Source organism: Astatotilapia calliptera, chromosome 18, assembly GCF_900246225.1.
Source record: "Astatotilapia calliptera chromosome 18, fAstCal1.2, whole genome shotgun sequence".
NCBI classification, from domain to species: Eukaryota; Metazoa; Chordata; class Actinopteri; order Cichliformes; family Cichlidae; genus Astatotilapia; species Astatotilapia calliptera.
In genome coordinates, this window is record NC_039319.1 from 21,400,051 (window position 1) to 21,470,257 (window position 70,207).

The window sequence follows — 70,207 nt, forward strand, 5'->3', positions numbered from 1 at the left end:
CATAGTCCTTTGCGCGCTATGCGTTCCTCTTGGTAGTTGTAGTCAGCAAATCCGTCTCGTTTCCGTGTGTCTTGCTTTAGGTGGAGGAATCTGCTCTGCAAAGACAAACACGTGAAATTATTGATCAGGTAGGGCAAACAGCTTATTTTGCTGGCTCTCGCCTAGTGAACTAGTCGACCACAGATGTAATATAAGCTATTTTTTCATGTTCAGCCCTTATTTTTTCCGGTAATCCAGAAGCTGCAGACAGGGTGCGAAATCAGCGCTTACATGGCGATGTATTTCCTTTTGTTCAGCTAGCTTACGTGCAGAAATACAGAAGCCAAAATCTTACAAATGTTTCTCGTTTAAAAAAATGAAAGGTGACTGAGGGGATTTCCTGGCGTTAACCACCTACGTGGTCCAATTTTAGACACACTGTTGCTTGGCATTTCCGACGGCACTCCGAACGGCGGCGTTTATTCAGCTAGCCTCGGCGAAGTTACACATTTATTAGCCATAAAAACTTAGCTTTGTAAATATGTAACCCGTAGTCGTGTTAGCATTCTTAGCGTTAGTAGCGGGCTTGTCGCAGTAATGTTGTTTACATCCGGTAATGCTTGTTCGCATGGATGTGGTTGATTGAGGTGAGGGCTGTAAACCTACCGGGGAACTTGAGTTTGCTCCTCTTTGCCAGAAATATTCTGATTATATGATCACATTTCATCAGGTCCTGTTACACTCATCAAATGACTTGTCTTGTTTCTCACAGGGTTGTGTGAATTTATGGAAACATGTCAAAGAAACGGGGCAGGTAGGCTCATTAAGCAAGTCAGATTTAACACCTTTGACCCTGCTGTTACAATGTGACACAGTACACACACACACACACACACACACACACAGATTTCACTTTATACTTCCCTTTGAATGACACTGTAGTAACATATGGTCAGATCATCAGTCAGCACTTAAATATAAGCTTAAACGTTTACTGACCTGGAAAAGATGGCCAGTGGTGACCAGTTGTCTGTAACCAGTCCATCCAGAGTGCTTAGATGCTAATTATAAATATTGTTATTTGAGCTTGTTTATCAGCATAGCAGGAGCTTTTAATTATTAACCTGGCATATTGTAATCTTGATAAGAAAGCATATGGGCCACTTAATTTTTTTTTAAATGTTTTTGCTGTCTGTTTATGGTATAGATACAACAGCCAACCCTCTACATTATTTTCACACAATATCTGTGAAGTTAAAGGCTTTAAAGATTCAGTAGTGTAAAAGACGACAGCCCATGGCAGATTTTACTTTGAAGCTCGACTTTGAAGTGATGGCTTTGAATATTAAATTTAAAATAGTTTCACACTCATTTGTTTATGTAACATTTTGATAGTTCTCATTGTTTGGGTTGACTGAACTCTCTGTCATTAGAGGTAACGCAAACAATATACTGATGTGGAACAGCTTAAGTTCATCATACCCGCACTAACGTATGAATGCTAACGTGGCGCTTGCTCCATTCCTGTTTACAGGAAGCGCAGCAGTGGAGAGCTGAGTGAGAGCTCGGCGTCGACCCTGAGTCCGGACCCTGACAACCTACTGGGCCGCAGGATTCAGCACACCTGGAGGGAGAAGGGCAACGTAACCAAATGGAAGGGCACAGTTTTGGAGCGCCTGTCTGTGAACACCTCCCTCTACATGGTCAAATATGACGGCTTTGATTGCGTCTACGGAATCGAGCTCTTCAAAGACAGCCGGGTATCCAACCTGCAGGTCCTGGCAGAGAAAGTTGGTGAGTGTCATGATGAAGCTCTAATCACTGATACTTTGCTTGAATTTAAATGTTTTATAGTCAATTATTGAAATTTAAATGAACTTTGTCATGTCTGCAATGCATCACGCTGCATGTCACGTTTTTGTATGATTCCCTGTTGAATCTCGTGTTGGTGTTTATCTCATTTAGGTCTGAGGGGATACGCTGTGAAGCAAATTTGCCATAGCTGTGCATTAGCCGCCTCGATTAAACCTAAAATCCCAGTCGAGGATAATGCGCATCACGCTGGTAGACACGAACTTTGTTTCCCCTCTGAGGTTTATTGCACATTCTCACTAAGGGTGTGGATTGACGCATCATTTGACTCCACTTCTGCTTCAGTCAGAGAAATAGGCATCATCGAATGCTTAAAAATAAATAGCAAGAAAGAGTAGAGAGGAATACTGGAAGAAAACCTTTAATGGTTAAAATCCATGTATTTATTTTGCCAGTCGTACACTTACTGAGGCTCTTTGTTTCTGATGTGGCGGATGCACATTTGAGCCATTAAACTTGATTAATTTAAACACGATACATCATTCAGTGCACCTCTAACGTAACAGGTTGCTGAGAACATGTGCTGCTATGACAGGAGAAAGCTACATGATCCACTCCTGCCAAGAGTATGCTTTCAACATTTTATGGTGCCACGTTTTTGTCTGTTTGCACCGATATTTGCCTTGCTAAATGCAGGCTTGTTTGTGTGCAGCCTTCCAAAAAACCAGCAGGGCATAGCTATGAAGCTGTAGAAGGCTTATTGGTTGAAAAAAAAACACTCGGCTGGCTCCGTGTGTGTGTGTTATAATTTAGTGCTTTTCTTTGCTGCCTGAACACGAGCAAGAGTAGCCCACTCGTGGGTTTTAGTGGCACTGCCCTCTGGTGACATTACATAGCCACAGCATGCAGATGACCGTCTGTAAAGCTGTGCATAGGCTCTGCATAGGAGCCGTTATTTACCCTGGTGATCTAGTCAGGTAAAAAAGAAAAAAAAGAGCCACCTTTGTAATGTTGAAAACTCTGGCTTTAGGCTCTACATGACTCGCTAATCTCTATTCATAGCACACCCTCAGGTGTGGTGACGAACTTTGTGTATTTAATAGCAACATAACTACTGCTGGTTACACAAAATACACCTCTCTCTTTTTACTTGAGGACCGTATTAAACAGCATAATAATTTACCAGCATATAAAATGATTTAAATTTCAGTGGCTTATTGGTTTATATCAGGATACCTTATTTTACATGGTGAGATGTTAATATGTTCTAACTGCACATTTAACCCCTGAGATATTTTAACACAAGAAAAAAAACAGTAAAATTTCTGCAGTACATCTCAGTTTTTATACATGAAATAAGAAATGCTGCTGAAAGAAGTCTGCGAGCATGACTCTGGGCTTAAATTGTAAGAAATAATTGTGTAAAAGTTCTGGCTGCTCATTACCCAGACTGTCCTATAAATATAAAACAGAAACTTTCTGTTAATTCACAGAAATCTGACCATAGAGAAAACAGAAATTTCACCAATTGTTAGTGTGAACATTTTTTTCTGTCTTTTCATTGTTTATCCATTAATAAATTACTTTGGTGTATTATGAATGCCCACCAGGGAGTCTTTATCTGCAAGAAAACCTGTAAAACGTATAAAAATACGTCCAGTGAACCAGATTGGCATCTTGGGCACCCGGGGCCTTATTTTTGACACCCCGGCTGAACATGATGACAATCTTTGTCGTCCTTTACTAAGAAATAGTCTTTTATTATCTAATTGAAAATGTAAAGCTGGCAGCATCAGAATAAAGCATTGGGGGAATTATAATGTCATATAAAATAGATTTTAGTGTTTTCATTTATCCTGTCGTCTTGGGTCTGTAAATGTTTTGGATTGATGGACTCATTGAAGTGTCTTCTCATTTCCACAGTGAACAATAAGATCAAGGTGCCTCCTGGGGCGGAGGAGCTGGTGGGTCGAGCAGTGGAGCATCTGTTCGAGAAGGAGGACGGGGAGAAAAATGAGTGGCGAGGCATGGTGTTGTCCCGGGCCCCAATCATGACCCACTGGTATTACATCACCTACGAGAAGGACCCGGTGCTCTACATGTACCAGCTGTGGGACGACTATAAGGACGGGGACCTGCACGTCCTGCCGGAGTCAGGTATGGTAATGTGAGCTTCGCTGTCAGTGTGCATAAAACTGTCAGTGTTTTATATTTCCGATCCTCCTGGAAAAGTGGGAGGAAGAGAACAGGACAAATTTACATAGTCTGCATTGCAAAACACTCCAGCATCTCTGGCTCGTTCTTCTCCTCCTGAACATTTTGTTCAGAATTTCTGCTTAGTTAGGAGAGTATGATCTGCTGCTTTAGAGGAATTTATTCATGAATGAACTGTGGCAAGCACAGGTGGTGGGTTAAAGGTCATGTTCAAACGACAGGTAACAGGCTTGGAAGCCTGTTGCAAATAAACGTATGTGGCTGAGTAAATGCTGTCCAGCACGGCATCATGTGGTTTTTCTGTTTGCCATCCAGAGAACAAACACCTGCTGCCAGCGGACAGGAAGCCAGGTGAGGAGCCAGAGAGCCTCGTCGGGAAGCAGGTAGAGTACGTCACAGATAACGGTCTGAAGAGGACGGGTTTAGTCATCTACCAGGTCCCGGCGAAGCCCACCGTCTACTACATAAAGTATGACGACGATGTTCACATCCACGTCTACGACCTGGTGAAGACCACCTAGTACTGACTGTCTGGTTTCATCTTCAGCTGTTGGCTCAAGTTTTACCCCAACAAGTCGTTACCTGTTAAAGTGTTAAAGGTTTCAGCTTTCCTCCAGTGGGAGGCAACATGCCGAAAAGGCCATTTTTTTTCTCATCTTGTCCCATATGGGCCTGCGTCATTCTATGATAACAACACATCTTTGTTTTGATTCTGAATTTTAAGTCGAACTTAAAATATGGCACTTAAAGTCCTCTTCCGTGTAAATAAAGCAGATCTGAGATCAGCTGTGTAGCCCAGCAGGTGAAATCGTAGGCGTTGCTGTATGGTGCGACTCCCAAACTCAACAAAAGTTCATACAACACATCAAACTAATGTTTTTCTTTTCTCTTTCTGCTTGTGTTATTTATTTGAATCTGGAATATCTGGCTCTGCTGCTGGTAAGGAAACAAAAAACAACAAAGAAAACTGTGTCTGCTGTGTTTCATGTGTGTCACTTGGTAGGCCTCAGTTTGTTGAATATAGAAAACCATGTGTGCTGATTTCCCATCGCAGTGAACTCAGATTTCTGTTGACTTGTATAAGCATTAATGAGACTGGTGTCTCACGTGAATATAAAAACAGAATAAGTGAAAAATCCATGTATGATATTTCTGTTCCGTTTGATCATTCAAACTGTCAGTTTTTCTACATTAAAATATATCAGAAACACTGATGTTGATGTCAAGTTGTTTGAGACGGTGTTTGTGCTACGCACTATTTATGTAGTTCAAATTGGCGACCAACAATGTTTAGTATTTTGGACTGAAAGTCTTCATTAGTTGCCAAAAATGAATGAAATACTGTTCATTGTGACCCTAAATATGTTTTGTTCTGTAAATAAAAAAGACATTTTTATGAACGTACAACAAAGCTGGTTGTATTTTCTTTTCCAGATGTTTCCTATTAACACGTTCATCTTGAGCGCTGTTAATATTTATGTCCAGGGAGCATGATGCATGAGTTTAGCCAAACAGAAAACACTCACTACTCACTCATAAAACAAGTCAGACTTGAGATTTTAGAGATGAAAACTCTGGTTAAATAACCCGAGACACCAGAGCTTATAGATGGAGCGGTTGACTTTGCAGGTAGCCAGATTTTAGCTTTATTCATAAGGAGAAGCCTCTCTTTAACCCACAGTTCACTCTCATCCTGTTTATTGGAAAAACAGACTCAGTAGCTACTACACACTGGTGAATCAGCTGTACTTTATCCATTGAGTCACGTGGTTACCATGGCTGAAATAACAAATATCTGTGGATAAAGTTTAGTTCTCCTGAGCCAAATTCCTAATTAGCTTCTATTTAAAGGTCAGGAAATCAGGGAACAGTTATTGACCTACACAGCTGATCATTTAGGATGAATAGAATGTAAATATTCATTTATCTTACAGCTAAATGTTATTATAATCCCTAGTGTTTATCTTAAAAATGTTAGTTTTTTCCCCATAAATTGGACTTTTAAAGCTTCCTCTGATTTTCTGTGAATATACTGGGAATAACTGTCAGCAGACATTCACACACAGTCCCATCTGCATGTTTTAAATGCAAACATTGTTAAGACTACATGACTAGAAGATTACTTACAACTTATCAGTTAATCATCTTTTGCTGCTTGTGTTTCGTTACTTAAATGTATATCATGCTTGTAAATTTTTCATCACCACCAACAACAAGAGCATTAGAGAAGACCCTGCACAAATATTTGCACTTATTTAATTGCCAGACACAATTGTTCTGTGTCTGCTGATCAGTCGTCGGGCCCTGATCTTCTTGACCACACATGTAGCTCACTCTTCCTCCCCCGGAGTCTCTCCGAGGTGCCAGTTCTGTGGTGATGGGTGCCAGCACAGACATCGGGGAACAGTTGGCATACCATCACGCCAGGCTTGGTGCCCAGATAGTAATAACAACGAGGAGGGAGTACATGCATTGCGCAAGGTCTGTGCTCTTGAGAATGTGTCTAATGCAATTTGTCACCTGTTGTGCACTTCCTTTTACACATCCATCACTATTTTTGACCATTTTCTTTCCTCGTGAAACCATCTGCCTTAGTTGTTGGCAACAGTTTTTACTGTTTAGACATAATGATTACTCTCAAGTATCTTAGATCGTGACTCTGACTTTTCTCTGCTACAGTGTGCACTAAGTGCTTTCAGTCTTAACTCAGGAGAATGAGAAAGCATGAAGTGTCGTGGTATCGCTGCTGTGCCAGTTTCTGTCTGTGCTGTAGGTGTGAGATGTTTTTGAGGGGTTCATGGGCTCAATCAACGAGAAAGACCTTTAAATGTTGTTGTTATTTTTTAATCAGTAGGAATCAGACTTTTTTATTTCTCTGTCTCATGTAACCTACAATAGCGATCACACCAGAAATACAGCTAAAAAGCATTTAAAATAGCCACAGTTGCTGCTGAAAGCTGCCTCTTCCATTAGATTAATAAATATTTTTCTTTTTCATCATGGGCCTAAAATTAAGAGGCTGAAATGAGCTACATGAGGTTGCATAGCACTATCCATACACTCAGTGAATTATATGAAAGGCTGTTGTGAGAGAATCCTCCGATCTATTTTTTTTCTTCCTTTTATCATTATTGCAGTACCTTCCTCAAAAACCTTGAAACTTTGTCTGCATTCTTATTGGCCAATAAACAAATGCACTTGACTCTTTTGTGTTGCTTAGCAACACAAGCCAGACCCTGATTTTATATATGAAAAAGCAGGATTCAGCCAATCTGGAGACTACAGGGTGCAGAGTGATGGAGACCAGCCATGGTGCATTTTTAATTAAACCATTGCAAGCATTTATGAGTGAAAAGGGTGGAAGGCATTGTCTGTGGTCAAGATTATCAAAGCATGGTGACATGGTGACTAATTTCAGTTTCAGAGACAAAGATGAATGTAATCTGCATGACGGTTACATGTCAGCTTTGGATTTTAAGCAGTCCTTACTTTGTACTGATCTGATTCAAATAAAGTGAGTTTTAATTCATTTTAGGTGGGCTTGACCTTTCTGTCATAAGCACTTTGTTAGCAACGAATGGCAAAGATGGGGATTATTCAGGTCAACCGTGCAGGTAAAGAGAACAATAACAACAAAAAAAGATAAGTCTGTCTCTACGTTTTCATGTCTGTCTTGTCTTAATTGTTTTTACAATTTATTTAGTATAGATTTGTCTGCTCTTGCCCCTCTCTGCTTTTATTCAGCAACTGTATGCAGCTTCTCATGTTAGAATTTTACATAATGTGTGCTGGTTATTGTGATTAGTGTGACTTGATTATGTCTCTTATTTTCTCCCCTCTGCATTAGTTCAATTCTCCCATGTGTCTGAATATGACAAAAAGACCAAAGTGCAGTGGAGCACAGAGCAGGTCTGGTGTCTTCCGTGCTGTGTGAACACGCCTCTCAGTTTTCTTAGTGACTGTAGATATCTTACATTTGCTCAGGTCTGTTTGCTGATATTAATCCAAGCTCAGAAAAGGATCAGAGTCCACCTCATATACAGACCAAATACTGGCAGACAAAAAAAAGAAAAGAAAAATCTTATTCTATAATTATTTTGGACCTACTGGGCCCAAAGAACTGCGAGTACGTTCACAAGTCAGCCTACCGACACTTGTTATAATATTTGATGTGTGATAACTATTAGAATTGGTTTTGTGGCGCTTTTACCCTCTGGAGTGCATTAGAAAGCACACAAAAGGCTACACGACTGTAAGGACCTCTTCTGGTGGATTCACTGTCTGGTCACTAAGTAGGAGCTCGTATTTTATTCAGTGGGTCACTCACAACTTTGATACATACTAAAAAAAACTACAGGAAGTAACAGCCTGTTCACAGAAGGATTTAGAGCCTCCTTGTTGATTGATTGGCTTATATTCATTCCTCTGTCTCAGCTGAAGACACTGTAGTTAATTGGACACAGTGATTCCTCAGGGATCTCCTCTGATCTTAGTGTGTGTGAGAGAAAGAGTGAGAGCCAACCTGTTCAGTGGTGCTGATGTGACAAAATACAGAAATACAAGGATCTTTTTTTAAAAAACAGGTTTTATTTTGCGGTGTAAATAAAAGAAGTGCCATTTATTCCCATGTGTACAGATTAATGATCAATAAACAGTATGAACAAAGCACAACGAGAATGAGCAAGCCCGAAAATAGACGTAGAAAAATAATACTGGGCAATTTTTTTATTTTTTTATTTTGTTTCTTGTACAAAGGGCTTTATAGCATTGTTATTACAGCATTTCCCTACGTGGCTTTTATAGTGTGTGATTCACTCGCTTAAATGATGCTTTTGATTGCAATTCTGCTGGAAATTAACATTACTGTGCAGCGAAACTCCTTCACACGGAGCGTGAATCAGAACATTTTACGTGATGTTTAAAGGGCAGGCTTCATATTGTTGCCTGCTGAATAAACAGGAAATTTCATCAACAGTGCCAACAATGAAACGTGAACGGCTCCTGAGCTGAAGAGCAGGTTCACATTGACGTGAAACTGAAGTTCACTGCTTGTGCTGAGAGGCAGACTGGGACTTGTTGTTCTTTGATCAGCGTCACAACAAAATCACTAGTCTTCCACTCAGCACCACCAGCACCTTCGACTCTTTTTTTTTTTTTTTTGGTCACATCCACATCCCCTGCTTCCGCCTGTAAAAGAAGAAAAAGAAACAGAGGGGGCCTTTAGATGCTTAAAAAACTTCCCCTTCACTCTACAATTGTTGAACATGAGGTATTGATTTGGCACCATTAGTGACACGGGCTTCAGAGCTGAAGAAGGTTTCAGGACATGCATGTGTCACAGGTGTTGCAGGACACCGGCGAGTGGCGTGCTGGTAGGTTGCGAACTTTAGATGTCGGAGATAGAAACACAACATGCATTTCCCATCTCTGTGTTTCCCCCCCAACCCATTTCTCTCTGAAGCCTGTTGACATTCCATCCTTCCTTTGTTGTTGTAATGCCAACCTTTCAGCTCCTCTCAAAAGAGGGAGACAGGAGAAGGGTGGGTGGGGGGCACAGAGAGAGAGGGGGGAGAAGAGCACAGCACTTAGAATAAACGCTGTTCAATGGAAATGTGAACGCAGGGCATCAACTCAGTGATTTGTGTGTATGTGTGCGTGTTTTCCCCCTTTCTAATAGGTCATATTTGGGGTGGAAGAATAAGAGCGAGAGAGAGAGACATACAGATTGTCCTGCATCCCCAGTATGTTTTTGAGCTGGTAGCTATGCAACAAGACTGGGAGTCAGTGGAGGAGGGGGATGGGAAGATGGGGACAGTTAGTGAGAGGAAGGAAGCACGGGAGGAGAGAAAGGGGGCTCCTTAAGTGCAAACTAGAGAAAAGAGGAGTGCTGAGCGGAGACAGCCCTCCATTTATACCCAGAGGAGACCCTGGAAGAGATTGTCAATAATGTTCATGGCACTAAATCACTTCATTTGCTGTTGCTCTTTGTTGCCCTGGCGTTCAAACCATTAAAAAAAAATCATGTATTTAGTTTCTAAACAGCGACTTAATTGAATGCACGCCGTCAGGTTGCGTTAATATTCAGCGAATGTGCCGACACGGTTTAAAATTAGCTCTAAAAGCCACAAATAAACCTGCTCTTCCTTCCAGATCGCAGCTAAATGGAAACGATTAGCCCTCGACGTGGGAGCTGTCCAGTGTCTCGGTGCTGAATGACGCCCTACTTTTTTTTCTTCTTCTTTTTTTCCCACGTCCATCTCTTCCTCAGCATCTCGCCTCGATTCCGGCCCGGGAAAAACATGCCACCTGTTGCTGCACCGAAGTTTTCTCTCTGGAGGTTATAAAGCCAAAAGACCTCTGATATCTGACTCATATAATCGCCAGCGATCCCAGTTTTGAAGTGTAGTAAGGTCACTTGTCTTCCCCCCACCTCTCAAATCACGGCAACATGACGGCATGATAAACATTTTCCCTCAGGCGAGGCAGGAAGAGGAGGAAGGGGTTGTCATTTAATTTCCCTTAAACGCAGTCGCTATTTTTTCTTTTTCTTTTTGTCTTTTGTTTGTTTCCCTTGTAAGCTACGACTTATAGGATTTCACATCATCTCATTTGCTTTTCAATCCTTCCAACTGAAGGTGGAGAGAGAGAGAAAAAAAAGACAGGCAGCTTAAATAAACGATAGCAAACAGCACAATAATTAATACCCAGCTAATAAGCATTGGTTTAAGAAATCCACTCACCGTTCATCGACGGGAACAACAGGTGATGCCGACATAACATTCGTGCAGCGTGTTCTGGATGAGTAGCCGAGGCTGCACCTCTTTCACTGTTGGCTTTTCTATTGAAATCGGCCACAATCGGAGCCTGTGCGCCCTCCCATCTGAGCGCCACGTAATGGTTATCGTGATGTTACTGGGTAAGCTCGAGGAAGATGGATCAGTGTGTTTATATACGTCTGCTGCCTGGAGAAGACAAGGGGGAGGTGGGACGATGACGAGTGACGACTGCGAGTGGAGACCAATTGACGTGATTTTATTTTTCTTTTCTGTTTTTTCAGACCTTGTTAAGGGTGCGGCTTAAACCAGCAGCCAAATTACATTATGTGAAGGTTAGAGAACCATATGAATAAAACATATGGCGGGTGGAGATGTATGTCGGTGGAAAATAGTATTATTGCTGCTACTATTTTTATTTAAGGGAACGCTTTTGCTTGATTTGCTGTGAGTCGGTGCAATTTTGTGGCCTGATGTCAGCGCGTAATTCTAAAAACCCAAACGGTGCAATAAACTTCACCTGAGCCGGGCTTTGGTGGAGAGCACAGATGTAATGAAATTAAATCTGAACGGTGAGCTCGAGATTAACATTTACTTAATTTGGAAAGGTGAGTTAGTGGTCGTGGGGAGGGCTGTGGAGATTACATGCCTCGAAGCTCAAGTGGTGTGCTTAGGGGAACAAAGCTCAATCCGGTTTAAATTTTGAGAAATTTATGTGAAAATACAGAAAACTGTGACCAATTAAGTGGCATTTTTTATGAATATAATAAAGAAAATACAGCTTTCAATTCTAAAGTTTTACATTTTGGGGTATGATGAAAAAAATGTAGCCCTCATGAGGTTCTAACATTTTTTTAATACAACTTCAAATGAACAGCTATATATGACATATTGGACCTTTTTTTTAATACAATGTTGCTTCAGTTAATCAAAGTTTGTGCACATTTCAGTCCATTGCAGCACCTCTATTCCTTGATTTGACTCTAGAATACTTTGGTATGCGGAAGGGTTTATGCTCAATTCAGTGACTGTAAGGTGCAGAGGTCCTGTGGCTATAAAACAAACCCGAATCATCAGCAATCCACCACTGTGCTTGGCACTTGGCATGAGATGTTTGTGCTGTGTTTAGTTTTCTCCAAACGTGGTCCATTATGACCACATACTTCCATTTTGGTATTATCTGTCCAATAGACTTTGTTCGGATACAACTTTGCAAACCTAAGTCTGCTGCCAGGTTCATTTTAGAGAGAGGAAAGGCTTTCTCCTGGCAACCCATCCAAACAAATCATACTTTGTATGTCCTTTTCTAATTATACTGCCAATTAGAAACTTAGAAACATATTAGAAACAATATGTCCTGCATTTACTTAATTTTAAGACCTGCTAAGGACCAGATTTGTTTTTTGTTTTTTTAATTTTAATAAAGAAACTGGATTAGGTGCAATTTTCTTTTTCAACAACTGTACAAATGCTAATGTTTTTCATTGTATAATAGTGTTTTTCTTTCGTTGACAAGCTTAAAGACTGATGGAAATGAAAATGTTCAAATCTTAATGTGTGAGTGTTGTGATCGTTAGGCAGTTTTAACTCACTGGTGTTTCGGCTTTGATTGTTGTGGATGTGTGATGTTGTTTCCAGTGTTTGTGTGGCTGACAACGGTGTTAAGGTTCAGCTTGCAGTGGGGCATGAGCAGCGTTCACCTTCAGGCTAGTTGTTAAAATGTTGATACAGTTCCTGTAATTATGTGCTGTGAGGAGTATGGGGAATTATAACAAAGCTGAAATCTTGTCATAGTTCAAGAAAGAAACAAAACTGGAATCGGGGTACATGTTTGAGGACATGCAGTTAGATTTTACAGTAATGAGCTGCTAGTTGTGATTTGAATAGAAACACTAAGTAAAGGAGTATAATAACAACTAAACATTAGGATTAAGCTACAGTCCCATGGCATGTTTTAGTGCTGTTGTGCTTTATGGTAGGCATACTGTAAAATAACGGTGTTGCCACAATGTACTCTGTTTTTCTGTAATGCTGAAATTCTCATACAATAGCTGATGGGATTTTGCATATGGTATGTATTAATAAACATAAAGTAAGTAAACCCTGTGATGTGAAACAATTAGCAAAAACGAGAAATGCCCGCAGAGAACAATATGCATAAAAGTTTTAAGATTACAGAATTGGTGATGTAGATGGTAAATGAACAGGTTCGTATACAGTGCTTTTCTACTCTACCTGAACACTCAAAGCGCTTCATGCAACTTGCCTCAGTTACCCATTCACACAGGCACGTTTCACTTTGTTTTCTATCTTACATTCACAAACATTCACACTCCAATCGATGCATCACAGAGCAACGTGGGGTTAGTAGCTTGCCGAAGGATATTTGGCATGCAGACTAGACAATCCAGTGATCGAACCACCAACCTTACAATCACCTGCGCTAACCTCCTGAGCTACACTTTTAATAAAAGATGTAGTCTATGGGAAATGCTCTTTTCAACCTTTGCATCCTAATAGTTTCTTAAAAGAAAAGAAGATGTCAAGGTTAGCAGGATGAAACAAAAAAGGAGTCTTGTATCCGTCTTTGAGGACAACCAAATCAAACACAGGTTCCCAGAAGACCTCTCATAGTCCATACTGTAAAACACACCCAACCCACCTAAACATAACATGTTTATCATCTTAGAGACACAGCAGAATGCTTGACAGTCATTTCTGCATTAGAGCAACAGTAAATGCAAATGGCATAAGAGTCAAATTATCCAATTACTCACAGTTTTTGACCTACTTAATAGTTCAGTGTCAGTGAATAGGCTTGTAGGGGTCGAACGTGATTTCAGTTTGCAATCTTTTTTTAAGTTTTGATGTAATATTGTTTGGTTTTGCCGCTGTAATGATTCCAAAATTGAGCAGCTCTCTGAGTCAGCATCAAGCAGCAATGGTCCCGTTTGTCTTCATGCCTCCTCGCGCACCTTATCTGGACCAGAGAAAAACTGCAACGCTCCTCACTGAAGCTATTAAATAAATACATTGGAGCATCCATAATTTTGATCTGCGTAAAAGATTCCATTATACCCACTGTGAATTATATTTGATAATTAATAACTGTTAGTAAACCTCAGCGTAGGCTATTAAGAAGCTTTGACTGTAATTAGACACTATTACCTTTTTATGAGAAAAGGGAGAACTATTATCGTGCAACCAGAATGATTTAAAAACTGCAAAAAATCTTGAGCCCTGCTCATAAGTTTGCATGTTATCAAATCACGTTGACAAGTTAAGTTTCTCGCTCTACTTTCACATGAACTATAAAATACCAAAAATGAGCACAAATTCTCATTTCAGGTTCCCAAAGCACAGTGATGTCTGGAAATTATCTTGTCAGTGTTTTGCCAAAACCCCCGCCTAAAATGTGATATTTACAGTGACATGCAGGGAAAAGGAAGAAACTTTACTTACTGAGGAGCAGTTTATCATCAATCCATCTTTTCTTTTACTTCCTTTATCCAAGTTAAGACCACATGAGGCGAGAGCCTATCCCAACTGTCAGCTGTCATACTCCCTCCGCTGGTCACCAGTCTGATGCAGAGCAGAAGCCTATCCCAGCTGTCATAGCATAAGGTCTATTGCAGGACAAACACATTCATGCTCACCATCTCACCCATGGTCACTTTTGAATCACCAGTTATGGTAACGCCACGCGTGTCTATGGACTGTGGGAGGACGGAGAGAGAACCATCACAGACACGTGGGGGAGCATGTAAACTCCACACAGAAAGGTTTCAAATCCAGGACTTTCTTGCTGTTATTGTCCTAATTTAAACTGTTAAGAAATAAAGATGTTTAAAACTGGCACTTGCTTATTTTAAACAATTTCACTCATTCATTATTTGATTAATATTTTCCATTAAAGAAATCTCGAACGCCAGTCCGAGGATGTTTCCTGAGTCCCCTGAAAAACATTTCATCAAAGTTTTTAGGTTGCTCGATTAAGCTCTCCCCACCCCCCCAGTGAGATACTGAAATAATAGCATTTTATCTGACGCTCACCATCTGACAGCTGGTCACACTTTACAGGCTGAAGAAAACCATCCTTACCCATCCACCATCATTTTATGGATACCAAAGTTCTGCTGGGGTGACTGACGAGTGTCAGTGGGACATGAGTCACATGAGTGACTCTCTGTGCTCTTTTCCTTCTAACAAAATGACCAAAGAAGAAACCTGGGTGGCTGCAGCTATCACACGAGCTTTGTTCCTTTGATATCCCTGTAAAGACTGCTTATCAATGAAACTCAAGAGTCAAGCTTAGGGAGGAACCTAGGGGAATATCATGTTCGCTGTCTTGTGAGGCTTTGGTTGTATAACGAACCACGCGCTCGGTGCCTCTTGATAGAAACATCAGGAGGTAGGATTATGCATATTAGCGATCTCCCTCTGTTCTCCCCTCTGCTTTCAGGGCTTAATGTTAACATCTGCACAGTGAGCGAGAGCCACAGATGAGCTGGAAGACTGTGCTGAAAGTCTTCCATTCAGATGATATAATGAACTATGCATGTTATTTCGATGACATTATAATGGAGTCTGAAAGGGAGAGAGGCTTGGGCTCTTTGGTGTTGATAGAGCTGAGTCACTTAGGCCTACACTACTTGATTTTCATCACAGAAAAAAAGCAACCACTTCACGAAAAAGACCTTTAATTTTTGAAGCCACTCAATTAGCAGTGATATTTTTCTTTCTTTCTTTTTTTTTTAATCTTTGTTTGTTAAGCCCTACTTATTAATAGTCAAATTCCAACAAAGCTGTGGATCATTTCAGTTTTTTCAAATTAAAATAAAACCAGAGCAACATAATTATTCAACATCAGCCATCATTATTCATGCATTTGGACCCTTCAGCTGTTGTTTACACTGATAAAATCCATTTGCTGTTTGAATGTGTAAGAGGGAGTTTGGATAAGCAACAGGGCACAAGCAGAGGTGTGGGAGCTTTGGGAGGCAGTGAACATTCATTATTTTTCATGCTCTGGGTCAAAACTATGCTTGTGTGGGCTGGGCTGGTAATATGATGAAAATTTGCACACTTCCTGGAAACCAGGTGAGGCCGCGGGATGTTTTCTGGCTGTTAAAAGCTCCCGTTTGAACAAATATGGTTTTAAACTGAGGGTAAAATGAAACCACATGCCCCGTGGGGTTTGTCTGGTCAGATTTTTACCCTTTCCAGAAGCTTGTTATAAAAACAACCAATGCTGTTAATATCAAATTATTCCTCTTTTGAATGTAAGATCTGATCCTTACCTTTGAGGTAGCTTTGTTCAGGTAGATTCTGCTGTATGGTAGCGTCACTGAATCACTCAGTTTGGACCAGCTCATAGGATGGCTCCCTCTGGTGTTCACTTTTAGTTCTGACATAACTACAAGACAAATATGTTGGGAGGTGTTTGGATAAGTGACAAAATAAGTGAAAACCCAAAATAAGAGAGAAAAACACTGAATCAAAACACAAAATCCACAGACACTTTGTTAGGTACAACATTTCAGGTGATTTAAGTCAGTGTGACGTGGTTGTTGGTGCCAGACAGGTTAATGTGAGTATTTCAGAAACTGCTAATCTGCTGGGATTTCTGGTCAGCAGGAGAAGACCACAGTGGTGGCACTCTTCTCATCTAAGACCAGGAAACTGAGATTATATTGCTATAGCTCTATTAAAGTTTTAACTGTCCCGAGGACCTCAACAGCTACAGGCCGGTGGCTCTGACATCCCACCTGATGAAGAACCTGGAGCGGCTGGTCCTAGCTCAGCTTCGCCCCCTGATGAGCTCATCACTGGACTGAATTCAGTTTGCCTACCAGCCTGGCACTGGAGTGGATGATGCTGTCATTCACCTCCTACATCATTTAATCTCTCACCTGGAGACCACTGGAAGCACTGTGAGAATCATGTTTTTTGATTTCTCCAGTGCGTTTAAGACCATTCTTCCCTCAGTTCTGAAGGACAAGCTGGAGAACACAGGAGTGGACCATCACCTCAAAACATGGATACTGGAATACCTCACCAATCGACCACAGTATGTGACAACTCGGGGTCTGACAGGGTTGTCTGCAGTATGGGGCCCCACAGGGAACAGTTCTGGCTCCATTCCTCTTCACCATCTACACTGCAGACTCCTCTCACAACTCCACTCAGTGCTTCCTGCAGAAGTTCCCTGATGACTCTGCAATAGTTGGCCTCATCACTGATGGGGTCGACAAGGAATACAGAGTGCTGGCCCAAGGCTTTGTGGACTGGTGCCAGCAGAACTACCTCCAGATCAACACTAGTAAAACCAAGGAGCTGGTGGTAGACTTCCACAGGCACAAACATCCTCCACTGCAACCACTAAACATCCAAGGTATGGACATTGAGGCTGTGGACAGCTACAGGTACCTTGGTGTACATCTGAACAATAAACTGGACTGGACTCACAATTCAGATGCTCTCTACAGAAAAGGGCAGAGCAGGCTGTACCTGCTGCAGAGGTCTTTTGGAGTGAAGGCCCGGACCTTCTATGACTCTGTGGTGGCCTCAGCCATCTTTTACGGTGTGGTCTGCTGGAGTAGCAACGGGCCAACTCTGTTCTAGGATGCCCTCTGGACCCAGTGGAGGTGGTGAGTGACAGGAGAACGGCGGCTAAGCTGTCATCCCTGATGGACAACATCTCCCACCCCATGCAGGAGACTCTGATAGCACTGAGAAGCTCCTTCAGTGGCAGACTGCGGCACCCACGACGTGGGACGGAAAGATTTCGCAGGCATTTCCTTGCTGCTACTGTCGGACTCTACAACATGGTCTTTGCAGATGACCCCACACACACACACACACACACACACACACATCCCATACACAATTGTAAATTTCACTCTGTCTCTCCAATGTGCAATAGTACCAAGTGCAATCTTCCCAATATAAGAAAGTATTTTATTCTATTTTTACTGCTCTGGTACTTTGTGCCATGACCAAAAAATTTCCCACATGTGGGACTAAAAAGGTTTAATTTATCTGTTTTAACTGTAAAACGGTTTGAAAATGTTCACATCTCAGTTTAGAAACCAGAATCAAAATATTTTGTTCTCTAAAAATTATATGATAAATAAATTCATATAAAGGATTCTTCTCCAAATGTAACCAAACGTGTAATAACTGAGAATACCTGCAAACTAAAGACACCCTTTAGTTTAAACAGATGAATGTTTGGTTGGAGCACAAAGCAGGAACGTAAAGTATTACTAACAACTTGAGGAGTAGTTACAGTCCAATAAAACAGCACTAAGTTACAAGATATGGCAATTTAATTGTTGTTCATGTTCCAGTACAGAAATATTTTTTTCTTTTTTAAACATTCTTTCAATAACTGAAGTTGCCAGCGTTGTCTTTAAGTGACATTAAAATTTAGAGTTGACCGTCAGCTCCCTTCAGACAACCTCGCTAAGCAAACCTTTTCACTCTGTACTCTAAACTTTCACAAGACAAATAAATAGCGCTTGTTCAAAGGTAGGTGACTGAAACATTCAAAGAAAACGTGGCAGAGGATATGAAATATTTCTCCAGATTAAAAAACAAAGTTCAACAGCATGACTGCCTGACACAGAAGAAGTTTGAAGTAGCAAAAAAATGAGCGCCCCAAGCTTGAATATGTTACAGACATAGCACAAAGCAGAAGTTCTTTACACAGCAGCATTTCACCATCTGGTTTAATCACAAATGTTTTTACTGTGCGCTAGCGGTTGCTGTAAACTACAATGATAAGCCAAAGCTATTTCCTTTTAATTTTCCTTGGCTTGCTTTTCAATTAGGAAAAGATAATCTCCCAAAAACAAATTGTTTTGGGGAGATAATGAAGTAATGCTTGCCATGTTTGATTATTATTTTCAATAACTAAAATAAAAATGTCATTTTTCTTAAAAAACAAAAACAAGAGAGATCAGGCTCTTTCACTGAATCCTTGTTAACTATTAGCAAAATGGCACAAGATTATGAATCTTTTCATCAGTGTACACGAAACATTATTGCCCCTCAGGAAAAGGTAACGCAAGCTTGGAATTTTTTTCTGCAAACCTGAACAAAATCAAACTTGCTCCACAGATCAGACCAAAAAACTGCAGTTATGCACATGAAATTAAGTCAACCAGCCTTTGCAGCAAATACGTCGATAACATATGTTAAAAATGTAAAAAAAAAAAAAAAAAGGAGGAGGAGCAAAAAAACATACAAACAACAAAGAAACTAAACAAAAACAGAAAATAAATAAACGATCACAAGGATAAACTCAATATTTGGCAGGTATGCACAACGTCTGTTTGCAGACACGGGGAGATAAAGGCCCCGAAACTGGAGGCGGCAGTGGCTCCATCATTCAGGAGGAAGTGGAATACTGTGTGCATCTCTTCTACCCTCGATACTCGGTCTATGTGTCTCCTCTCATCTCATCTTCTGCTACAACTTAACTAAGGCCAGTCGAGGAGGACCTCTGCAGAGTACTGAGGAGAGTGTTCAAAGAGGCCCCATTTACACCAGGAGACATGCAAAGACAAATTCCCTTCCTGTTTTTATTCCCCGTACAGTGCAGACTACCGGATCCTGGTGAAGAGGTTTAACACAGAGACTGATTCCTGAAAGAAGGAAGGTGGACGTTAGACAGAGACCACTACAAAAATAACACGCAGGTGATGAAAACTGCATTCAAGGAAGCCCAACACAGAGAAAGTGAGAAATGGGAAGAAAACATGCCTTGGTGGATCTCATCTTGCTAAAGACGTTCCAGAACCTCAGAGTTTCATCTCCAGCCCCCGTCACGATGGCCTCCCCATCAGGTGACATAGCCTGCATGCAAGTTATTATTAAACACTGAATATGCACCACTATAACAGCTACATCATTTGCTCTGGGATTAATAAAGTATTCTGATTCTGATGTAATTACAGGAATCTGAAGTGGGCACAGGAAGGATTTTATCATTTTAGTTTGCTTTAAGTGTAATTATTTATTAAAATATAATTTTTATACTCCTATCTAAAGTTCACTATATTTGCTTTCAGCACATAAAATATTAATTAACATCCTTCTTAAGTTTACATGTGCATTCCTATGTATTAATTGTTGGTGTAAAGCCAAAGTGATGCACAGAAATCACTCACAACAGCACTTACACAAAACATCAGAAAGAGGTAGAAAATGTCAGTTTGACTCATTTTTTTATTTTTGAGAAGCTCTGTGTCAGTGTCACCCTTTTACCCTGGGATATCTAACAGCGACACTTCTTAAAGGGTCAGTCAGTGAGTCTAGTTTTATAGGATCATTTCCTTACACTTTTTTTTCTGTGACTATTTATTTCTGCTTTACAGTTTTATTTTAAGTTAAGATTATCTTTAATTTAGTTATAAAGGAAAAAAATATACTGACCAGGTAAAGTACTCTATAGGAATGCCCCGTAAGCTTGGCCACTTGAGTTAGAGACGGATACTTCCACACGAGGATCTGGTTCTGGGAATAACCGTGCGTGCTGACCTGCAGAGGAGGAACAGTTTTTTCCACTTATTTAGCTGGCAGGTTTGTCTACCATCGGATAAAAATCAACAATTCCACATCACTGCTTCCATCGTATTTTCCAGCCAAAAACACACGCACAAAAGAGAAAAATAAATAAAAACTGAGTTGAATGCTACTGAATAGCAAAAAAACTCCTCACCAACAGCCCTAAAATTAACCTTGGTGTATGTCCGTATTTAAGAGCAGATGCATGTATTCTATTTCACAGGAGCAGAGTGCAGTCAAAGACATGGGGTGTCTCACCAGTTCATTAGTGTGCTTGGACCAGGCCAGGTTGCAGACCTGAGAGCCGGTGTCTGTGCACTGCAGAGGCTGGCCAGTCAGAGTGTTCCAAAAGCGGATGCAGCGATCGGCTGTGCCTCCTCCAGAGGCCAACAGGCCGTGTTGGTGAGGAGACCAGGCGATGGCCTTCACTGCAGCTAAGTGCTCCGTGTACTGCTGCACTGGGAGGACACTTGAGTGGTTCCACACGAGTAACTGCAGACAGCAGGTTGCAATAACAAGAGGACAGAAAATTTTTGGCGTTTTTTATAAAAAAGGGACCCCAATAAAAATGTGGCACAGACAAAGGCATTGGGCGAGATTCTCTGCATACCTTGTTATCATTTCCACCCGAGGCTAGAAGCTGGTGGTCTGTGCTCCACTTGAGCCCGCAGACTTCCTGTCTGTGTCCTTGGAGCCGACGTTCTGACTGGAGAGGCGGTGCCCTGATGTCCCGCTGCAGGATCACCCGATCACGACTCCCAGACGACAGCTGGTCGGCATTCCACGCTAGAGCACCTAGAAGCAGGGAATGACGACCAGGGGAGATGATTCACCGATCATGAATGAGAGATGTTGCTAAACAACTGTTTGAAAATAAGTGAAGCTTGAATGACTGTCTCTGCCTTCATTTCCATAGACTTTCAACTTACCCACTCTGGCTGTGTGTCCTTCTAGCACAGAGAGCTTCTTCCCTGCTGCTGCATCCCAGATTTGTACATAGCCTTTGTGGGTGCCTACAGCTACCAGGTTACCCTAAAAACAGACAGCACACTTTGAAGATGACACTGGCAAGTAGGAGTCTAATCTTACAATGGCACAAAAACAGGAGCAAGTGCAAATACCCTCAAGCCTTTTCTTAGTTACAGCACAGGTTAAAAGCCTGAAATCATAAATAAGCTTGAATTTCTTTGAAATATCCAGACATACTCTTGTTTCATGGCAGACCTTCAAAGTGAACCAATTATGCTTTTCCTTACTTTCTGTCATATATTTCATATATACCGTTGTGATGGTGAATTCTCAACCTTGCATAAACATATCCAAAGAATCGATAATTAAAGTCATATTTTTAAAAAACAATAACTATGAGCCCAAACCTCAGGCTGTAGAGTGCTCTGAACACTCAGTTTCTGGCAGTTTTTCTGCTTTCAGAAACTGTAAAAAAAGGCCAGCTGTGCAGGCTTTATTACAGCATTGTTTAAAGTCCTGGACGAGAGCTTGCAAAGACAAGAATCAATGAAAGAAAAACACACCCTCTCTGACCAGCCCACTGACGTCACAGAGTCTCCTTCTACAGAAAGGTCACAAAGACGAGTCACCTAAAGTTTCGAAAAGTGCCAGACAAAGGAGACAGATTAATACGAATGTACCAGGAGGTAGTTCAATTATGTCTTTTTCATTAAGTATGACACACTATCACAGGTTTTCTCAGCTAACATGTCACACACACCTGGCTGGTACAGGCACTCCACAAGTAGACACAGGTACCCAGTCCCACACTGAGCACATTCAGAGAGGACCAGTCCACTAGGTTAAGGTAGAAATCATCTTGAAGCTCTGGAGCGTCCAGAACTTTGAAAGGTATTTTAGAAATCTTGCGTGTTGGTTTTCGTGGCGATCGAAGAAGTTTCTGACTGTAAAGCCCAATAACATGTAAGCAACACAGTCAATTTTTCTCCCCATATTAAGAAATGGCACTTTCACGTTTAGCTGGAAAATTTAATTACCTGTTACTACTGACGGGTGATAGTGAATAGGGAGAGACTGTGTTTCCATCCTCGTCGGGAAGAGCTCTCTTGGTACTTACAGAATACTACAACAATCAAACAGATTATTTCTAACGCAGACAAAACCCACCGTAAAACAAAAAACACTTAGCCAGTTACAAAAACATTATTATTATTATTTTTTACACTAAAAAGGCTCCTCTTGGCAGGCGTAGATGGCTGCAAGCGACGATCTTCTGACTGGGGGTCTTGGACTTTCTCAATGCCTGCTCCTAGTAGCTCATTTTTCAGCAGAGCTGAGTAAGCCAGACCGTCCGCTGAAGACAAAGGAACAGACAGAGGGGAAATCAAACCAGGCTGTCGAAATGATTAACTTCAAACCCTGTGCTCCCTTTGCAGTTTCTCAGCTCTCGCTCACATCTCTGAAGATCAGGGAGAATTTTCCACTAAGCTTTGTTTAGCCCTTATCTGCAGTCTCCATAAGCCTGCCCAGGCTTAGTAAACAAGAGAAGGTCAAATTATCAAGTTTGACTGGAGCAGAAAGAGATACCTGTGGAAATGAACTGAAAATGGATAAAACTCACACCTAAAGCACATCTACAACACAGAAAAACATATTTCACTTGGGGATGGGAAAGCGAGTAACTCATAATACATGACTATCATGATAATTATTCAGTAACTAAATATCATGATAAAATATAGGCTAAAGTTTTTTTTCATCATCTTTTATCCATTACGATAGCCTTGAAAAACAAAAAACAAAAACACACACCTAACTGTGACATATAACCAACCTTATTTTGAGCAAATTTACAGCACCATTAAGAGCTTTCACTCTAATACTAAAGTCTGAATGAACAAACACAGGGGTGAAACTAAATTCCAACTACACAAACATTCAGACAGAAGCTAAAGTAAAGAAAACTGAACACAAAGAAAATGCAAAAACAGATTTTGTCTCATTCACAATTTAAATGCTTGTGACAAGAGAGGTGCAGGTGGAAACACAGTTTGTCATCATTCAAGAGAAAAGCAATGGATTACCTTTGTTGCTGTCAGTGGTGCCATCTTTGGTTTTCCTATTTTGATTGTGCGACTTTTCAATTTCCTGTGTTAAAATAATCATAATCAATAAATGATCACTCTCAACCAATTCTGTAAACTTAAGTATTAGAAAAAACAAAGCAAACACTTTAATCTTGAGAGCATTGTTCTTTTGGTAGGACAGGCAGAAGAGTGCTTGGTGTATTTGCTGTTGTGGCAGACTCACATTAATGCGATGGAAGTTGACACTCCAGTTGGCTCCAGCCCGGGAGGGAATGAAGCGATCACCATGCTTGCTAGGAGAGGACAGGGGGGAGCTGGTGGGTGTCAGAGATCGCACTGCTCCTAGAGCTTTCTGCACAAGGGAAAAGAGAAGACAGCATTGTGGGTTTTTTTTTTTTTTAACTCTACGGCAAACAAACAGGCCTCGGAGTGGATTTGAAAACTCAATAACGGAACAGGAACATAATTTAGATGGCAGATGGTGTGTTTTTTTGAGGTGATAACAACAGGAGGCAACATTCACAAAAGCCAGTCTTTTGGCCAGTAAGGTCTTGTTTTTACTCAACAGTGGTGACAGTGTCAATAGACTGCCATGTGAAACCATTTTCCCCTTATAATACATGGAAAGCACTGCCCTCATGTCCCTCCTGGGAGGGGATATCATCATTTAAAAATTAAGACAATGACCTTATTCAAGATTACTTGCAGATTTGACTAGTCTTGATTAGACAGCAGAATTAGCTTTTGTTCAGAGGATGAACATTACTTTACATACAAGGAATCAGACAGAATAGACAAAAAAAACTTGTTTTTACTTACAATGGGACTTGCATTCTCATTTTGGATATTGATCTGTCTGAGGAGCCTGCACTCATAGTCCTGATCCATGATCCTGAGAACAGGACAAGACCACAATAAAGTTCATTCACAAGATGCGTTCATTGACGATGTGTTTATTCTATATAGGAAATGGCACCGTGTATAAGCTACCTGTCAAACATCGGCATACACGGTGTATTTGTTGTTAGATAAATAAACCCGTTATTCAACTGATTTAAAACGCTTTGAACTTACCGTTTATCAAACGACAATGCTAAGAGTCACCGACATGGAGCAGTAATCCCCAGAGGAACTGCTTTGTATTGATCAATGAGGCAATAAAGCTACATTAAAACCCTCCGGAAGAATTACAAAGATAAACCAATCAATAGTTAAAATGTAGAGTTTTTTGGTTTCATTCCATCTCCAACTAACTAACTAACCAACCAACCAACCAACCACCGACGTGTAATTAAATGACATACCAGTACCTATGATCAGCTGCGACTGTGGACTCTGACATGCTAACAGCACTTAAATTATCTTTATGAAAACCTTAGTCTTGTAACTTTGAAACGCAACCCAACAGCAGTCATTTACTTGCATATCCCACAAAGCGAAATACTGCTATCTCTGGTGATTATCGCTGAAATACGAATAAAGAAAATCTAAATAATCCAACGACCCAGCACAGAAAGCTAGGCTAATGCTAACGCTAGCTCAGCTGTGTAAGACAATTTATCGTATTAGCACCTACCTTTCCCCCAGTAAACGCTTCCCCCCGTATGCACTGTTAATTTGGTTCTCGTAGTGTTTTCTAACTCAGTTCAAATGTGTTGTTTTGTGCTTTTTACCCGTAAAATCGACACACACAGAATACAAATGTTTTCTTTTGCCGAGCATTCAATTTAGGCTCGCTAAGCATCACGGGAAGTGCGTGACGTCGCTGTTTTTGAAACACACATTTTCCGTTGTTAAGGAAACGTGTCCGACTCGACTGAACGCTGTCGGTAAAACCTGACCTCTGGGTTTAACCGGCAACCGAGGCTAAACAAGATTATAGTCTCACCAGTTTATAGTCAAAGATTTAGCACAGGTTTCAAAATGAATAGCAGTTCAGGTCATGCCACAGAGAACAGAATCTCAAATGCAACAAAAATGCGATTAAAAAACATACATTTTACTTTCTTACATTGTGGATTCATGTTTGAGCATCAGCGTTGATACTAAAATTTATTTTATTTCCACTTTCAACGGTGATGTATTTGCACGATAGTTAAAAAAAAACAATATGACAAAACATCAAACACCATTTAGTGAACAAAAAGGTTTAATTCAATATACTCAATAAATAATTATTTATATAATGTGTGTGTTTCCAGAGGCCTGTACTACAAAGCCAGTATCTTTCCATTGTCTGGTTTTTACTCACCTTAACAACAAAAGAGATGATATATTTGTAAAGTTTAGACTGGCAAAGTGAAGCTTATATAACCTTTATCTATCCAGATAAAACGTCCCATTGGCATTAAAAATATACTTTTTTGTAAGAGAGATCTGGCCAAGAGGGCAGCAGAAATTAAAACAAATATAACACAGTTGTATAAAAATATTTTCAGTGGTTGAAAAAGGACTGCATTAATTACAATGTATAATGCAGTCATAAAGATACCAGCAAAAACCATATTCTCTTTTTTTATTCATAACTCTTTCATAAATGCTGTTGACTACTGTCTGTTTACAAGTATAAACCATTACACACACACACACACACACACACACACACACACACACACACACACACACACACACACACACACACACACACACACACACACACACACACAACAAAACACAGAAACATCAGAAATCACTTTCTGGCAGTTCTTGACTGTCTAATAATCCCGACTGTGTAAGTTGACAGACTAATCAATATCACCATTTAAGGGATGGTACAATCAGGATTATAATTATGAATGAGTATTTCAATATAGTAATGCTTGAAGGACAGTTTTAGATTTCATTCTTTCAGGCGTGGCCTCTGTGGTCTCTTACTAAAGAATAAATTCATGCAGACCTCTGACTGTGAAGGACAAGAACAGTCACGCGCATCAAAAATAAAGAATTCTGTGCCTAAATAATGAGTTGTGTGATAATTATGCATTTGTAAATTTATTTACAAATTTATTTTTAATTATTTTATTTGTTTAAACATTACTAAAGTAATTTATTATTTAATTAAAAATAAAATATTTCAAATATTTCCATATCCTGACAACTGTCAGGCATGGTGGTGGAGGGCTGATGATGATTTAGCGTTGTTTTGTACCCACAAAGGACATTACTGGCACAAGTTTTGCAGAGTCCAGTGAAAATCACATAAAAATGAAAACTTGCTTTGAGACTCTGCTAAAAACAACAACAACAAAAATAAAAAAAACCAACCCGTCTGCTGTGCTGATGTTGCATGCCTCTTCTCACTTCATTGACTTTTTGAAGCCTCAGCTCCCTGTTCACAACTCCTCCTTTGCTGGTGTGTGGATTCAAACATCAAAATGACAAAGGAAATTGTGTCGTTTGATAACAGAAATTGGCTTATGGAAAATTGATACACAGGCACTTCTTTACACCAGGGAAATACGAAAGCTCAGTCTCTCGCCTTAGCTGAAATTATTTGCCTTCAGCATCAACTTTCCTTTTTGTTTCATTTTGTGTATTTGTAGTAGCAGTGGAGGTGTGCCTGTCTGTTTAGTTTAGTGTGTGCACAGGGGCTCCAGCTGCACCCTGGCAGGCCAAAATGTATTAAGAACCTATAGAACCTAAGCTACAGACTATTTACAAGAGCTGGATGTAGCCACCGACACACATTACATTTTGTGTGTGTGTGTGCGCGTGTGTGCGTGTATGTGTGTTATCAAATGCTTTCACTTTTGGTTGACAGATGACACACTGGATGAATTTAAAATTTCTTTCAAATGGCTTTATTAGTATAAAAAAGAGATGCCAGTGAAGCAGATGTTGTTAACTAAAAACAAAAGTTCTATGTGCAAAACATTTAAAATGAAGATACATTCAATGACATGCAATTACAGAGAGACTCTTGAAAAACAAAGATTTCGCTAATTTGAAAGATGCAAAAAAGTCTTACAGGAAACTTGAGTTGAGAGCAAAATGTCAGCTCTCGTTTTCACAAATATTCACGTGATTTGTTTATTTTTATTTCCTGAATCATGCCAAGAGCCTGGTTTTTAAACACATGGTTCAACAGCTTACATAAAGGGATCTGAATCAAAGTGCCACAGAAAAGGTACAGTAGGCTGATCAAGTACGATAGTTGTAATAAAAGAAACAACCCTCAACACCCAATAACTGTGCAAAAGTATTGTCTCAAACACTAAAGGAATCTAACAATGAGGCATAACATGATAAATACACATCTGGACAGCTTTGCCTTTTTCACAGACACTAAGTAAAATATGTGGCTCAACTCAGCAGCTCAAAAGACTCAAAAACAGTTCAAATCAGAGCAGGAATACTGCCAAAGGTTTTCTAAATCAGGCACGCTATCAACTGTAAGCTTCTTTTAAAAGGCTCCATTAAAACAATGGTTTACGTGTTAATATGTCCTCAAATTAGATATTTTGAACATAGTTCTACTCACATTACTAATAGTCCTGAATGAAAGTCGCTCTTGAAATCACATTGTCTGAATGTATAGCATCAACAGTAGAAAACATAAAATGTTTATACAGGGAACTGATTAACTGGGCCAGAAGTCTAAAAATGACACAGAAAAGGCAAATGAGAATGCCCCGAAATCACAAATATGATCGTGTTGACTTAACCAAAGCATTGCGTTGCTTGTAATGACTGACAAAGACGCAGCAGGACTAAACTGAGGATGGCTTTACATTACCTAAGACACCTGCATAGGTCTGAGGCAACCCGAGATATAATAAATGCAGCGCAGTAGAGCTCTAAGGAGCAAGATTGTGGGCGATAACGCTGTGGTTTTCAAACCAGTGTGGAGTGATGCTGGAATGGCAGAGTGAACTAATCAAAATAAAACATAGAATGTGAACACAGGACGCTGGTCTACAGGGAGGAGGTATCTCTAGCCACAAGCGGCCGACCGTTGCTGACCTGGAAACGAGCTTCATCGGATATACCATACTGCTCCAAGGGGTCCTGTGGAGAAAGCAGGCAGTGAGTAAAACAGTGTACAGGGAAAATTAGCTGTTACTGAAGCAGAAGCAGAGTTTATATGAAATGTTTACTTCAGCAAAATCAGACTCAAAGAACCAAACAAATAGAAAAGCACTCAAACCTAGAGGTCAGAAAGCCTGGCTTTTACTTAGAGATTTTTGAGATCTCCAGAGGTTAGTGGGATTTCAGCTGCGGCTCACACTGCAATGAATAATTATATGCACAATCAAATGTACAACACGAGGAGAAAAGCTTTTGCAGCCTGTCTCATCCCGAGTAACTAGGAAATTGTTTCTAGAGAGACACATTGCTAATTGAGCTTTCTCTGGCATGTTTCGTTGTGCGCTTTGAGAGTCATCATGAAATTCCACAGTGTTGTTTACATGAATCTTAGCAGCCGAGAGAGCTCAGCATTGCCGAGCAAAACCAAAACCATCCCCCTTCATTAATCTACCAGTCTGTCTGCTATTGATGATGATAATATGAACTCCAAACCGCACTGTAACCATCCCACAGTATGAACGCTGCTGATTAGAAGCACCATCTGTGTGGCATTTAGCGCACTGGCGTGCTGCTGCGAGGGGTCTCACCTTCCCTGTGAGCCTGTGGATTTCTGTTCGATAGAATATAAGATTCTTCCTCATGAACTCGTAACTGCAAGAGATTAGACAACAAATGAACTTGACATTTAGGGAGAAATAATGTTAGACAAATACAGTAAAGATCAGAGCTGCAACTCAGCTTGTAACATTAAACACAGTCACAGGAACTTCCTCTGGAGCAAGGATCGACTTAAAATGTTCTGTAGAGGAACATTTTAATTGTTTGTTGCTCGTTGACAGGTAGCTGGGCCATGCTAGCTACGTTACGCAAGCTCAGGGTTTCCACCAGTGCGTTACAAACCCGGCAGTCTGCCTGGCCTCGGCTGACCTCCTGTCAGCTCTAAGCACAATGAATTTTACACTCCGCTACCAAGATGGACAACTATTTATTTTCAATACATCTGTCTTGCAGAGACACAGTTTTTCATAGCTGATTTTGTAGTATTTTTATAGCTCATCTTATTAATATAGTTACTATTATTATTATTACTGTTACTATAAAAAATGCTTAAATAAAAAAGTTAAATAAAAGTTAAAAGTGGAATAAAGAACAAATGTTTTTGTTTCATACCATTTACCTGTTCAGCTGATCTGTGTCTACTTCTTGTCCACTAATAAAATCTCTTATTGGTTTATGTAAACAAGCTAAAATATGAATGGGTGCTCTTTTGCTAGGCTTCTTACTGATTTTAGCAGACAGCATCATATGACCCCTATCCTGGCTTCTTTCTGCTTGCTTCCTCTATGGTTTAAATCTGATTTTAGGATTTTACTGATTAGCTCATCCTTGTCTGGGTTCATAGCAGAACTACTGACCCCGTATAAGCTTGCTCACAGCCTTAGATCCTGTAATGACCTTCTTGAAGACAGCAGGCTTACAGAATCACTTCCTCTTTCTTTTTATAGACTTGCTTCTAAGTCAATCCTTGCTCCAGTAGTTCATTCATTTTATTCACATTTTTAGTCTTTTTTGAATATATATGTGTGTATTTATGTGACTTTAATGGCTGTGTACCCCTGGCTGTCAATGCACTTTGTAAACTGTGTTATATTAAAATAACAATACACTATAAAAATATAGTGTATTACTGTTATTATGATGATTATTATTTGTGAGAAATGGACTCTGCGGGTCTCTCTGTCTCCCATCTTCTCTCCGCCTGTCTGCTCACATGAAGCCCTGCAGGTCTGTCTGAGCTACCACTCAATTAGCAGTTAGCAGATACATTAATCAAGCACAATATTAAATGTGCCCGACGCCACAGCTGCCAGGTCTGACAATTTTTCCGGCAGACTCACTGAAGCCCAAAGGAGAAGTTAGAGCGCTATGATCCTCCTCAGATATCCTCTGCTGTTTGGGAGTATTATGCATTCCCAGTAAGCTTTAAAACAATATGTCAGAGCTGTTATGGATCAGACTGAAGCCGTTTAACACTCACATTTCTAACACTGTGCCTCTGAAAACAGCAAAATCATTCATTTGTGACAGTTTCACCCATGTGAGTCTGTTACTCTGTTACTATGTGAGGTGTCACTTGTTCTACCCACACTGTTCAAATGGCATAGATGTGTAAGCATATTCAGCTGTACAGAACACAGCTTTTCATTATTTGGTTATTAAGTTAGAAAACACATACAAAATGCTCTTCTTTTAGACTTTATGAGCATATGTAGTCAGTACAGCTCTGTGTTTTTAAATACGTAATATAGCAAATTAAACAAATACAAAAAACAAAACTACTCACTGTGGGGGGTTAAGGGTTTTACTTTTTTTGTCTTGACCATCACCAACTGCACCATGCTTAGTTTGAACTTCAGCAGATCATCATGACTGTGTTTACTTGGCTAACTCCAATGAGTTTCTATCACGTGATTGGCTGATTAAATATTTGCTTTAAAGATCAGTTTAACAGGTGTAACTATTGGAGTATGCAGTGAGTGTGTTCTGACCTTTATGGGATATTATTTGATACCCGGTCAAAAAAATACATTTGGTTTAAAAGTTACGTTTTTCTCCATTTATTAATCACTTATTGATGGCTGTAAGTGTCTGTAAGCTTCTGTGCTTCCTGGAATAAGAAAGAAGAAAAGTCAGTCCTACCTTGCTTTGATAATGGAGTCTATCCACTCGGCACACTGCTCTTCAGTATCACATTCAAACACATATTTCCTCTCTGCTTCATCCAGAAATGCTACAGCAAACAGAGGCCATTAGAGATCAGAAACACATGAAGGAAACAAGCAGAAACAGCAGAGCACCAGTGAGAAAGTGAAATATACAGTTAGGTCAATATGGTTTTGTAGTTTTGCTTCTATATACCACCACGGTTCATTCTGCATCAAACTATTACAATATTACAGAAGTGCAGACTTTAGCTTTAACTCAATGTAGTTAACAAAAGTAATGAACTGATTGTTTAGGTATTACAACCATTTCTTACACAGTCAAACACCTGACTGCCAGTTTCATGACCAGGTGTTTCCTGTTTCCTTGTTCAATGACAAGATAAGCAGATAAAAAGTATGGAGTTGATTCCAGATGATGTTGATGAAGGCGCAGGAGGCCGAATAACCAAAATAAACCTAAATGAGAGACAACAACAACAACTGTAGGAACAGCCAAATGAGCAATCTGGTGCATTCTTAAAAAGGAAGAAGAAATGCACTGGCCAACTCAACAACATCAAAGTCTAGAATGAAGAGACACCTTCATGATTGGAAATGCTGAGAGTTTACAACAAGGTGCAAACCACTGGTTACATTCAAGAAAAGGAAGGCCAGATTAGACTTTTTCAGAAAACATCTAACAGAGTCTGGACAGATCAAACCAAGATGAACTTGTACCAGGATGATGGAAGGAGAAAAGTACAGAGAAGGAAAGACACAGCTCATGATCGGAGGCATCACACATTATCTGTCATACATGGGCATTATATGGCTGCCAGTGGAACCGGATCACTAATATTTATTTTCCCTCCAAAGCGACGAAGTATGTAATCGGTACCATTTGTCTGTCTGCTTGTTAGCAGTTTAGTGTCCACAGTTTTCATGATATAATTTTCACATTTGGTGTGATGGTAGATACCAATACAGCTCGAGGTGATTTCCTTTTAGTGAGAATTGTGTCAATGTTAAAGTCACACAGAATATGAAAAAAAAAGCTGTAAACTTTATATCATCCACAATTTTTTTAATGGATTGTCTTCAAATTTCACAACAAGAAACTAGACCATGGGGTAAATTAAAACTAGGTTGGCTAAGCATTTGACCTTTATCTTCATTTCTAGCACCCAAGGTCAAAGTTGACCTTGAAAACCATTTTAAAGAAATTATATTGAGTAATATATCATATGAAAGCACATGGAGAGACCAGTACAACACACTTTCAATTTTCTCAATACGACACCCGATGATGTCACAATGATGCCATTAACAGGTTGATGTCAGCATGTTGTAATAAAGACATCATAAAATATAACAGTTTTAGCACAGCCCTTGCTCTTCGGCGGGAGTTGCACTCTGTGACTGCTGATAGAAATATGAGCAAAAGCAACTCAAGAGTTTTTTAAACCAAAGAAATGGGATCGTCTTCAACTGAAGTTGGTCACCCGATCTCAACCCAAAACTAGTAACTAAAGGTGGCTGCAACAAAGACCAGCACAGAGGGTTACAGTTTATAAAAATGGTTGTAACTCCTAAAGAGGTAATGTGATATTGTTGTTATAGCCCTTGAATAAAAGCTGGGAGTCTGCGCTTCAAAGGCATGTTCATTGTTTGATGTAAAAACCACTGGGGTTGTGTACAGAGGCAGAACTACCAAAAACAAATCGGTCACTTATAGACTTACAGTCACTCCTAACTGTACCTCTAAAGGATGCTGAAGCTTACCAATAGAGAAAGTCTGGCTGTCCTCCCTCTCCACCCTACACTGCTCCAGCAGCAAAGCTCCAATTGGCTGCCAAATAAACACTCAGTTAATTTTGACCCCACTTTTGAAAAAAATGTATTCAATTTATCACAGAAAATGCTGTGACAACAAGCATACTGACCTCTTCCTCATCAGTCCGGAAATAAAAGAGGAAGTTGACGACAAGTTTCACTAGCCTCTTCTTTACAACTGCAAGGCCACAAAAGGGAAGTTAGACAGACAAACTCGTCTCTACAACAAACACAAAGCAGCCCAGCTGTCGCATGAAGTACACACAGAGAGATATGTCTAATATCTGATGCTGACATTAGCTGCTGTGCCCAAATACACGAAACGGAAGTGCGTCTGAATGATTGTCCTTACCGTCTCCTTTCTTGGGACCTCTCATCCCCAGTTCAGCTGCTCTCTCCGAGGGCTGGCGGCTCAGTAACACCAGCTCCTTCTCGTTGAAACGCATCGCGGACACACACAAACACTCACAGGCTTGACAAACAGACGGACACACGCAGGTACACGGATGCTAAAGAGGACCCGTACCCCCAGTCGAAAGCATAACACAGGAGTTAGCTAACGGTAGTACGGTGCAAAAACTATACTGTATACACCGCTGAGTCCACGTCGCTGCTTCGTTATCTAACGTCCCCGAAACCTGTCGGACTGCGTTTGATCATTTCTGAGGGTCAACTGAAAACAACAGCTCTGGACTTCATGTCACACACCCACACCTCTAGTAGTAATGACACTCCTCTCTGCTAAGGTTGTCTTCTTCCTCTTCTTCGTCAGGCGCGTTACTGCCCTCTGCAGGTCAAAAATGGCTCCTTTGCTCTGTGCCCTTTCTTCTTGATATTTACAATTGAACATGTGTATATATTAGTGCTATTTCTTACATTTGTAAACTTTGTAATGTATTATATTATTTCATTACTTTAGTCTGTTACTGTTATTGTCTTGGAGCAACTGAAACCCATATAATTTCGTTAAGGATTATTAAAGTATTCTGATTCTGATTCTCTGCTGGTATTACAAATCAAATCAAATCAAATCAAATCACTTTTATTGTCACATCACATGTGCAGGCACACTGGCACAGCACATGCGAGTGAAATTCTTGTGTGCGAGCCCCACAAGCAACAGAGATGTGCAAACACAACAACACAAACGAGCAAAATACAAGAATGGCCAACCTGAAACTAATAAATATATGTACAATATATAATAGTGTATGCATTTCTGGATGTGTATACTAAATATTTTCCTACGTGTGTGTGTGTGTGTGTGTGTGTGTGTGTGTGTGTGTGTGTGTGTGTGTGTGTGTGTGTGTGTATACACATTTTTACAAATTAAATAGTAAAAAATAAAAAATAAAAAATAAAAAATAAAAAATAAAAAATAAAAATAATAATAATAATAATAATAAAATATATAAAATATACAGAGTTGAATATGTGCAAAACAAGTGGCATTTATATACAGTGTGGAGTGCATAATTTTGAAGTTCCAGTAGTGAAGCTGAGGTGTCTATGACGTGTTCAGCAGTCTGATGGCCTGATGGAAAAAGCTGTCTCTCAGTCTGCTGGTACGGGACCGGATGCTGCAGAACCTCCTTCCTGATGGAAGCAGTCTGAACAGTTTATGGCTGGGGTGACTGGAGTCCTTGATGATCCTCCCCGCTTTCCTCAGGCACCGCTTCCTGTAGATGTCTTGGAGGGAGGGAAGCTCACCTCCAATTATCCGTTCAGAGCACCGCACTACTCGCTGGAGAGCTTTGCAGTTGTAGGCGGTGCTGTTGCCATACCAGGTGGTGATGCATCCAGTGAGGATGCTCTCAATGGCACAGCGATAGAAGGTCCTGAGGATGCGGGGGCTCATGCCGAATCTTTTCAGTCTCCTGAGAAAGAAGAGGCGCTGCTGCGCCTTCTTCACTGTTTTGTTTGTGTGTACTGACCACGTAAGATCCTCAGCCAGATGTACTCCAAGGAACCGGAAGCTGCTCACTCTCTCCACAGCAGCGCCGTTGATGGTGATGGGGGTGTGTACTTCTCTGCACCTCCGGAAGTCCACTATCAACTCCTTTGTCTTTGCGACGTTGAGGATGAGATGGTTGTCTTGACACCAGTGGGTCAGGGCGCTGACCTCCTCCCTGTAAGCCGTCTCATCACCGTTGGTGATAAGACCCACCACTGTAGTGTCGTCCGCAAACTTCACAATGATGTTGGAGCTGTTAGTGGCTGTGCAGTCGTAGGTGTAGAGTGAGTACAGGAGAGGGCTCAGTACACACCCCTGTGGAGCACCAGTGTTCAGTGTGATGGGGGATGAGGTGATGCTGCCCAGTCTGACCACCTGGCGTCTGTCAGACAAGAAGCTAAGGATCCAGCTGCAGAGGGAGCTGCTCAGTCCTAGATCCTGCAGTTTCCTGTCCAGCTTCGAGGGAACGATGGTATTGAATGCTGAGCTGTAATCTACAAACAGCATCCTCACATACGTGTCTCTCTTCTCCAGGTGTGACAGGGCAGTGTGTAGTGTCAGGGCTATGGCATCATCAGTGGACCTGTTGTGGCGGTATGCAAACTGTAGAGGGTCCAGTGAGTCGGGTAGTGCAGAGCAGATGAAGTCCCTGACCAGCTTCTCGAAGCATTTGCTTACGATGGGGGTCAGGGCTACAGGTCGCCAGTCGTTCAATGAGGAGATGGTGGAGGATTTGGGTACAGGGACGATGGTGGCCATTTTGAAGCAGGCTGGGACTACAGACAGAGAGAGGGAAAGGTTGAAGATGTGCGTGAACACTCCAGCCAGCTGAGCCGCGCATGACCTGAGGACGCGGCCGGGAATCCCGTCCGGACCAGTAGCTTTGCGTGCGTTCACCTTCCTGAAGCACTTCCGCACATCCTCCTCAGACACAGTGTGCGCACTGACGTCATCCGCGGTGCGCACACTGTCCGGTCTCATGGTGTTCGCTGTGTCGAATCTAGCGTAGAATACGTTTAGATCCTCACACAGAGAGGCCGTGGTCTGCGGTGTGCTGGTTTTCCCTCTAAAGTCTGTGATCGTGTTTAGTCCCTGCCACATACAAATGTATTTGTAATGTCTTTCTAATACTAGAGGTCAGCGGAGAATGGCCAAGCTGGTTCAAACTGTCAGGAAGGCAACGGTAACTCAAATAACCAGTGATTACTACCAAAATATGCAGAAGAGTGTCTCTGAATGGGCAACACATTGAACACTGAAGCTGATAGGATATAGCAGCAGAAGACCACATCTGGTGCCACTCGTGTCAGTTACGAAAGGGAAGCTGAGGCTACAATTCACACAAGCTTATGAAAATTAAATAAATTAAATAAAATTAAATAAGCATATTTATTGGTGCTGCCACATTTGAATGATAGTGTCAGAATTTGGGGTAAAGAACATGAAATTATTGTTCCATCCTGCCTTAAATGCTTCAGGCTAGTGGTGGCTAGCAGAACTTTTAGGCCTCTTAGCACTACAGCTTACCTGAAAATGAAATCGAAACTAAAAAAAACTGTCAAGTACAATGAAAAAAAATTAAGAAATTAAGAAAAAAAACTAAAAAAAATGCAAAACTTTAAAAATTGTGTTTTAGAATTGTGTTTCTACTGAAAATGAAATAGGAAAAAGGCCAGAATTTCTAAATGAACCACTGAGCAGTTTATCTTTTTTAATTAATTATTTTTTACCTCCTGTGTCTGCTGCTGTGAAACAATCAGAAATTTAAGAACACGAAGGCCCCCCTCATAGGTCCAGCCGTCGTGTTGGCTGGAGATCCAGCCCAGCAGGTGGCAGTAACACACCAGAGGGATTTTTACAAACCACCAAAACCCGGGAAAAAGAATCTACTGAAGCGCATGCGCGCAACAAATCAGATGAGCGTGTCGCTGTCGTTGTGAAACTGGTGAGTGTTTTGATAAAGTAATCTGTTTGTAGTCTCCTAAAATGTTTAATTTTGTGGCTAACGGATGTGGTCATTTTGCATTTTTAATATTCACTTTAATCATCTGTATTTGTTAAAAGCTTTTCATTTTTATTTGGTAGCACCATTAGCTTAGCATTAAAATTGCTAGCGCATTTAGCGGCTTTTGTATGCTAAAATGCTACAGCTAGCTAGATGTTGTTGGGATCATTCAGAAGAATGGATTTCTTTTTTAATAACGGGAAGAATCTTTTTTTGCTCGCTGGTAAATTGCCACCGATAACTTAACTTGGTCCTCTAAAAACCGCTGTTTGGGCCTTACTCCGCAGTGTTCATGTTGACTCTTTGTAAGGACGTTAGCATTGGGAATCTTCGTATAGAGGGGATTGTAATGACGAGTTGCTTTTAAAACAGGTTATATGACCCATATAGGTTTGAGCAATAAAAATGTGTCCAGGTTAGAGCCTTAGCTAAAACACAAGTAATAATGCAAATCTACACATGATGCTGTTGTTGTGCTACAGCCCTGGAGTGCAGGGTTATTAATGTGGACCTTCACTGGCAGTACTTGTTAGGGCAATGTAATATGGCCAAAAACATTTATCACGATATATATTTGAAAATTTGCGATAACAATATAACTGACGATATAATTGACGCGAGACAAAATATTTTAGAACTCCACAACTTTATCAGTGCAAAAAAAAAAATCAATGTATTTTCACTTAAACAAGCAGCTGTTTTTTATGTTAATTAAAGCTATATAAAAATTTAACAGTGCAAATGCAAATTCCTTCCTGACAGTTTAACCAAAAGGCATTACCAGTGGAAATTTGCCGACATATCCTGAGCATAACCATGTATAATATCCATAAAACTTAAAAAAGAGGTTATACACACAATGCGGTAATATTATGTTGAAGCACAGTACATATTACTCTGCGAGGCTCCTGACTACGGTACCTGCTCCGACAATCCATCAAGTGGTGCGGCTTCGTAAAGTCGTACTAAAAAATTTTTTGACAGATTTTTGAGCGCCGCGTACTGCATAAAATCGGTACGGTAATAACGATGGCCCACTTGCATTCTCTACCAAAAAATGTGCTTTGGTGTGTATCTGACGGATGAAAGCCAAACCAGTTCCACACCACTGAAGTTGCACCATTTTTACAAACCAATTCTGGTTCATCTGTTTCATTCAACGATTCGCTTTCGCCCTTCTCATTCTCCGTCACCACCATGCTTTTTCCGCCATGTATGTATGAAAGCAAAGGCACTGCACATGCGCGTTTTACCCATATTCTTTTGCGATATTTCATTTTCTTATCATTGCCTAACATTATTATGAATGGTATGATATGGCCCAGCCCTAGTACTTATTGTTTTGTTTTTCACCAGGTAATCGGGGGAATCTATTTGGAGTAACTGTCAACGTTCGTGTGACTGTTTAAGTCCAAAACCTTACAAAAATGGATTTCCAGCATCGAGCTGGAGGGAAGACGGGGAGCGGAGGGGTGGCATCTGCCTCTGAGAGTAACCGTGACAGGCGAGAACGGTTACGTCAGTTGGCCTTGGAGACCATTGATATCAACAAAGACCCCTACTTTATGAAGAACCATTTAGGATCATACGAGTGCAAACTTTGTCTGACACTTCACAACAATGAGGTGAGAGACGCATAATGAGACATTTCTCTGTTAACTGAATTTGCTTTTATTTCTTGTCATCGGGGTGTCTTATTTGAAAAGAAAAATTAAAAAATGTCTCTCTGTATTTCAGGGAAGCTACTTAGCTCACACACAAGGAAAGAAACACCAGACCAATCTGTAAGTCCATACATTATCTGTGCTACAACACAGAAGTGCAATAGCTGTAACTTTATGTTCTGATTTAATTAAAGTGGCTGTTTAACACAAATGAGTCCCAATTTAAAACTTCTGGAGAAATTTAAATTTAAAGAAATGTAATTTTGAGGAAAACCTTTTACATACATTTTTCAGAGCACGGAGGGCAGCCAAAGAAGCAAAAGAAGCTCCTGCTCAACCAGCTCCAGCCAAAGTGAAAGTTGAGGTCAAGAAGTTTGTCAAAATTGGTCGACCAGGATACAAAGGTAGGCAAGCTCTGGCATTTTATATGGTAGTCACGGTTTGGTTTATAATACTAGTTTCTTTAAAAAATGCATTGTTAAAAAAAATTAACGTTTTCTTTTTCTTTTTTTTTTTAATTATTCACAGTGACCAAACAGAGGGATCCAGAGATGGGACAGCAATCTTTACTTTTCCAGGTTTGTATATTTTGAAAGAATGCACATAATCCAGTATCCTTTTGAGGCCACGTAAATAAGTTATTATTTGTGTGCTTCAAACCAAAGCAAAATGCTCACTTATTCTTTGGATAATCTGGTGAGTGTAAAGGGGCTTTACACTGAAACTGGGTCACAGGAACAAATCATAACCTCATGCTCTAACCTGCAAAGTTTCACAACACCACAACAGTAAAGGCCATGTGTTACTGACCTTCTTTTCTTGGCCCATCAGATTGACTATCCAGAGATCGCTGAAGGAATTGGACCCAGGCATCGCTTCATGTCTGCTTACGAACAGCGCATTGAGCCTCCCGATCGTCGCTGGCAGTACCTGCTTTTTGCTGCTGAACCATATGAGACCATTGCTTTCAAGGTGAGACCTGCACTTTTCTCTTCCCCTTATGTTTTTTTTTTCTTTGTCATTTTTTCCTTCACTCATGTAATAACAAGATGTTTGCTGTTTTAGGTACCCAGCAGAGAAATTGATAAAGCAGAAAACCGCTTCTGGACCCACTGGAACAAAGAAACTAAACAGGTACCATGTATGTTACAGAGTGTCTGCCAGTAGAGTTATTGGGTCCAGCAGCCAGAACCAATGGGAGGGGTGAAGCAAAGTGGACACACTGTGTGTCAAAAACGGAACAGCTGAGGTGTAGATTTAGCTTCTAGCTGTCTGATAAGATGCGCACCTTGGGGAATTTTCCCTGTCTTTCCGTATGAGAAGTCAATAATGTGCCGCAGAGTGAGAGAGCTCTGAATCATTGTTTACCTCATTTACATGCAAACCTGATCTAATTAGTAAACAAACGTGGGTGAATGTCAGCCCGTGGGTGAATGAAGGTAAAACGGTCGCTTGAACTTGTTTATATTTCAAATTTTTTCAAGCTGTTATGCACAAATAGCAGTTGATGGGAACAGTGAGTCAATAAAGTGACCTTAATATTTGTTCTATATGTTTACCTCTTCATCTTAAAAATCCTTGTAAAAAGTTTCTGTGATACACTAGTTTGAACTAGTGGAACTCGTATATTAGTTTTCCTAAATTGTTTCTAATAGTGGAAACATGTCTTTAATTGTTCTTTTTTTGTTGTTCTATCCAGTTTTTCCTACAGTTCCACTTCAAAATGGAGAAACCTGTTACCCAGTCGAGCGGCCCAGCACCTGCTGCCACTGTGAAGCGTCCTCCTCCCCTTATGAGTGGAGATCACCCATCAAACGACTCTCTGCCCCCTCCCCCTCCAGGGGGAATGTCCATCCCTCCTCTTCCGCCTGGTGCCCCAGGAGCCCCTCAGATGCCCCCACAGATGCCCATGCCCCCCATGCCAATGAGGCCACCCCCTCCGGAGGGCCTTACATTAGCTAATAACTGATCTCTGGCCAGTGATCTGTTTTTAGTGATTTACCTTGATTTCTGTAATGGTGTGTAGTCGCACTGCCCTGCCTGTTTACAATGTCCATCTCCTTGTAGATACTGCAGTTATGTTTAGTTTTATTATTTCTGCAAAGGGTTAAAGTTCATGTTTATTGGAGTTTTCAGTCTTTGTTTGGTTTATGTAAATGTGCAGGGCAGTCTCTTACTGCAGCATCATAAATATGACCACACTCTTTTGTAATAATATCCACATTCTGGATATGGAGGTGTGATTGGAAGTTCGTATTTTAGGATTATGGTTTTGTAATTAAATGCTGTGGACAAACAGAAAATGTTTGTGTCATAAGAGTCTTTGATTTTATAAAGATATTCCACCAAAAGATTTCTTGAGTGTTCTTTAAATACTGAATCTCAGCTTTGCTTATCAGTGTGAAAACCTGAATTTACTGAGAGGACAGTTTTATTTAACTGGGCTCTCTTTAGTGGCTCTACAACAAGCTAAACTGGACAAATGAAGTCACTTGACACTTGAAGTCACTTCTAGCAACACACTGTTGACATTTTAACTGCATTTGAATGGATGGGAATAATTTATTCAGTGCCACCTTTCAGAACCAGAAAAACAAATTTGTTAACAAGATGCCTCGGTTTGAAATAAAGGATTTAATACACCAAACCACCAGAAAGCATCCAAATCTATAACACAGCACAAAGTCATGTCAGAAGATTTAATTGCAAGCACACTTTAAGGCTCAGATTTTGACAAAATTGCCACCTTTTAATAATGAATAAATCATACCAGCTGATGAGAAAATAGCTTCTACTAGAGTGAAATTATTCTTCTGGACTCTTTTTCTTTGCCTCTGACCTCTTATTTTCCTGAGCAACAGCCTCCTCATCTCCTGCATCTTCAGGATCACCTTTTTTGTCTCTACCTTTCTTTACTTTGATTTCTTCATTTCTGGCTTTCGTGGCTCTCCTGCCCTTTAAGTTCTTATCTCTTTGCTTTATGAGTTTCTTATCTGGAAGTGGTTTGTTTCTCAGAGCTCTTAATCCTCGTGCTGTTGCTCCTCTCTTTGATTTTCCCCTTTTAACCTCTCCATCATCATCGTCCTCTTCTTCCTCGTCATCAAAGTCAGGCAGCCACCAAAACACGACTTCCCACAGAGATGTTTCAGGCTGCCGGGGGAGAACAATCAAACAAAATGTTCACGCCACCTATGTTGATCAGCGATCATTTTTAATCGCCAATTTACCTCCGGCAGTGGTCTTCTGTGTCGCAGTGAGCCTGATCGCCTCATGGTCAGTCCAGTTTCTTCCTCTTCAACTGCTTTGTGACCACGTAAGGTTTCTGTTTTGGTTACAAGAAAGGATCACTCACTCACAGTAGATGTGCTATTTTCATACCTGAGTTTTCACTTTAGTTCACTGGTTTACTTGCCATTGAGCCTCTGAAAACCTGAGGTGAGCACCAGGATGGTAATGGCCACAAGCAAACAGCGGTTCAGGGTGACGTTCTCCCACGGGGTTTCGATCTGAGTCGGATTCTGAATGGACAAGGTTTTGTGCAAGGATGCTGAAAGAAAAAAGAAGTTAACAGGATGCACGGATCAGGGAGACAAGGGTAGGGGAGAAAGATGGGACTCACTTGGTTTGGGGAAACTGACTTCTCTGGTTATAGTCTTGGGTTCTGGTGCTGGCTGCTGTGGAGCTGGAGCCATTTCCTATTTAAGAACAATGTGAAGGTTAATAAAAAACGTCTGTGAGCTGTGAGGGCTGGCAGCTGAGTGAGAAATTGTTAATGCTGGTTGTTTTCCAACCTACCTCCCTGATTTTTCTGGTAGCGTACATTTCTGGAAGGGACAGATGGAGATTTAATGAAGGGTGATATCATACACCATTAACAAAAAAACAAAACCCCAAACAGCCATGCACTCAATCTGGAACTGGTTTGTTTACATCTATTAACATATATTCATATACTTGTGCTGGCTGAACACATGTTTTTCAATTTTATTAACTCCTCTGTAGATAAACTACAAGTCATCAGTGAAAAATACTGTTCTGGTTGAAAAGACTGCAGGCATGCTGGGAGCTCCGGCTGGCTTTGAGCTGAATGTTAAATGCTATGTTTCCCCATCTCAACATGCACTTAGCACAAAGTTCAGGGTGAGGTTGATGCACTTGATCATTAACCAATAAAAGAACAAAAGCCCAGATTTTTATGCCCAGCGCAAAGTCAGATATGAGTGTGAGAAGCAAAACTGTCATGAAGCTGTTGGTGCTATTGTTTTCTACAGCCATTGGTGCTATTTGATAGCCTAGCTTGTTAGCCGCGCAGAGAACAATTCGACTTCTACACTGTCAAGACTAAACCAGCTAAACTGTGCAATAAACTGTGACAATGAGTCTGAAAAATGTTTCTCCAAAAAAAAAAGTTTCCAGAAACTCCTGCTGTAGAGGCCTCATAAACATATGACATGAAAATATGATACTTTCCTTTTTTTGTTTAGATTTATGTTTCAGAAGATGTTATTTTTGTGGAAATAAGCGCAGTGCACCCCACTGCACTGAGAAATGATCCATCCAGCATGGCTGTGGCTCATTATCACTGTGTTGCTTTCCACCAGGAGTCAGATTTCGGTGGCTCCTTGTGCTGCTGTTCCCTAGTATTTATAGAGTTGTACGCATATCCTGTATTTGCAATGGAAGAAATCATTTATGCATAGTCATTAACAATTCAGTGCGTGTGTGTGTGTGTCGCCACCTGGTTTGCGGATCTGCCTAACAGGTTTCTGTGGAGGAGGATCTGCTCTTGGTGGCCATAACTCCTCTTCAAATGTTTCATAGCTTTCTTCCATTTCTTCCCTGAGAGAGATGGAGGAGAAGGAACATGGGAGTAGCAAATCATTTAAATTTTTCATGTTTTAGCAGACAATCACAAAAAGATCACAAAAGCTGCAGAGGCCAGTTCAGCTTTTTTAAGGGATGTTCTTGCTTTTTCTTAAGTTCTGAATGCGAGATAATTCATTGGATCGCACTCTTATCACAGTTGTTCTTATCACTATTCCTTCCCCCATAAAAAAATAAATAAATCCTGATGTCTCATTGGGATTCAGTTTTGACTGCATAAAACGATACTAGTAAAAGGTCAACTTTGCCACTTTTGCATTAAATTAAAGCAGTTTGCTGACCTTAACATTTACAAATGAATACAGTAAGGGCCTTATGTGTTGCATGACATTTCTCAACAGACACTGAGGTAATGCCCTTCCAGGCCTATAAATAGATAAAGCAATGGTACCAGCAGACAAATGGATACACACTATATAAATACACAAAAAAATTAAAGCCCTAATGTTTCTCTTATATTCTTGATCAATCTTTTCTGTGTTTCAGCTGTAAAGTCAAATCCCAATTGAAAGAATACCTACCTGCCTCAACATTTGGGGTCCCCTGGGCAGTGCTGGGAAGCCTTTGTCACAGAGCTGTTGTTCCTCCACAAAGATGGCAGCTGAGTATTACTCTGAACTGTCTGATAGCCAAGAACAGGTGGCGGAGAATGAAAAAACAAAAAGGTATTAGGTGTCAGGCGCTGACTGAGGGAGGGCTGACATTAACATGCTTTATGCAACCACTAGATCACAGAGTGATGAGGGTGGGGGGAAATAACCAGTTCTGAAAAACTCTGACCCATTTTGGATAAATATCACTTTGTGTCCAAGGAGTCAAGGAGGAAAAATGTCAAAGTTTTTGAACAGCAACGTGCTGCAAACAGTGATTTTGATATTTTTAAGCAAATGGTCAAAAATGCTGCAAAAGAGAGGTGAGTGGGGTTTGAATTTTGTATTATTACTCACCAGCAGAGAGCGCTGCTGCGCTATTAGGGAGATAGAGTCTGTGGCACTTTGCTCTGCAGATGAGGCCTGTGGTCTGTCAGCCATATTAGCCGTCAAACAGACAGAGGGTCTGCCAAATTTCTTTTTATGAAGCTACATCTGCGATGCCAGCACTTCAGACACATTAGGCCATTTTGTCTGAGCAGATTATATTCATGCAGATGCTTTGCAGCATATTTCCTCTTTTTTCCCCTTGTTAAATTAATAAGACAAGTAGGTATTGTCATTCTGTGTGTGATGTGAAGCCTGGAGGCAAACTCATCCTTCTATGTGACATGGAGGCCACTAACAAGAAGCCACGCGAACAGATGTAAATCTGATTAGGTTATATCAGGGTTAGGTGGTTGCAGGCCACCTTTATGTGGGAGGGGAGAGGAAGTGTTGATAAACAGACTTGTGGCGATGCTGATGAGTCATACCTTTGCTGGTACTGTGCCCAATTCCAGTTGAATCGCACACTGCTTTAGCTGTCAGTTATTAAAATTGGATGTTTGCTCTGTAGCCTTTGAAGTGAAGAGACTGACCTAAACAAACCGGGGATATACTCTTTGTTTTCCAATGTAATGCAAGCAGCCTCTAGCAGACCTCCACATATACTTCATTCCCCAAAAATGTGTTAATTGTTTGTCGATCTAATCCGCAGAACTCCGACCAGCATTTAGCTGATTTTCAGCTTTTTATTGCATTCTTTTTTTTTAAAATTCAAAACACTCGGCATGCTTGCTTATAATGAGCTTGTCTGTGGCCTTAATTGACCAAATGCACACTCTCACCCCGCTGATTTGTCGGTACTTATTAGTCCCAAGGATGCTCCTTCACCGCATGCTAGAGTGCGTCATCTGTGTGAAGAGTTCTTTCTATTATCACTGATTGAAAGCTCATTTGATCTGGATAAAAATAATTCCACCAAGTTTCAAAATGAACATAGAGATTTAAATTTTTTTTCTTTCTCAGCACTCTGTAATCTGGGGTTCTCCTTTCATCCTTTATTGAGCACACGTCAAGGTAATAAAGTGAAACTTTGCAAGTTTGGGACAAAACCTTAAAGAATGTTTCAAGGGCAACTCTAACCCTCCTGTGGACACATTTTATCCAATATAAACGAGCAAACATTGCTCACGGACATGTACGTTCCAGATTCGGGCACTAGAGAGATCTTAGCTGGGTGAAGCTTTCTGTCCCCTTTTGTCCTTACATAATGGGGACTGTGCTCAGAGAACAAGCTGCCTGTCCAGCACGCAGTGGGAGCTGCTCTGTGCCCTCTCTCACTGAGTAGCACGAAGAAGCGTGAAGCAGCATTAGTTGTAGTCTGTCTGGAACATAAAGGCTATGACGCCTTGAATATTGTTTCAGTCTTTGATTATTTTAATTGCTTTTAATTACACTGTTACATCGCTTTAGTTTGAAATCACTGGGGAAAAAAAGACCTGATATGGCAAACCTTACAATTAAAGTAGTTTTTCTGGTGCTGTAGCCTCAAGACGTCACAAACCAGAATACGTGACCGCTCAGAGACTTGATATATTAGAGTCTCAACTCCCTAAAGGCTTGGCTTATTAAAAATACAAACACACTCCTGAAAAACCCCCTGCATATCTAAACTTTCCCTCTACTCCAAATGTATTTTTATCCATTTATTTTTTTCCAGATGGAATATTTTGGAATATTATTTTACTGTGCATAACCATATACAGTAATGTGTTGGTCATATCACTGACCGTGTATTTTTTTTTCCAATAAACTTCATGCAAAGTGAAGTAAACTAATAAGTATTCAAATCAGGAATTAGTGTGACCTTTTTAAAATGTTGTTCTCAGCACATTTGCACACTTTTTAAGGTGCTTGGTACACAGATGGCTCCAAGCATCGTGGAGAACACGCCACATTTCTTCTGTGTAGGTAGGCTGTCTCTGAGTCTTCATGTAATCCCAGACTCATGCTATGAAGTGGAATCCAGGTTTCTACAGGGGACCACAGTAGGTGTTCTCTTCGTGTAACAGGTGGGTGCCTGTAGTGTCGAGGCATCCACGCAAAAAAGAGGATACATGAAGCTGATACTAAGGTAGGTTGTGGCATTTAAACAATGTTCAATTGCTCATCAGCAGAAGACCACATCAGTGAACTGCACTCTCAGGAAACTGAGGTCATAATTCACCAGCAAAGTCTCCTGCTGTATCAGATCTGCTTCAAGTTTCAGTGTATTAAGAGATGCTCTTCTAGATACCTTGGGTGTAATGGGTAATTATATTAGTTAATGTTACTTTCCTATCAACTTCAAGTAGTCTGGCCAGTCTCCTTGGAGTTTTTTGGACCATCCTCTGTAAACCCTGGAGATGGTTGTGTAGAAAAATCCCAGTAAAGCAGCAGTTTCTGAAATACTTAGATCAGCATGTCTGGGACAAACAACCATGTTCACCGTCACTTAAATCATCTTTCTTCCCCATTCAGATGCTCAATTTCAACTTCAGTAGGTTGTCATAATGATGTCTTAATGCCTAGATACACTGAGTCGCTGCCATATGAAGTGGTCTGTGAGTTTATAAATACAACAGTGCTGTCCATGTCCTTCAAAAGTGTTTTAGGTGAGAACACACTGAGTGCCAGTCAGTGAAGTACAGGATTGTAAAATGATTGCTTGACTGCCTTATGTACCATGCATACAGAGTGTTTCAATTCTGTAGCGAGTCCAGAAGGTGAGCCTGACGCTGTAGTGCGCTCAATGAGTAGGTTTTCCTTTCTTTTTTAATAGCTTAAATTCATTCTAAACATAATATTCCCAATGAAAATGTATTATAGGAGAAAAATAACAGCTGAAGGGATTTTAGGCATCGTGTCTATTCAGTAAAAAAGAATGACAACACTCTGAACAGAGCCTCACTGAACAACTCAGGGTGGACTTGATAGACTTTACCAGGGCTTTCAGTCTTAGTCGTTATCAGTAAATGGATTTTAATTTCCTGTCATGTGGTTATGTTGACACGTGAGCTCAGTGGCTGGTGTCATCCTCAATTCAATTCAATTCAATTCAATTCAATTCAATTCAATTCAATTCAATTCAATTCATCTTGTCCCAAATCACAACAACAGTCACCTCATAGTGCTTTATATTGTAAGTAAACATCCTACGATAATAGAGACAAAATCCCAACAATCAAACTAAGAGTAAGCACTTGGCGACGGTGGGAAGGAAACTCTACAGCCAATACTTGTACTAATAAAAGTATTAACACTAATTTGAAAGAAGAATATTCAAATATTTTAATACCAAGCACTGAGATGTGGAATAAAAAGAGAGATTAAGAAACTTGCAAAAGACCTGATTTGGTCTTAAATTTAAGGGATGTGGACGATTTACAGTTTGTTGAGACAATATGATGCTGGATCCTGGAGATGGAGAATTAAGACAATGTTTGATTAGTGGGTAGGGCTTCCTAACAGAAGCAGAGCATGATTTATCCTGCATAGATCCACCAGAAATCTTATAGACTGTTTTATTCAACTGCTTGTGCTTCTTTGAATGAAACCTCTGTCTCAGTCTCAGCACTCCTAATTGGGTTTGTTCACATATGGAGGTTGAAAGTTTGAAATACACATGCTTAAAAAGACCTGAGCATAAGTGGTGACCTTGTGTTGTCTGTGAGGCTGAATCATTTTCAGTTTACAAGCACTAACAAGGCACTCTGTGGATGCAGTGTTGCTGATGTAGCAATGCAGCTCTCCATACAGACTTAATAATATATGTACAGAACAAAGTGAATCCATAATATGTCGCTTATTAAACTCAATCTCTTTACTAATTACACTTTATTATTCTCTCATTAACTTAAGTGTCCATTTGCAGTTTTATATATAGCTGCTAATTCCTTAAATGTCTATATGGTTACAGCCATACCGTACCAGCGGTTACCAGCCTCAGAGTAAGTCAACAGCACTGACTGAGGAGCCCTCATTTAGCAGGCAGCCTCATAGGACAACCTGCCCGCCTTCCAGCGCAGATATCTGCCTGTGTGTTAGACATCATGTTTCTCAGATGTGCTGACAGTGTAAAACTAGCATTTGAAGATGAATGACACTGGATCAGCAAGGATTCAGTCACATGTCTCGGTGCTGCTTGCCTTTCACTTTAAATCTCAAACCAAAGCCTTCATGTTCTCCTGGAGCCACCGTGGGACTCGTGTGCCTCTCTGCCACTCTGTATCTCTTCATGCAGCCCTCCTCAGCCTTTGATCTTTCAGAGACCACAACAAGGAGCTGCCCAGATCGTGACTGTGAGTTCTGCACCTTGGGGGGGCATTTTTCTGTAATTCAGACCTCACCCTCAGGCAGATAAATGCACAGATGTCCAGACAATGTGATAATCTGCCCATCATTTTCACATCCTCGGAGATGGAAGCAGAGGTGTAACATCCACAGAGAGAGATGCCTGAAAAAGGAGTTTGACGCACAGGAACGCTGGAATATGCAAGATGATGACTCTGACTGGGGCGGTTTAAGAAGAATAGCACAGTTGAAATTTTCATTTTGTGCAGGTTATTTGCGATCACTTTTCTTCAAATATCTCAAAGCCATATTTCATCATTATCGGAGATCGATGGATTGTGAGGGAAGAGAAAAGTGAAGAAGATGGAAGAGTAATTTGTTAGAGTTGTTGGATTTCTTTAGAGACGATAGAAATCTAATTACTAATGTTTGATTATAATATGCCTCCCCCTTTCTACAGACCTCATTGTCTATTTTTATGTAACTTTGATGCTTTTCACTGCCTATCATACTGACCCCACCCCTCACCCCAGTCCCTGTTTCAAATTGTGTCTGTGGGCCATTTTATTGATGGACTAATTTGCCCTGAGATTGTACTTCACTCTCCCGGGTGCTTTGTGTATTAATTACCATCTATTCATTTGAGACTGTTTAGCCTTTGAGCATGCTCCAAAGCAGCGATTCCAGGCCAGTGCTTCACAGCTTCTGTCACAGCCCTAATGCTGCATGCGCCCACGGGATACGAGTAATGTGAAACCTCATGCACTGAGGAAGCGTGTGATTGACTATTACTGCTCTGCAGTTGCTAAAATCGGCAGAAGAAAACGCAACAAAACTTGCAAGATCCCAAATCTCTCACAACTGAATAGGCAAATTATAATTTTGTGCATACAGGCAATGACTTTAACTTTAGAACGAATTTGCGAAGGTCTCACTAAGTTCCAAAGGAGATTTCACTTGGAGATTTCAAATGACTGCAGGGAGTTTTTGTTTTGTGGCAATAATAAACCAATCACAGGCCTCATGCTCACGACCTCTCAGTCTCTGTTTCCTGCTCTGCTGTCTTTGACAGGTTTGAGCCTGTGACTCTATCCTTTTTAAAGGAGACTGTTGGTCATCTTAAGCCTGCAGGGTCTCCAAATGATGCTGTCCCTCCTCGACTTTTAAAAGAGGTGTTACCTACAGTTGGTCCTTTGGTGCTTGAGCTGGTAAACCATAGTCTGATGTCAGGTGTTGTCCCTAAAGATTTTAAACATGCAGTAGTCAAACCCCTGATTAAAAAACCTGCTCTTGATCCTATGGTTCTTGCAAATTACAGGCCTATCTCCAAACTACCTTTTCTTTCCAAAATTCTTGAAAGGGTAGTTTACAACAAAATAATGGCCTTCCTGGAAAAGCAAAATGTTTTAGAGGTTTTCCAATCTGGTTTTAAACCCTTTCATAGCACTGAATCAGCCCTTTTAAAAGTTTTTAATGACATATTTTTAGCGACTGATGCTGGGGACTGTGTTGTTCTTGTGCTTTTAGATTTGACAGCTGCGTTTGATACCGTGGATCATGCCATTTTATTCTCTCGTTTGGAGCACTGGGTGGGCATTAGGGGCACAGCACTGGAGTGGTTCAGGTCCTACTTGACGGGGCGAACTTTTTGTGTCAGCCTTGGTGACTATGCGTCGTCCTCCGCTCCCCTCTTGTGTGGTGTCCCACAGGGCTCAGTTCTAGGCCCCCTCCTCTTCTCTTTATATCTGCTTCCTCTTGGTTCTGTACTGAGAAAGCACGGCATTGCTTTCCACTTTTATGCTGATGACTGTCAGATCTATGTCCCTCTAAAGAAAAAAGGCAGATACCTTACACAGCCATTACTTCAGTGTCTCGATGACATTAAGGCTTGGATGTCTGTTAACTTTTTAAAATTCAATGATAAAAAGACAGAGGTGATGGTTTTTGGTAGCCCCACTGAGACCCCCAATGTGTATGTAGATTCCCTGGCACAGTATGTTAAGCCAACTGTCACAAACCTGGGGGTCAAAGTGGACTGTGATCTAAAGTTTGATAATCAAATTAAGGCCGTGGTAAAATCTAGCTTCTTTCACCTCAGGCAGCTGGCAAAAATAAAGCCAATTCTTTCACGGCAGCACTTTGAGACAGTGATCCACGCCTTCGTTAGCACTCGGCTGGATTACTGTAATGCACTTTATATAGGGGTCAGTGCATTATATATTAGTCATCTACAGAGGGTGCAAAATGCCGCAGCTCGTCTTTTAACTGGCACTCGAAAGTTTGAGCACATTTCCCCTGTTTTAGCTTCACTTCACTGGCTGCCCATTTCTTTTAGGATTCATTTTAAAATTCTTTTATTTACTTTTAAAGCTCTCCATGGCCTAGCTCCATCTTATCTCTCTGAGCTGCTACAGCCTTATACACCCACCCGCTCTCTCAGGTCAGCTGATCAGCTGCTCCTGAAGATACCCAGGACTGGGCGTAAACTTAGAGGAGATCGTGCTTTTGCTGTAGCAGCTCCCAAACGGTGGAACGAGCTTCCTTTAGAGATTAGACAGGCCACTTCTTTATCTGTTTTTAAGTCACTCTTGAAAACCCACCTCTTTACCTTGGCCTTTGACACCACGTGAGATGTTGGTTTTTTATTTTTATTTTTATTTTAGTTGTTTTTAGGTGATTCGATGCTGTTTTATCTTGTTTTTGCTTTAACATAGGGCTGTTTTAATTTTATGTCTTATGTGTTTTATTTATTTAATTTGCTGTTTTTTGTTATTTTATTGTTTTAACTTATTTTCTGTACAGCACTTTGTTCCTGTGCTGGGTATTTTAAAGTGCTTTATAAATAAAATTGGATTGGATTGGATGAAGGAAGAGGCAGGAGGTGTGGTTTGGACTGATTGGTGTTAATTTACTTATGGGTAAGACTGCTTGAGGCTCATGCTGAAAGAGAAGCAATATGCTGTCTGATTTCCACTACCCTTATGTCTACTCTATGCACACAAGAGCTTAGAAATGTGTATATTTCATATGAAAGACAAGCTCAAGGTTCCTCACAAACACATTCCTAAAAACTGTGGCCTTAATCCTCCACTCATATGTCAGTCTTATGTTACAGCTGTTAAGAGAAATGAGTGCTGCCTGACAACATCATAAACCCCCTCTTACTCACGTGTCATCCTTCTTCTAATCAAGGTTTCTTTCTGCCCGTCTTAGTCATCAGTGGCAGTGCTCAGTCTGTGCTATTAGGGATGTAATCTTCGAGACCTTCTAAGATTTTGGATTTTGCAGGCTTGCGAGGGTTACAAAATATCTTGCAAACAAGGCAGGCTTGTTGCTCTTCTTCAATCCTCTAAAACACAGTGCTGCACAATGAGCTTGCGCCACCACTTATTTCTTTATACTTTGCTTCAAAGGAGGGTTTCTTGTAAAATTTTTCTAAGTGGCCTTCAGCAGTACTTATCCAGGATTTTTGAGGGTCTTCTCTGTACAATGGGTGCTTTTCCGTTTATTTTCCATCCGCTCCTTGTGGCATTTTCAGAGAAATTATTTCTTTTTTTAAGCCACTTAACACTGACCTATGAATCTGTCAAGCATAACAAAGGTACCTAACTCACGGGATGAATTAGTGTTGAGTCTACACATAACAGAAAACAAAAAACAATGCTAGTAACAACCAATTGTTACTAGCAGAACCCATTCCAAAAACATATCATTTGTTCCAATTTCTTTAGTTGAATAATACAATTTGTCAGGGAAAAAATCCTTATTTTTCACCAACAAGGTGACTCCTAAAGGCCAAAAACTTGGTGTGCAGTGTCTCCTTAAGAAATGAGAGAAAAGAAGGTCTAAAAGGTCTAAAAAACAATTTACAGATAGATAGCACAGAAACTGTAAGTCATGATCTAAGAAACGGGGGAAAAAAACCTTCAAAAATCTGACAACAGGAGCTGAGAGATGAATCTGGCGCTTCAGTCGATCCATCTACTGTTTACTGAAGCCTCATCAGAAATGATCTCAGCAGAAGAAATCTCTAGAACTACTCTTGAAGTCTTTTTAAAGAAATCATGAGAAACTGTACCTAAGAGAGTTCAGGCTGGGTTGAAGAATAAAGGCTGTCACACCAAATTTTGATTTCAAGCTTGTCAGATTTGCACAGACTCCACTTTTACTTTTTTTTTTATTTCAATGTATGTTTCCACACGTTTCAGTCAATCACTGCACCTTTCTCCCATTTTCCTAGCTAAATATATAGACATGAGGAGTGACTCAAGTCTTTGCACAGTACTGTATGTTCAAGTAAATGTGAAAAGTAGGCCAATTCTCGACATTGCAACTGGCAGCAGAAAGCGTTCAGCCATATCACATATTGCCTGTCAATACTGAGTTTTTAACTTCAAAACAAACCTTCTATATATGATTCATAAAGCCACTTTATAAATAATTTATAAATAAAATGTATAGAGCCAGAATGTCTCGGGTGGAAAAAGGACATTTTTGAATGGAGAAGCATGAGGATGTTTAGGCAACATAAGGCTTTAGATACAGGATTCTTTGCTGTTGCGCTTTTCTTGTCTGATTTGTGTACACATCTGCTGCTGCTTCATGATTTGATCTTTTTTTTTCTCTCCCCCCCCAAAACTAACATGGCCACCATTTTTCTCTTCTTCCTTTGAGATATTTTACCCTCCATGCTCCTTGATACGTCTCTCCCTCCACCATGTTTGTGTGTGAGCAGCCTTTTAGTCGGCCCCCGGTTGTCAACTGATTGCAGATAATTACAGCTATTTGACTGCAGCATTCACAGCCAGTCCTTTCTGGAGGCACTTACAGAGGGAGAACATGCCAATCAGACCCTTAACTGCCTCTGGGGATAACTGCAGACACAATGGCACAGTGAATATGACAAAATGAAAATCATATATTTGACTTATGTGGGTGCTATCAGGCATTCACACATAAAGCTGTCCAGCATGGACCCAGTGAACACCTCAGTATTAAAACACCAAAGGTTTACATTAAAAAATGCAGTATTTACCTCCTGAACATTAAGTGTGTAGCTCAGTGCTACAACTCATTGAATACTCCTTTTTTCAGGCATATTTGAGACAGAAATACTTCTTTATGGTATCCACCCTTTAAATGAATGTCTTGATTTAATATTGAAGACTCTCAACCAGGCATAATTTGGAGGTGGCTTCAATGGAAATTGAGTCCTTTCACAGCCTAGTTTTGAGGAGTCTGCCCCATTCTCTTCCAAATTATGAACCTAATCCTGGTTTGAAGGAATGTAATTGTTCTCGAGCTGTCGTACATTAGCAACATGCCTCTCAGCTCGACTGCTATATCCAGAGCAGTAGGAATGAGTCAGACTCTTTATGATGACAGCTCTCCTCATCTTTCTCCTTCTCCCTCTCTTTCTCTGACACTTTTCTCTCTTGCTGTTCTTTTTCATCTTTGCTCTTTGTCTTCCGCATCCTCCCTCCCTCGTTCGTTCTCCTGCTTACATAAGCTCCGTTGTGCGCAGCGACAGCACAGACTTGAGAACTCATAACAGTCCTCACTCAACAGGAACACCCCTTCTGTCTGTCTCCTTGTTTCATGGGGAGCAATGACAGCTGCACACTTGACCGCGGGCGAAAGTAGATAATAGCAAGAGAGATCAAAGCAGAAAAGCTAACACAGACCCATGCAATTTTTTTTGTCTCCTCTGCATCCCTCTCTAACATAAACTTCTTCTCTCTGACTCGCACTTGACATACATGAAGTACATTAGTTTCAAAGTGCGACCAAAAGTTCAAAGCAAAAACTTGTTCTTTTAATGTTTGGATTTTATTCAATGTATGATTTATTAGACTGTCAGACATTGTCCCCATGATGAAAGGATGAAAGGAGATACAGGGTCTCTAAAAGGTTGAAAGCACTAGGGGTACAAGGACATCCACACTCTTCTATGAATCTACCAGAAAAACAGAGATGGAAAAAGGATTTGTCACAAAATGATAACAGTTAAATCCAGTGTTAGATATTATTGTATCTTCTAACATTCATTTAGCCGAGTTTCCTGTGTTTAAACAGCGCAAATGGTATAAATCATCATCACCAAATCAAGACTACTGCTTAGTTAAAGAAAAAGAAAAGAACTTATATACTAACTGTGTTATTGAGAAGTATCATGCCTCTTCTTTTCATCATTAAAAAAAAATGTTTCTCAGTCTCACCTCATTTTTGTACATATAAAGTAACTTTGGTCACTGACTACAATGGCAACAAATCGCAAGAGGAAAACATTCATCTCTTCTGTAACATTTCTCTTATTATATCTTGTTAATATATTATAATTAGATTTAGTAGTCTATGTAGTTCTGTGTAAAACTAAGTGCAGCTCATGATTCAACTGCTTGTAGAATCAGCTTTGGCAGCATTAACTTCAATTAATTGTTTTTTGTATGGCTTCTCATTTTGCTGTGGAGGAATTTTGGCCCAGTCGTCTTTACAGTGTTGCTTCAGTTCATTTGTTTATGCACAGCTTTGTGAGGATTCCAGCATTTCAGTGAGGTTCAGGTCTGGACTGTTGCTGGGCCATTACAACACTTTCTTTTCTTTTCTTTTCTTTTCTTTTCTTTTCTTTTCTTTTCTTTTCTTTTCGAGGCACCCTGTTGTAGATTTCCTGCTGTGCTTGGGATCATTGTTCTGATAGATTGTTGGACATTTGACTCAAGAATACTTTGGTATAAAGAGGAGTTTGTGGTTGACTCAGTGACTGAAAGGTGCTCAGGGCCTGTGCCTGCAAAACAAGCACAAATCAGCACTCCTCCAACACCATGCTTGAGGTGTTTGTGCTGACATCCTTTGTTTAGTTTTCTCCACATGTAGTGTTGTACAACATCTCCACTTTGGTTCATTCTGTCCAAATGAAATTGTTCCAGCGATCTTGTGGGTTTTTTGGGTTTTTTTTTTTTGCTGTCATGTTCTTTTTTGAGAAAACAGGTTTTCTCCTGCCAACATTTCCAAACAAGCCATATTTGCTCAGTCTTGTTCTAATTACAAAGCAGCAGTGACACTGACATGACACTGACAGAGGAAAAAAAGCTTCTGCTGCTTAAATAGATCACCAAATTGGTAAAGTTTGTTTGTTAGTTTGACATGTTGGCTGCTTATGCTTATTCGTGGCATCAGAAACGAGCAACGACACATTACTGACATTCCTTCGCCTGTTGATTTGTATTTGAACTTGATAGCAAACGTTGGCATATCCACATCATTTTGGTTTCTGCCCAATAAATGTTTGGGTGTTTTTTAAAATCTGTTCTAATTTGGTTCTTGTGTTCTCATCGACTAAATTCAAATACTTATTGCTTTAATCACTCATCGTGTCGATTCTGGCAGAAAAGTTTCTAGTATGCCTCCGATGCAGGTGATGAGACCAAAATCCCAAATCTCTTCTAATCAGTATAATGAGGACATCTGAGCACAGAGCAGCTGCAAACATTTTGTTCATATGAGCAGGTGAGAGCTGCTTTAAGACACGCTTGGAAAGAATATGAATCCATACACAAGCAAGGATTAAAGGATTTCTCTTTCACTGACACGATAATGTTGTTCCCTCTACATAAACCCCATGAAAGTCAGTATCATGTATGCAACTGAAACAGCTTGTTGAGTACTTCCAGTTCTTTGGTTATTTAGTTGTTTTACAGCCAGGACTTGCAGGATGGCAAGAATACTGAATACATACACTTTTTGTACCCTGACAGGATCTTTTTCTCTGTCTTGCTCCTCTATCACTGGTCTCGGTTTATACTTAAGGGCTGTGAAATGAGGCAGCCGAAAGAAAAAAGCAGGAAATAGATGAACTGCAGAGGGAAAGATGGCAGTAAGTATGTGATTAGTGAACTGCAATGTGCTCCTGGTCTCCTTCAGGCTTGTATTGTCCTACAAGTTTGCGTTTCAGATGAACACACACACACACACACACACACACACACACACACACACACACACACACACACACCAACAACGCTTTAGTGATGCCAAGTTTTATTGCCTTTACAGCTGATCATGTGTTGTTATGCCTTTAGGGTGACCTTGTAACGCAGTAACCAACCAAAAATGTTGCAATTATTCACACCTATCTTATGATGTTTTTACTTCTCTGGTTCTCTTTGTTTATGTGCACTGGGCATTTCAAGTTGCAGTAAAAAAGTAATGCGAGACCAATACAGGAGGGGGGATATGTGACGGCTCTGTACCAAATGTATATTGGGACGTGCGCTTGCTTGTGTATTTCTGCAGTGTGGACCTGCAGCTGGCGATAAGCGGGTGATCAATGTATGCCTCGTAATAGTAGTCCAGCACTGTTTCCATTTCAGCTCTGCGTAGGAGTCCCACGGCAGGTACCAAAATAAAATAAGATTACCATTTATTTTTCTCAGTGCAGTTAGAGTGCAGTAATTAATGCGAACCTGAGCCTCATTTATCAGTGTTTTCTTTTCTGTATGCATGAAATGTCACGAGGCTTGACAGAGCACTTGTTAATTTGTAAATATATCATAAGATAATTAGTGCCTGTGTGAAACAGAGCCCAGAATTACCTCCACTTGTGACAGAACTATACATCTTTCTTCAGATATGATGAATTATGAAACAAACACAAACTATCCATATTTTCATGCCAATGCTTTGCCGAGACCTGTGTTGAGGCAATCATTTACTGCGTATGTGCTCTCTGTAACAATGAGGGCTGTCTCAGCTGTGACTGGCTGTGCTGCTTTGGCCCTGGTCTCAGGTGGTAGGTGGTCTTGCCAGGCAGAAAGCAGCCTGGTCTACAGCAACACACATCATCTATTCCTCTCAGTCTCATTTGCCGCTGTGAGACAGTGCTCTCATCACTTACCTTTCTCCATCAGCCGCAGTGATTGGCTTATTATCAGATGTCCTGCACAGAGAAAGAATGAGCTATGCATCACTGCACCTATCGCTACTTCCAAACACTCTTATGAAGATTTGTACACACACACACACACACACACACACACACACACACACACACACACACACACACACACACACACACACACACACACACACACACACACACACACACACACAGAAAAAAAGGCGCCCGTCTTTTGTAGTTTTTGATATGTGTGTCTGCACGCGCGCCTTTTTTGTTTCTGTCAGATATGCTAACCTGGCATGGCACACTTATATGTGAGTACATGGCGTTGTTCACACGACAGAGTGAGAATTTCACAGATAATAAAAAATGCCTGTGCTAATGCTTCAACACAAAACATGTTTATTGTCATAGTTCCATTAGGTGCCTTGACAGTAACTCACATTAAAGACCAATATTACATGTCAAAGGCAGTTTACAAGTCATGGTTAGCTCGAAAAAAATGTCTTCAGTGGCTCTGGGGTAGCTTTCTAAAGCCTCGGGGTGAAGAATAAATGATGTTATTATCAGGGGTAGCTTAACGTGGACTTTGAGCCTGCACGTTTGTAAAGGAAAGTCAGCAGAGTTATAGTAGTTTTGCTTTTTATGACTAGTTTTTATTTTTATAATGTAGTTTCAGTTTAGTTTCCAGAGTGGACTTCAGCTTATTTCGTATTATTTGAAAATGTTTAGTTTTACTTTAGTTTTAAATTACATTCAGTCTTAGTTTTAATCTTTTTAAGCATTATTGAATAAAGGGCACACGTTAGAGGTAAAATTTTGGAAAATCAGTACAGGTATTACATTTAAAACACAGAAACATGTTTCATGTGTAGTAGAAAGCAGAAATAAAATAATTAAATACTTATGAATTGTGAAGTAGCTCTTCCATCCACGCTCGTCCCAATTGTCATAGGCATAGAGATAAGGTGAGCGGGTGGAGCACAATATACAGGACACCAGTCTATCAGAGGTGAAGTAGCCTGCTTATGAAATATTTGCAATAGGCATAAATACTGTATTTATATATTGAAGATTAGTATACAAAAGCATGCTTGCAGGTGCAGTCCCCAAACACTTGATCCAAAGTAAGCTTTAAATAAAATTAAATGTGCACAGACTTGTGTTAGAAACTAACTGATTTGTCCTTGACCTCAAATGTGGTTCAAATGGGTGTGTTCTGTAATTCTGTAGCAGCTTTACGTCTGTTTAGCGTGTGAAATGTATCAACTGCCGCCTGCACGTTCCCTAGTGAAATTGCTTGCAGCAAACACTACAGAGCGCATAAGTGAGTGAAAGAGTGGACAATTTAAACATACGCTTTTTTTCATTGCCAAGCTTGAGGTCAGTCAAGGGTGGACACAAAAAAAAATGAAAAAAAGAACAAGAAAAAAGAAAAACAACTATATGTTTAATACACTGCAAGCTATGGATATACCAGGATGATGGTAGAATGACCAATGAGTTAAGTTAGAGTTGTGTTGGCCTGTTATAATCCTTTCAGCACTTAGTTGGTGTTGACATTTTGCAATTATTGTAAAATGCAATGATTTTTGCTTTTATGGATTTTTTATGTCTTATTTTATGTATTAAAAAAATCACCCATTCTCAAGTGTAATCAGGGATTAAAGTGAGATTTGGCAGGTGGAGGATTGGGTATATAGCAGTGCTGGAAATAAGTCAGAATAATTGGTGAGCGGATTTTTCTTTATGTACAGGCTGTGATCAGCTGGACTTTTCAGCTTCTCTGAGTTCCTGCTGCTCTATATGGATTTAGCCAACTGAATTCAAAAAGATATAAGAGGCTGTTACATGAACTATAAACTCCCCTCTATAAAGCTGGTATATAAAGGTGGAATTCAGTGAGCGACTAATGTGCATTTAAAGGGATTTCTGCTGCTCTTTATGTAACCTAACATTGATCGCGATGACTTGCAGAGAGCTACAGAAAGACCTAGAATCAGCAGGTACAATTGTTTCAAAGAAAGCAGTAAGTATTGCACTCATGGCCTGTATCCGTGCTCAAAAAGCCATTGCTGAAGGCAAAGCATGTTGAAACACATTTAAAGTTTGCTGAACAACATTTAGACAAGCCTGTGAAATACTGGGAGGATATAGTCTGGTCAGATGAGACCAAAAGTGAACTCTTTGGAAGCTATAATACACACCATGTTTGGAGGTCAAAAAGCACTGCATATCACATCAAACACACCGTACCAACAGTAAAGTTTGGACTCAGGAACATCATAGTGTGGGGCTGTTTTTCAGCATAGGGCACAGGCACACTTCATATAACTAAAGAAAGGACGAATGAAAAATGTACCGAGACATTCTTGATAAAAAAAAATCTGCCAATATCTACCAGAGTGATGAAGATGAAATGAGGGTAGAGACACCAATTCCAAACACACAGCCAAGAAAACTCTGAACTGGTTTCAGAGAAAAAACTAAAGCTGCTGGAATGGCCCAGCCAATCACCTCACCTGAATCCAACTGAAAATCAACTGAAATAATTAATTGAAAGAGGGTTTTGTATAATGTATTTCATACATTTTTAGTAAGCATGTTCAATACTTTTTCCTTGTGTCATTTCTCATTATTGCACATAACTTAATTTATAGACATCTAGGGTTATATGTAAGACTCTGCTTGGATTTGATTGCTTAATTAATTGATTTAAGGTACCAGAACCCTGTTCTGGATTGTTCTGCTACACTTTTAACCTCTGGTTGTAATAAAACAAATGGAAACTGCAATAGCTTTAAATGTGCACATTGCATGCCACCACTTTCACTGTAATATTGTAACAATCAGTTTTAAGATGATATTGGATCATGGCCTCTAGGGGGGCTAAAAGTCAGGATATGCAGTCATTTGAGTTAGTTTCATTATAATTTGTATTCATCTGTCTCAGCAGAAATTGAATGCCTCTTTAGACTTCTGAATGTATCTAGCAGCTACATGCATGTTCATATCACACAGACTATGACTGTATCCTGCTTGTCTGCAGTCTTTTAAAGTAAATAGAAGCTATGATACTACATTACATCATGAGTGAGTTAACAGTGCAGTCAAATGTACAGGGAACCAGCTGTTAGTACCTGTCTGTTTATACAACAGTATGCAGTCTATAGGCTTACACGGCTCTTCACTTGGCTGAAGACCACATTTATCATTAGTTAGTCTTTCCTGCAAAATCTTTATGTAAAATCATTCTTAAACTATAAGACAAGCAGTAAGAGTCTGTGCAATGTATTAGCTGAGCTCTACAGGAGGGGTATCTGCGGCAGACAGAGTGCAACGTGCTGGAATAATTTGTCTATGTTTTGAGCTTGAACTGACTTCAGCTATAGTGGGAGGACAGAAAGTCAAAGACTGAGAGAGAAAGGGTGGTGGCATAGGCTCCTTCTACATATTGGAGTCAAGGGGTGCTGAGATTAGTTTGTGTGTGTGAGTGACTATGTAAATCTGAGAGAGAAAGAGAGGCTGTGGGTGTATTGGTTTGCCTGGCTGTATAGGTACAGATATATTTTTCAGCCCGAGGTGAACGAAGGTAACCACCAAAAGCCTTTAAAAGTCTCCTACATTCCTTCTTCTTTATCCTCTTTGCACAATCCTTTCATTTTCTGGTCTCTCCACCATCAAGTCTCCAAACGCACTCTAATTCTGCAGCCAATTTCATATGGCATTTCTGCCAAAGTCTCCATTTTCCCTTCACTTCTGCCCACTCACTTGTCAATCCCCCTCTATTTCATGCTTTATATATTCTGATTTAGACCTTCTACCAGGCTGGTTAATCTCCTCCTCTGATGTTCCAGTCCACACCTTTTATTTTCCTGCTTTGAGGATCTTTCCTGTTTCTCTCCTTCATCCTCTACTTGCCTCTCATCCTGACCTCTTCTAACCTTGCTCTAAGCTTTAGTCTTCCTTTTGTAAACTCAGAGACTTGCTTCCAGTCCTTAAACAGCATTGAACTGCATTGCTTTTTAGAGGGCTAGAAGAGCTCTAGGCTATGTGAGGATGAGTTTAATTTGTGTGTGTGTATGCAAGTGTCGGGGGAAGTTGTAAGTGTTACTCGTCATGATTAATGTGCCATCATCTCCTCCTCCATGCAGATCAGACATCATAAGAAAGGCGTCACAAGGACAGGAAGTAGAGCAGCAGAAAAGTGGAAGTGTTTTAATAAGAGACATGTATTTTACCTATTTTAGAGAGAACATTGCTGATACAGTACTGTGCAAGTGATTCATCACACAGGACAAGTGGGGATGTATGTGATCAGTGCTAAATTCAGTCTGCACCATGGTAGTGTTGAAACATACAGAAAAAAAGAAAGATCCATACATCAGACAATTGATTCAAGTGAGCCAGGGATTACATGAACAGACAAAAAAAGAAGAAGACACTAGATAAGGATTAGGTAGAGGACATGAAACTGAATATGTCAGGGCTCTGTGTGCGGGCAGGCAGAGAGGAGGATCCAAGCGCAGGACTCGAACACAGAATTGTAAATCAGAACCTCAGCTTTATTGCTGACATGAAAACCAAACGTGAAGTGACGTGAATACAGAAACCAAAGAAACACACAGGCATAATCTGAGGATACGATGCAACACTGGGTTGAGGACAACGCAGGGCTAATATACACAGGGTGGTAATCAGGGAATGGGTAACAGAAGGGAGACACAGCTGGGGGAGATCAGGGCTAACGAGACGGGGGAGCTAAGCTGCACACACTAACATAAGACAAAGACTTTCAGACTTTTAAGACAGGAAACAAGAAACCACTAAACAAAGATGCAGACACGACACAGAGACAGACTAGACACTGAACAGAAACTGCAATACACATGAGAACCCAAAACCTAAGAACTGATACCTCACCAAGAATAACTGAAACAGATCTATAATGATAATAATAAACAAAGCACCAGAACATCAGAAAATAATTCATAATGCAAAAATAGACCAAAATATAAGAAACTCAAAATGCTGGGTCAACACTGACCCAGAACCGTGACAAAATATACTCGACCGCTCCTGCATTTCCAAATACCACAGTTTCCACTAACTTTACAACACTGTTCTTCAAAATCTCGAGGTAAGGCTTAAAGATTATAGTGCAGGAATCACAGCTGGTTATGGACGGGTTTTTATTACAATATCATTAGCCATAATGCAATTTTTCAAAAACTTGAATGTGCTTTCCTGACTCTAAGTATTAACAGAGTTTCTGTATGCAGACACAATAAATAAAAATGCTGGTACAGAATGTTACCAAGGGTTTTGCAAAATCATCAGATAACATTATTCTAGCCTGACACATTATTCCTCTCAGTAAGGCTGATCTTACCCATTATCAGGCTGCCATAGAGCAAAACAGTGAGAGACTGAGTAGAGGAAGAAGGTACTGGTTTTTAGTTTATATCTGCATATACACTTTGACAGGTACAAGTGCTGAAGTGTTGAATCTGTTTGTTAATGCAAATATCTCATTAGCAAATTATATGGCAACTCAGTGCATTGAGGCATGCAGACATGGTCAAGATAACCTGCTGAAGTTCAAACTGACCATCAAAATGGGAAAGAAAAGTACTTTAAATAACTTTGAATGTGGCATGGTTGTTAGTGCCAGACTGGTTGGTCTGAGTGTTTCACAATCTGCTGATCCACTGGGATTGTTGACTACTTTAAACTAACAGGAAGGGAACAGTAACTCAAAGAAATCACTTGCTATACCAATGTATGCAGAAGAGCATCTCTGAATGCACAACGTATCAAACCTTGAACCAGTTGGGCTACAGCAGCAGCAAAAGACCACACCTAAGAAAGGGGAACTAAGGCTTCAATTCACATCGGCTCATGAAGTATTGGCTAATTGTCATGAACAATTAAGGCAGCTTTGAAAGCAAGACAGAGTTCAACCTAGTACTCGAATGTTGGACCTAACAAAATGGTAAGTGAGTGTAACTCTTCACCTAAATGATCTGAACCCAGTATTGAATTGTGAGTGCAGCTGCTTAGAAGAGGGTCAGCTCAGATCTGAATGCTGTGAGTGGCACCTTGTCACAGCATCGTTCACAAATCTAAAAACTTAGTAGTAATTAAATGGTTGGACATCAAGTCAGTACACTGTAACAGCATTATTTGTACTGCCAAATTTGTAGATTTATGAAATCATCTTGATTACCAGTCTAAGGAGCTTGGAAAGAAAAGCGTCTGGACTTCTTTAAGTTGCTTGAAGACGTTTCACCTCTCATCCAAGAAGCTTCTTCAGTTCGAGGGTAAAATGGTGGAGAGTCCCAGATTTAAGCTTGGGAGTAACCCACCAAGAGGGACAATGGAGCCCCTAATGATCCTCTACCTAATTACATGAGCCAAGGTGTGAAAATGGGTGTAGGTCACAATCAGAAAGGGTTTTGGGTGAGCTCATTGTGAAACCTAGCCCCACCCTATCATGTGATTTCCTGATGTCAGATGGCCCAGGATGTAAGTGGGCGTTAAGGCGTCTGGAAAGGGATCTCAAAACTGGATTATAGATGGCAGAGAGTTGGTGTCGTAAACCACCGCCTCTGTTCAAAGATGGTCGCTCACAGTGGCCATAAATGCTTTTTTTACTCCTCTTTCAAACCATCTGTCCTCTCTGCCCAAAATGTGAACATTGGCATCCTCGAAAGAGTGACCTTTGTCCTTTAGATGCAGATGGACCGCCGAGTCTTGTCCCGTGGAGGTGGCTCTTCTATGTTGTGCCATATGTTTTTGTGAAGTGGCTCTTTGGTCTCTCCAATGTAGAGGTCTGGGCATTCTGTACAGCATACACCACATTGTTAAGTTTGTGTTTAGGAGTTTGGGACTCTCCACCATTTGACCCTAGAACTGAAGAAGCTTCTCGGATGAGAGGTGAAACGTCTTCAAGCAACTTAAAGAAGTCCAGAGGCTTTTCTTTCCAAGCTCCTTAGACTACGATGACCTGGATGACTGAGAACCTTCACAGACATCTTGATTACCACATTATCTATACTTGAATAGTACAATCTAATAATGATGAGAAAATGACTGATCAGATTAGGGCAAAATTAAGATTGTGGTTACATAGAAACACACATCTTGAGTTGAAGAATAACCAGTGTCGAGCTTTACTTTTTGTATATATACAGCACTGTCAGTGGTGCTGAACAATGAAATTACATGTATCATCGTGAGGTACAGCATATGGAATAATTTGTGTGGATATAAGATTTGATTTGGGGTTTGGAGTTCAATAAAGAGGCTACCCAATCCATCACTGGAGCTACACTTGAGTCCTGTCTGCATGTCACAACATCCATGTTTGCTTGTACTGGTGAAATACGTTCTATAAATAAATACATAGTACATGGCGATCATCGCTCAAGAGCAGTTCGTCTTGTAATTTGAAGGTTGCCGGTTTGAGTCCCTGCTCGGACAGTCTCGGTCGTTGTGTCCTTGGACAAGACACTTCACCTACAGCCTACTGGTGATGGCCAGAGAGGCCGATGGCGTGATATGGCAGCCTCGCTTCTGTCAGTCTGCCTCAGGGCAGCTGTGGCTACAACTGTAGCTGCCTCCACCAGTGTCTGAATGTGAGAGTGAATGAATAGTGGAATTATAAAGCGCTTTGAGGGTCTCGAAAAGCGCTATATAAATGCAATCCATTATTATTATCATTACACAGGCGAATTATAAAAAGAATAGAATAACTACACAGTGATTTGTAGTTGAATAAATAGGCTAAAAGATGTTTAGGCTTTCATAAACCTGGTACCAGAGCTATGTGGAGAATTTTGTTAGCTTTAATAATGTGGATTGTATTTATTTCTGCTGAACTGTATTAATTAAGTCAAAGATGAGACACTACACACAAAAAAGTGTGTGCTTTCAGCCCTACATTTATTTTAAAACTCCTTTAAAAGGGAGAAACCTCAGTGGATGAATGTTGTGCTTTGTGATAAGGGTGTTGAAGAAATAATTGCAATTCCAGCATCATGGAGGTTTGGGCTTGACTCCAGGTTACACTGCCTGCTAGGACTGAAGAGCAGGTGGATAAAGGGTGATACAGACAGGAAAAATTAATTAAAAATCTCTCTCGTTGCCTTTTTCCTTTTTATGCATACATAACTACTCACTGCTTATGACCACAGGGTTGAGAGGCACAAAACTGGGAGGAGGGCAAAGAATGAAAGGTTAGAGTGGGGTGCCAGAGAGAGAGATGCTGAAATAGAGAAAGAGGTGGAGAGGTAGTAGAGTGATGGAGGTAAAAGATTAATGACAGCCTTTGCTTAAAGGCTCCCATGTAGTTATAGGTGCGAGTGCGTGTGTAAATTTTCTGCTAAAGCATGTCGTGTTTCTCTGCATTACTTTATTTTTTATTGTATGCAGTATTTGCTAGGAAATTTACTGCTGATGGATGTATTAGCCAGTGTAAATGGCAAAAGAAAAGGCAGTCTAAAAATAGGAAACACAGAAAAAACACAACCAAGCAGAATAAAAATCTTTAATATTGTGCATATTCATACATTTGTATGTGATACAGAATATTTTAAATATGAGGAATTTTGAGCCAGACATTACACACACCATGTCTGATTAGTGTATCTAGTGTATTATTTCCTTGGAGGCTAATGTCCACGAACCTGTGCAGTATGTGGTCACACATTGGTCCATTTGAGTTTACTCTGGCACTGCCTAGATCAGTTTACTTATTATATTGATCAAAATACTACACAGTAGTGCCTATAGTGGTGCTATCGTCTGTCTTGTGTTCACCCTTACTTCTTTACAACTTCCGCACAAAGAGAGAGAGGTGTCAGGTCGCTGTGTAACAGCTGTAACAGAACCCACAGCTAAACAACATTGTTCTCCACTAAAGTATTAATGTGCAGACTAGTGTTTCCGGTCCTCACGAGCAAGGGTGGGAATGTTTGATAGTCTAGCTGATCAGTTTCACACTTACATCTCAAGACAGTGTTCCCAGATAAATATTATTTTCTCTACTTACCAAATTTATATAGAATTAGGTCTATTATTTGTTGGACAATGAGACTCTGTACACCACTGCAGTGAATTTTGCATCAAACAATCAAAAATTTACCTGAAGTGCAGACTTTCAGCTTAAATTCAAGAGGTTTAACAAAAACTTTGTATTCATTTTTTAGGAATTACAGCCATTGGTATTCACCCATGGACATCACTGAATCTGTTCTGTACTTCCTGTTTTGATATGCTCTGCTAGGTCAGCCACCTTCAGTTGCAGCTTGTTTGTGGATCTCTCTGCTTTCAGTTTTGAAAAGCATGTTCTGTAGGGAAGTTGTTGTGTTGACACGAAGTAGCTGACTTGGCCACTAAGGAATGTCTTATTTCTTTGTCTTGAGAAAATCTTGGGTTGCTTTTGTGGTTTGGGCCATTCATACAAATATTCATTTGTACTGTAGCCCTGTACTAGTGGCCCAGTTTTGCTGGCAGTTGTATTTCCCCATGCCATAACATTACCTCCACCGCGGCTGCGTGCAGCTGGGCTAGGGGAGGGTCTGTGCTGACGGACGTGGGTTACTGACCTGGTAGCCTGGCTGCCCCTGGGTGGGTCCGGGATGGGCGTGAGGTTCTGGGGGCGCTCCGTCTCTGGGCTGGGGCCCGGGCCGGGCCTCGGGGGCTTGGGTCCTGGTTGGTGTGTTGCCGGGGTTGTGGGCGGGTGGGTGCATGGGGGCCCAGCCCTGGAGCAGGGTGCCGCCGGTGCATCGAGCCACCTGGGGGGCTCTTCAACTGGTGGGGAAGATTGTCACATCTTGCAGGAGCTCTCCTCTCCTCAGGGGCTCTCTCTGCAGGAGGGGGAGACACAGGAGAGGTGGAGGAAGATCTCAGCCTGGGTGTTTATTGTCTTATGTAGTCTGGAAGATGAGTGGATGGTGGGGTGGGTGCAGTTTTCTTTGTGGTGGGGTTGGGTGGACTGTCCCGGGCTCTGTGGGGCCCCAGTCTGGATGGGCCTGGGCCCCCTTTCCCTGGTGGGTCGCGGAGTATGGGGGTGCCCCTCCCTTCCTTCCCTCCCCATCTCCAGCTGCCTCCCTCTTCCCGCTCCACCACAACCACCCACACATGCAGGACCTTGGAGTAGGGGTATGTCACCAGGGTGCAGAGGAGGCTACCCCCCCCGCCCCTGTCCCCTTCTGGCTGCCTCTGCCTCAATTTTATCCCACAACTTAGACATTCACATTACTCACACTCTCATCACACATACATATCGTTAGCTTCATAGCATAAGTGCCTAAGTCAATGACTTAGGCAATTATGCTATGAAGCTAACGATATAGGATCTTGGGGGTGGGCACGATACACGGAATCCAAAGTACCATCAGGGTGTACACCTCACCCCTGGCGTCGTTGCCCACCTCTCAATGTTAAATACACGTAGACATTGAGGGCTAGCAGGAGGGACCATGCGCTTACCTGCTGCTCTCTGGCAGGTAGCTCCATGCCCTCCTGGGTTTTAAATGCACCTTAGAACACACATGCATCAACACTACAATGAGCGGGTGGAGGGAGGTTTGGAGTCTTCTCTCACCCCCATTCTCTGTGACCTGCTGGAGCGGGGGGGCTAGGAGGAGGAGTTGGCCGTCCGACTGCGGTCTGGAGTGTGGGGCCTCCCTGCTGCTGCGGAGTCGGGGCGGTCTGCCTCCCCCCACCGCAGGGAAAAGGGTAACACCACCTGGGTCTGGGTGCAGTTTCCCCCTCCAGGGGCAAGGGTACCTAGACCCGGTTTGTAGAGTATGCTTGGGGAGTGTGATCGTGTGTACAGCGTCTCTTTATGTCTGTCTCCACGTTGGTTGAGTGTGGAGTAAGTGCATATGAGAGCATGAGGGTGGGAATGGATGTTTGTATATGTGTGTGCCTGTATTTCTGTGTCTATATGTCAGGTTGGATGTCAGGCGCCACCTCTCTGGGGACATCTTAGGCCCTCCAAGGTTTGGAGGCCTATCTCCACCCACCACCACTTCCCCTGCCAGTGGCAGACTCCCTCAGACATCGGTGCGTTGGTGGTTCTTTGTGTCCGGGGATGGGCGTCCAGGTACACACCGGCTCACTCCTTGGCGGCCGCTTATCGGGGCCTGGAGCCTGGGGCTCGCTCGGGCCACTTCGGAGGTGGGGTGCCCCCGGCCTCTCGGCCTGGGGCTCGGTCACTCAGGCATGGCTGGCTGCCGGCGGAGCTCACGGGCGCGTCACTGCAACTCCCCCTGGCTTCTGCTCCGCGGCTGCTGAGTGAGCCCTCATCTGGGACTCTCCTCAGCTCTTTCTGGGACAGTGGCGCGGCTGCCCCTCTGTTGGTCTTCCTTGGTCTCTTGTGTTCTGGGGGCCTCTGGATGTCTGGAGTTTTGATCTCCTCCATACCTGCTTCATGCCCTGGAGGACGGGGCTGCGGCCCCCCCACACCCTCTAGCAGATCATTACATGAAGGAACCTTTTGAAAAAACAAGCGCGTCCATGCTCACAGGTGTACACACGGGTGATCACACCCACAAACTACACCCTTTTTGGCTCCTACCTCAAAGCACACTGTGTTCTGTTGATCTTATGTGCTGCACAATAATGTTTAATATTTAGTATTTACTGTCATATTCCCATATATCATTGTGATGTTGTTTATTCTATTACTCTTGTTCTCTTCTGCTTGTTTTCTTTTTTCTTTCTCAGCAGGTGATCCAGGTGATTGATATATGCATTTTTTTTCTTCTTTTTTTTCTCTGCCCATTCTGTTGGTTTTTGTCTTTTGCCCTTCTCCCCCGTCCCTCTTCTCAGCTGTTTCTCTTTCCCTCTTTCTTTCTCCCCTTCTTTCCCCCAGTCAAGTCTGTCCCGTATTCAGTAAGTGAAAATAAAATAAACAATAAAAGGTGAATCAAATGGACCATTACGGCAAGGCTGGGATGGTCAATTTGGTAAAGTAAATCCGTTGGGCATCTTTCTTTGCCTTTAGACAACAATTCTGATGGCAAAAGAGCCAAACGGGACAGGCCAAAAAAAAACACAAAAAAAAAAAAAATCAAACATTACCTCCACCGTGTTTGACAGATTATGTGGCATGTCTCAGATCATGAGCTATTTATCTGCTTTTCCGTATTTTTCTCTTTCCTTAATTTTAACACAAGTTCATTTTGGTTTTTATCTGTCCAAAGAATATACCGTATTTCAGAACATCCTGGGCCTCTGGCAAAGGACACAAGCTGGTGGAGCACACATATACCACACCAAAGGGGTGGTGAGAGAAATATTTTAATTATATTTTTTGCAAAGCTAATCAAACAAATACACTTATAAAGATTTACCAGTTCATGCACATTCACACAAAAGCAACAAATATGCAGAATATTAATATCCTAAAGCATTACAACTCTTTTTATTACGTTATTACATCTAAATATCTGTCTTTGAGATGCACCATAAATACTGCTGGTTTGTTTTCTCCTTAGTGTTATGAGTTTTTCAATTGGAAAACAATTAAAATGTCTTTTACATCATTGTTTAAGTCCATGTGCATCAATC

General features: G+C 40.9%; 5 protein-coding genes across 9 annotated transcripts; 2 read left to right on the forward strand and 3 right to left on the reverse strand.

The window, feature by feature from the left end:
- Positions 1–10: 10 nt before the first annotated feature.
- LOC113011201 (spindlin-Z-like) lies at positions 11–5,215 on the forward strand. 2 transcript variants are annotated; one of them, XM_026150634.1, is made up of 5 exons: positions 11–128; positions 752–793; positions 1,514–1,773; positions 3,715–3,948; positions 4,321–5,215. In XM_026150634.1, the coding sequence occupies exons 2-5, from the start codon at positions 774–776 to the stop codon at positions 4,524–4,526; spliced, it is 720 nt and encodes a 239-aa protein (XP_026006419.1). In that variant the 5' UTR covers positions 11–128; positions 752–773; the 3' UTR covers positions 4,527–5,215. The 2 variants fall into 2 exon arrangements, with proteins under 2 accessions (XP_026006419.1, XP_026006420.1); XM_026150635.1 differs by lacking the exon at positions 11–128 and adding an exon at positions 140–626.
- A 14,137-nt stretch (positions 5,216–19,352) lies between these two features.
- On the reverse strand, positions 19,353–25,188 carry fzr1a (fizzy/cell division cycle 20 related 1a). Of its 2 annotated transcripts, none has more exons than XM_026150536.1 (14): positions 24,984–25,188; positions 24,227–24,299; positions 23,631–23,759; positions 23,405–23,468; positions 22,544–22,674; positions 22,358–22,443; positions 22,081–22,264; positions 21,884–21,949; positions 21,281–21,383; positions 20,962–21,146; positions 20,610–20,843; positions 20,220–20,324; positions 19,548–19,640; positions 19,353–19,429 (listed from the first exon to the last, which is right to left on the reverse strand). In XM_026150536.1, the coding sequence occupies exons 2-14, from the start codon at positions 24,293–24,295 to the stop codon at positions 19,388–19,390; spliced, it is 1,491 nt and encodes a 496-aa protein (XP_026006321.1). In that variant the 5' UTR covers positions 24,296–24,299; positions 24,984–25,188; the 3' UTR covers positions 19,353–19,387. The 2 variants fall into 2 exon arrangements, with proteins under 2 accessions (XP_026006321.1, XP_026006322.1); XM_026150537.1 differs by lacking the exon at positions 24,984–25,188 and adding an exon at positions 24,482–24,885.
- Positions 25,189–27,191: 2,003 nt separating this feature from the next.
- Positions 27,192–33,768, reverse strand: plekhj1 (pleckstrin homology domain containing, family J member 1). The gene is made up of 6 exons (XM_026150716.1): positions 33,326–33,768; positions 33,084–33,151; positions 32,923–32,989; positions 31,136–31,226; positions 29,023–29,086; positions 27,192–28,414 (listed from the first exon to the last, which is right to left on the reverse strand). Exons 1-6 carry the CDS (start codon positions 33,417–33,419, stop codon positions 28,322–28,324), a joined length of 477 nt encoding a protein of 158 aa, XP_026006501.1. The 5' UTR covers positions 33,420–33,768; the 3' UTR covers positions 27,192–28,321.
- A 2,959-nt stretch (positions 33,769–36,727) lies between these two features.
- On the forward strand, positions 36,728–40,949 carry sf3a2 (splicing factor 3a, subunit 2). The gene is made up of 8 exons (XM_026150484.1): positions 36,728–36,872; positions 38,289–38,557; positions 38,670–38,716; positions 38,891–39,000; positions 39,125–39,174; positions 39,428–39,568; positions 39,662–39,730; positions 40,296–40,949. Exons 2-8 carry the CDS (start codon positions 38,360–38,362, stop codon positions 40,563–40,565), a joined length of 885 nt encoding a protein of 294 aa, XP_026006269.1. The 5' UTR covers positions 36,728–36,872; positions 38,289–38,359; the 3' UTR covers positions 40,566–40,949.
- Positions 40,950–41,211: 262 nt separating this feature from the next.
- LOC113011105 (uncharacterized) lies at positions 41,212–44,101 on the reverse strand. 3 transcript variants are annotated; one of them, XM_026150485.1, is made up of 7 exons: positions 44,006–44,101; positions 43,335–43,435; positions 42,392–42,420; positions 42,216–42,291; positions 42,009–42,143; positions 41,824–41,918; positions 41,212–41,746 (listed from the first exon to the last, which is right to left on the reverse strand). In XM_026150485.1, exons 1-7 carry the CDS (start codon positions 44,011–44,013, stop codon positions 41,402–41,404), a joined length of 789 nt encoding a protein of 262 aa, XP_026006270.1. In that variant the 5' UTR covers positions 44,014–44,101; the 3' UTR covers positions 41,212–41,401. The 3 variants fall into 3 exon arrangements, with proteins under 3 accessions (XP_026006270.1, XP_026006271.1, XP_026006272.1); XM_026150486.1 differs by having other exon boundaries at positions 44,002–44,100; XM_026150487.1 differs by lacking the exons at positions 43,335–43,435; positions 44,006–44,101 and adding an exon at positions 43,067–43,317.
- Between the last annotated feature and the right edge of the window lie 26,106 nt (positions 44,102–70,207).

What these genes read in the sequence shown, in the direction of transcription:
- LOC113011201 (XM_026150634.1), top strand. Translation starts at nt 774, where the DNA reads ATGTCAAAGAAACGGGGCAG. An exon ending in GGTCCTGGCAGAGAAAGTTG is followed by an intron (nt 1,774 to 3,714) that starts GTGAGTGTCATG and finishes TCATTTCCACAG; the next exon opens with TGAACAATAAGATCAAGGTG. An exon ending in GCACGTCCTGCCGGAGTCAG is followed by an intron (nt 3,949 to 4,320) that starts GTATGGTAATGT and finishes TTTGCCATCCAG; the next exon opens with AGAACAAACACCTGCTGCCA.
- fzr1a (XM_026150536.1), bottom strand. Translation starts at nt 24,295, where the DNA reads ATGGATCAGGACTATGAGTGCAGGCTCCTCAGACAGATCAATATCCAA. An exon ending in TCAACTTCCATCGCATTAAT is followed by an intron (nt 23,469 to 23,630) that starts GTGAGTCTGCCA and finishes ATTTTAACACAG; the next exon opens with GAAATTGAAAAGTCGCACAA. An exon ending in GGAGTGCCTGTACCAGCCAG is followed by an intron (nt 21,950 to 22,080) that starts GTGTGTGTGACA and finishes TCGAAACTTTAG; the next exon opens with GTGACTCGTCTTTGTGACCT.
- plekhj1 (XM_026150716.1), bottom strand. Translation starts at nt 33,419, where the DNA reads ATGCGTTTCAACGAGAAGGAGCTGGTGTTACTGAGCCGCCAGCCCTCG. An exon ending in CAGCCAGACTTTCTCTATTG is followed by an intron (nt 31,227 to 32,922) that starts GTAAGCTTCAGC and finishes TGTTTGCTGTAG; the next exon opens with CATTTCTGGATGAAGCAGAG. An exon ending in GACTCCATTATCAAAGCAAG is followed by an intron (nt 29,087 to 31,135) that starts GTAGGACTGACT and finishes AATCTCTTGCAG; the next exon opens with TTACGAGTTCATGAGGAAGA.
- sf3a2 (XM_026150484.1), top strand. Translation starts at nt 38,360, where the DNA reads ATGGATTTCCAGCATCGAGCTGGAGGGAAGACGGGGAGCGGAGGGGTG. An exon ending in AAGAAACACCAGACCAATCT is followed by an intron (nt 38,717 to 38,890) that starts GTAAGTCCATAC and finishes TACATTTTTCAG; the next exon opens with AGCACGGAGGGCAGCCAAAG. An exon ending in ATGAGACCATTGCTTTCAAG is followed by an intron (nt 39,569 to 39,661) that starts GTGAGACCTGCA and finishes TTGCTGTTTTAG; the next exon opens with GTACCCAGCAGAGAAATTGA.
- LOC113011105 (XM_026150485.1), bottom strand. An exon ending in AGTCAGTTTCCCCAAACCAA is followed by an intron (nt 42,144 to 42,215) that starts GTGAGTCCCATC and finishes TTTTTCTTTCAG; the next exon opens with CATCCTTGCACAAAACCTTG. An exon ending in AGGTTTTCAGAGGCTCAATG is followed by an intron (nt 41,919 to 42,008) that starts GCAAGTAAACCA and finishes TAACCAAAACAG; the next exon opens with AAACCTTACGTGGTCACAAA.